Raw genomic sequence first — 72,089 nt, 5'->3', positions numbered from 1 at the left:
CATAGGAACATCTAAAGAAATACACATACTCAGACCACAGCAGATATAAATTCTCTGAAATTTACCTATGAATTCAACTCCACATTAATAAAAAATGCAGCAGTTTTTAGAAAATCTACAAGCTGGAAAATATCTATTTCTTTGTAAGTGCTCTTCAGCACTCTTTTTCCTATACTTTATCCATTTCATGAATGTTATCTATTTTTTTGGCATAAAGGTATTCCCTCTATTTCCAGCCATTGATTTTTCCCCATCATTTTACTGTTTTTGATTTTATTGATTTCTACTATTTATCATTTACTTCCTTCTGATTACTTGACTATTTTACCGGAGATATTAGTCAGTGTATTCAGGCAAGAAAAAGAAGCACTTACAACTGGAAGAAAACATATAAAGCTATCATTCATTGTAGAAGAGGATTGTCTATATCAAAATTATAAAGATTCCATTAAAAATTTATTAGAAAAATATAAGTGATGGGAGGCCCAGGTGGGAGGATCACTGGAGCCCAGGAGTTTGAGAGCAGATAGCAAGACCCAGTATGGGAAGGGAAGGGAAGGGAAGGAGAAGGGAGGGGAGGGGAGGAGAGGGGAGGGGAGGGAAGGGAAGGGGAGGGAAAGGGAGGGGAGGGGAGGGGAAGGGAGGGGAAAGGAGGATAGGTGAATATAGTAAGACCACATGATATAAGTTTAATATTCAAATTTAACTTTATTTCTATATATTATCAATAAGTGGAATTTAATGTATCAAAAGTGCTATTTACAATGGAATGAAACCCATGACTTACGAGTATATCTAACAAAATATATGCAACATGTTTATCCTGAAAATAACAAATTTAATGATGAGAGAAAAATAAAGACAATAAAATTGAGAAATATACCACACAAAGTAATTGGAAACTCAATATTGTTAAGATATTGTCTTTGTCTGGTTTTGCTACTATAATCAAAGGCCTTGGACTGGCTAAATTATGAAGAGCAGAAATTTATTTCACAGCCCTGCAGCCTGGGAAGTGCAAGATCAAGGCATAGGCAGGCCTGGTGTCTGGTGCGGGACTTGTTTCTCACAGATCACACCTTCTAGGAGTCCTCACACCGCTGAAGAGTGGAGGAGCGAAGAGAGCCTAAACTAGTCCCTCTAGCCTTTTTATGCTGCACTAATCAGTTTCTGAGGGGGGCGCCCTCAACATTTAATCACTTCCCAAAAGGCCCTACCTCTTAATACAAGTACAGTGGGGATTAAGTTTCAGCATGAATTTTGAAGGGGATGCACATTCAGACCAGAGCAGATATAAATTCTCCCAAATGTACCTGTGGATTCAACCCTGCATTAATCAAAAATGAAGGAGTGGTTTTTAGAAAATCTACAAATTAATTATAAATCAGTGGCTCTAGACTATCTAAAACTGTTTTGTAAAAGAGAAATAAAGTTGGAAATTTCACACAATTTATTTCAAATCTTATCTACTCTGCTATAATCAAGACAGTCCCGTGTTGGTTTTAAAAAAAAGAGACATAAGTATTAATGCAACAAAATACATAGCTTAGAAGTAGACCCATACCTGTATGCTCAATTTCAGACAATGGTGCTAAGATAATTTATGTGGAAGGGACATAACACAATTAATTGTGTTGGAAAAAAATAGATGTTTATGGGTAAAAAAATGACTTCCACTAATACTTCACATAGTAATTAAAAATTAACCAAAATTAGATTAGGAATCTGGTGTAAAACCTAAAATTATAAAATTCCTAGGTAAAGTAGAGGAGAAAATATTATAACCTAATGGTAGGATAACAATTCTTATATAAGTCTCCAAAAGCACAAAACAGAAAAAATAAAAAAAGAGTAAGTTGAACTTTATCAAAATTAAACACCTCTGCTCTTCCAAAGACTCAGTTAGGGAAATGAAAAGCAACATAACAACACAGAATGGGGAGAAAATATTTGTATAACTTATAACTGAAAAGGATTTATATCCAGAATATATAAGGAACTTTCATATCTAAACATGAAGAAAAAAGTCAAAAGCATTAAAAATGGGCAAAGAATTTGAACACTTTATGAAAAAAAGAAACAAATGGAAAATTATCACATGAAAAATGTGTATGCAGCACTAGTCATTAGGAAAATGTAAATTTAAAATGACAAATGACGCTTATTAGAAAGGTTAAAAGAAAACCCCCAAAATCTGCTAATACTCATTACCGGAGGAGATAACTCTCAACATTTTGGGTGGGAATGCAAAATGTTACAGCCCCATTGGAAAACAGTTTGGCTTGGTCATATCTTATAAAGTTAAGCATGAACTTAACCAATGACTCATCCCTAGGTAATTACCCAAGACAAACATAAGCATATATCCACACAAAGACCTGTATACACATTTTAATAAAGTCTTTATTCAGAATCACCAAGTGTAGCCAACTCAAATTTTCATGCTGAATGGGTTAATGGATAAACAAGTTGCAGTACGCTTATCCACTGGAACAACACTCGGAGATAAAATGGAAGCATCCACTGATATATACAACTTCAGAAATGATTGCTAAATGAAAAAGTCCTGCACAAAAACGGCTACATATTCAATGATTTCATTTATCTACAATATTTGGAAAGACAAAATTATAGAAATAAAAAAAACAGGTTAGTGGTTGCCAGGGGATGGGGATGGGAGGAAGTGTTTAACTGCAAACCAGCAGGAAAGAACTTTATGGGGTGATGAAAATATTCAATTTCGTTAACATAGTGCTGGTTTCTTGACTGAATCACATTTGTCAAATCTCATAGAACTGTAAACCTTAAAAAGGTGAATTTATTTTCTGTTAAATGTACCTCAATAAACCCAATGTAAGATGTGTATTATGTATGTATGTGTGGGTGTGTGTGTGTATGTGTACAAATTAAATATGTAAAGATTAGGTCAGTGTTTCCCAAATGTGCATGGACACTGCTGGGGGATTTTATTTAAAAATGCAAATTCTGAAACAGTAGATCTGTGGTATGTCCTGGGATTTGGCATTTCTAGTAATTTCTCAGGGAATGCCCATAATGCTCGCTCATGGATCTCTCTTTGTGTAGCAAGGGATTAGGCTGTGGTATAAATCAGATGGGATCATATCCCTGGAGTTAAACAAAATTAAAAGTAACTGGAATAAATTGTAGGCTATAATTTGGAACAGATCTTGAAATGTCAGCGAGTTGGCGGGGCCCATGCAGCTCAAACTTTTTAATGAAATAGAGTCTGTGAGGAAGGACTTCTTGATTCAGCCAGTTACAAGCTGATGGAATTTGTCAGTTGATTTTGATTGACACAGTCCCTTTTGATGATCAACAGGATCTGAATTTCCAAGATTTCATTCATAAAATTCTTGTGAAATTTTCTGCCCAAGTCCACTCTCATTACAAGATACAATGGACAACATTTGCTTTTTTATACCTGAACTTTTGGAGGCGATGTGATATTTTTAGTAGAACTGTATTTGGGATCAGCATAGCATGTCTCTGAGCAGGTCAGTGATTGCTGATCAGCTTTTGCTCTGTATTAGCACCCCAAAGAAAGTTTTCATATCAGTGCTTCCTTCTAAATTAGTAAGGAAGATGTTTCATATTATCAACTTATGGAAGAAAACTTTTACAGTGTCAAGTCATATTCTATTTCTTATTTTCCTTGATTTAGTTGGTTTCAAAAGAAGACCTTAGCAAATTAACGTAGTAGACACCAGAATATAAACGACTTGGCATAATTTATGCCATAAGGCTAATTTTGTCTAATTTATTAAATGATAAAAATGATACAGTCAAAGTGTTTGCACACTATCAGGAAGGTATTTTCTTCCCGGGGGATAATTGTAAATGCATCATGTTCTAGATATTTTATTTTCTAGGTTCAATACTTTATGAACAAGATGTGTTTTTAAATACTTACCTTGACCTTATCCTGGTTAATGGCAAAAAAGAAAGTGTGGAATGCCACCAAAAGAGCTCTTTTCTCTCTTGATAACATTAACACTTATCATACACTCCAAACCATCTTCTTTATTTCTGTTTGTTCTGCAATCTTATTACAGAATTTGTTAACTCTTTTCCAGTATCCAATTTTTTTCAAATTATCTTCCCAAGATATAATATATAAAAGTGGAAACTAAAATCCAGTATCAAATGTGGAAGGAATGAATGTCAACACTTATGACAGCAAGAGGAAATATGTCTGATTTTACCATTCAGGATAGAATTTTTTAAATGACTTTTTAACACCAAAATGGTTTTTATCAAAGTTATCAAATGATTTATGTTAAGCGCAAAAAATATTACCATCCTCAAATGTTACCCTTATAACTACTATATGCTCAATTGATTCAAATATTGAAATATCCTAATGGATATTTTATGGAATATCTTATTAGAGAAAAATTGGATTGGCACTTAATTCTTGTTCGACAGTAAATGAGCAACTATACTGCCTATTATAGGAGAAGTACAGTATATTGACTTTGCTTTCTGTCCACAGAATATTTCCTAACTGAATTTTTATTGTTTGTGTTTTTATTGGTTTTATTTGAGTCACTTTAAACCCTAGAAAATTTCAAAAATCCATCTTAAATAGTCTTTGATCCCAGATAACTTTGTAACATACAATATCTCTTTGAGATGCACAAATGGAGTAGAGCTTTATGATATATATCTACTTCCAGAGCTGAGCCAGTCGAGATTAATTAGATCAGAGTTCTTGCTACTCTGTAGGAAGCCACGACACTCTGGGCTTAGCTCTTGTCAAATCTCATCAGTGAAACAAGGCATTGGTCAATACTTAGATTAGATGGCTCTAAAGAAATTCAACAAGAATGATTGCTGGCAGCACAGTAGATGGCATTACTTCCTTTGAGACATTGTTAATGAATACCATTGGCGGGAGATCACTACTTTTAAAATATGGAGCATTCAAGCCACCAGGTAGAATCATAAAGCTACCTAATTTTCTCAGTTCTTTTGCCAATCAAATGAATGTCAGAGTTGCATTTTTAACCACTTACAAAAAATACAACAAAGCTTTCCCACAACACCCTCCCTCCAAAAGCAAAACAAAAAGAAAACATCAAACACACACACACACACACACACACACACACACACACACAAACACACTCAAAACAGAGAAGCTTCTATGAGTCCCTGATTAGCAGAACATGGAAGAAAATTAGAAAATTAAGCTTCAGTGAGAGGTCCTCTAGCCTCCTCTCCCTACTCACTTTTCCTCTCATTAATCTAGTTCATTAATACTTAATCTCATGTCGTGCTAGAGCCCAAAGTGTTAAAATAACCTCTTACTATGAATCATGGATGCACAGATTACTGTGTTGGAAAAAAATGTTTAAACTACTCATGGAAATCTTGGATTTCTATCACCATGTCTCCTCTACGTTTAATACCAGAAGTCCCAGAAACAGCACATTTCTTCACTGTGCAGCTTTGTCTGTGAGAAGGTACTTAAGTTCTGTCTAAGTATGTCTACATGTGCCTCTCTATAAATCCTAACCTACAGGGAATGGGCCTGCCTCTTAGGGCCACACAAAATGCTAGTTCTCTTATATGCGGCAGCCTTTCTCATTTCATTTTCTTCCAAAGTCATTTTTTTAACAAATGAAGCATTTAGATATTTTCTTACAAGACAAACTTGAGTGGCTCCATCATTCTAGCACTGGTATTTAAAATGTATTCCGTTTGTTTTATCTCCTTGTTAAAATATGCTCTGTAATAACAATTTTAAATAATTATTTGGTATGCCAGGAATTCCAGGAAAATGCTTACAAGTCCTGTTGTAAATCTACTCCATGATCTGATGGTTGGTGGTTCATCTTCTAATATAGATCTGTCTCTAGAAAAATAATAAAAAAAAAAAACTGGGACAAGGATTTCATTGTTTTCTAGAATAAGACATTGCATTGATTTAATGTATATAATGTTGCTGTGATTCATCACCTCCTAATAAATTTATTTATTCATTAAATGTGTGCAAGGCTACGTGCTAGGTTTATGGAGTATATAAAGAGAATCAGACATCAATCCTGGTGGCAAGGGATTATAGTCATTGAGAGACATAAGATACATTATGTAAGTTGTAATATGCAACTAATTCCTCGAGGTTGAGTATAGTGGTGATTCAGAGGTGTGAAGACTATTTTTAAGTGAGGCTCAACTTTATTCTTTTCTTTGAAGATTGTTTCAAACAATTGTTTTAGAGATAGGTCTCACTACATTGCCCAAGCTGTACTGGAACTCCTGGACTCTAGCAATCTTCCTGCCTCAACCTCCCGAGTAGTTGGGACTACAGGCACACACCACTGCATCCTGCTTCTTGTGTAAAGATTTCTATACAATTTAACAGTTGAATCATTTTATGGTTTTTTTTAAAGCAGTAAGCTCTCTTTGCTTTGGTAGTAAATTATGAAAGCTGGAAATTTTGTTGTAAAAGGGAAAACATGCTCTAGAGTATATTGCAGTGAATTGTTTTGGCATATGTTTTAATCACTATGACATCCTACATACGGAGCGTTTTAATACATTAAATATTACATTACATTCTGTATAATATGTTCACTCTATAGTTGTTAAGATGTTTGGATTGAGCCCAACAAACCTTTGAAATCTCTGATCTGTAATCCAAGCAAATTCAAACTGTATCGAGCAGATACCATGTGTTTTCTAGGCACTTAAATAGGCAGATTTATATTTCTTCTTCTCAAAAAGCTTGCAAAGTAGATGTTAGACCCAACATTACAAAGAAAGTTATCAGATTTTGGATATGTTCAACCATTGGCTCTGTCATATAGTTAATAAATCACAGATCTTGTTCTGATATGACTGTAGACAGACATGGGTTAAATAGTTTACACTTTTCATTTTCATGCTTACCAAAATTGCTTATCTTGCCAGAAGATCTGAGAAATTGTAGATATGACCAGAGAAGGAGCTGTTTACAGGTGCTTCTCAATCACAATGATTATCGTGATCAGTGTCTGTATTTAGAAACCAAGAAGCTTAGGAAAGGTATGTGTTGTGGACATTACTCTTTTTCTAGGGTTTCTAAAGAGGATATAATTTTGTGGTCTTTTCTTAAAGACATAAATCTGAAACTCACACATCCATCAAAGTAAATTGGGAGGCTTGAATCAGATTTTATCCTAAAGCTGCTCCAGTAAGAAATTACTATAAACCATTTTAATGCACAGATATTGTAAAGTTCAAATGATAGTCGCGAGAAGAGCAGTATGAAATTAGTATAGCTCAGGTTCTTCTTTCTTTAATATATTAGGATAATGAAGTTAGTGTCTATGTTTCAGGAAAATGGATGATGACATCTACTATTGATCTCTGGATAGGTTGAGAGCAATATTATAATAATCCATACCAGTCAGCTTGACCTTTTACTGATTTGGCCTTTACTTGGAGTGGGAGGGAAAAAAGAGAATAAAATAAAGGTTTCTATATGAATCAAGGATAACATAAGAATTGTCACATCCCTGGTCTTTATTATTATTTATCATCAAAGCACAGTGATCCATCAAGCCATTAATCTCATTAAAGGCCTATAAAATCAAGAAGACAGGCCATGGGGCAGCTTCATAGGATCTGCTTAGCAATAAACTTTTAATGTTTCTTAAGGTCTGTATGAGAAAATGGGCCTGAGAAGTAATAACGGGGGCTGTAAGTATCTGTCACAGCTCAAATATCACCTCCATAAAGGTTTCTGGGATCTTCCCACTTAAAATCAATTTTTTCTTCCTACATACTGTACCTCTATTATAGGTCATGGTTTATAACTGTAGAATGTTATGGTTCTGGGAAGACCCTTAAGAATTAAGTGGTGACTCACACCACAAAGCTTGTTAGAGGAACAGAGAGCTTTTTAGAGAATCTGTCTCCTTCACTAGATTATAGCTCCTGGACATTAAACCAAGTCCTCCCAACTATCTCTTTTACCCTACACTTCACATCTCAGAATACTAGTGAATAAGATTGTCCAGGCAATAAAAGCTGATCAGGAAAAAAAAACCAGAATAATAACATAGTTCTGTAATAAACATGGAGGTGGAAGTATCCCTTTAACATGCTGATTCCTTTCCTTTGGATAAATACCAAGTAGCGAGACTGCTGTGTCAAACATTGTTTTCCATAGTGGCTGTACTAATTTACATTTCCTCCAACAGTGTATTAGAGCTCCTCCCTCTCATCTGCATCCTTGCCAGTATATGCTTGTTTTGTCTTTTTAGTAATAGCCATCTAACATGTATGGAGGAATATCTCATTGTAGTTTTAATTTATATTTTCCTGATAATTAGTGATGTTAAACATCTTTCATACACCTGCTGGCCATTTGTATGTATATCTTCTTTTGAGAAAGGTTTATTCTTGTCCTTTGCTAACTTTTTAGTAAGATTTTTATTTTTACTGTTGAATTGTTTGCATTCCTTATATATTCTGGATATTAGTCTCTTGTCAGATGAATACTTTGCAAATATTTCACCCAATTCAATAGGTTGTCTCTTCACTCTGTTGATTGTTTCCTTTGCTGTGCAGAAGCTTCTTTTAGTTTGATACATTCCCATTTGTCTATTTTTGGTTTTCTTGCCTGTGCGTTTTAGGTCTCATCCGTAGAATCTTTACCTAGACCAATGTCCTGAAGTGTTTCCCCTAACTGTCCATTGATGGATGAATGTGTAAAAGAACTGGGCTAAATATTATACCTAATAGAATAATACAGAATACTAGTTGGCCATAAAAAAGGAGTGAAACCATGTTATTTGCAGCAACATGGACAAAACTGAGATTATTACGTTAAGTGAAATAAGCCAGCACAGCAAAACAAATATCATGTGTTTTCTCTCATATATGAGAGCTAAAAGAGATGATCTCATGGAGACAGAGAGTAAAATGATAGATACCAAAGGCTGGGAAAGGTGTGCAGGTAGGCGCAGGATAAAGAGACTTTGGTTAATGGGTACACATAGTTAGATAGAAGGAATGAGTTCTAATGTTCAATCGCAGAATAGGGTGACTATAGGTAACAACAATGTATTGTATATTTCAAAATATCAAGATGAGAGAACCTGAAGTGTTCTCAGTACATAGAAATGAAAACACTCAAGATGATGGACACCCCCAATACTGTGACTTGATCTTTACACAGTCTGTGCATGTCATAAAATATCACATGTACCCCATAAATATGTACAAATGTTTATATCAATAAAAAAGGGAGAATCACACACCTGCGAGCAGCATTTCCTGCCTCTGAAATGGGTATGAATGCTATTGAAAGTGGAGTCAGGGGTCTACTGACCTAGAGATGAGGCGGGAATTTAAACAGACACCAGACAACTGAGAGGGGAGTGTTCGTTTTGCATCAAAGCAGCAGTAAATATTCAGTGCAAAGTCAGGATTTTAAAAGATGTTTAAACTAGCTCTATTTCCATATTCATGAAGAGTGTATGAAGAGTAGAGATGGTTGCCTAGTATGTGGATTTCTAAACTGCACATCTGCGTGATTACTGCCATTTTTTAAATCTCGAAAATGTCATATATATATGTGTGTGTAGAGCAGATATACAGTATGAACAAAGCAGTGTTGCCCGGTGTTGAAAAGCGGAGGGGCTAGTGCCCGAATGCCAGATTTCAAATCCTGGCTCTACCAATTACTCACCATGTGATTTCTGGTTATCACTTACATCTCTAAGCTACATTTGTAAAATGGGGAAAATAATAGTATCAACTAGAGAAGTAAAAATTAGAGCAAACATTTCTGTGGAAAAATTGTTATGTCGTGCATTGGTCAAGACTTAGATATAGCACCAAAAGAAAGATCCATAAAAGAATTAAAAGAAGACAAATTGGACTTCATTAAGATTTAAAATTTTTGCACTTCAAAAGACACTATTTAGGAAATGAAGACAAGTGAGAGACAGGGAGAAAACATTTGCAATGCCATGAAAACAAAAGACACTATCAGAACTTGTTGTCTCCTTTCTATTCCTCATACTTTGCCTGCCCCATTGACTTATTGCACTGGTGAGAATATACAGGATAATGATCAATAGAAATGGTGGTATAGGCACCTTAGTGTTGTTTGTACTATTAAAAATATTCTTAATAGGTTGTTACAGATACTTCTTAATGTTTCTTTTGGTTGTTTTTAGTATATATCTTTCATAAGATTAAGAAATTGCCCTTCTATCTCTAGTTTGATGAGAGGTTTTATCGCAAATAGATGTTGAATTTGTTCAATTTATTTACTGCCTATATTAAGAGGATATTCTCTTTTATCTATAAATGTAGTATATTAAATGAATAGATTTTCAAAATTATACCGACTTTTATTTCTGGGATAAACCTAATTTATGTATGATGAATTGTCTTTTTATGTGTTGGTGGAATGAGCTTTTTTACCATTTTATTCAGTATTTTCAGAACTAAGCTTTCAAATGGGTTTATCATGTAATTTTCTATTATTGCATTCTTCTTGTCATGTGAATTTCAGTTATGTTCAGCTATGATAGTGTATGGTTTCATAAAGTAATTTGATGGATATTTTATTATACATATATAATGTGTACATTTTGAATATATGTGTGTATGTATATATAACTTTATATATATAAACTTTGTATGTATGTATGTGTGTATATATATACACACACATATGGCAGTAAGAGAAAACTTTGTGTGTGTGTGTGTATATAAACTTTGTATGTATGTGTGTGTATACACACATACATACACACACACATACATACATATAAAGTTTATATACACACACAAAGTTTTCTAAGTATTATATTTATAAATATAAATATATATACATATAAAGTTTATATATATATACACATACACACACACACACACATATACAAAGTTTTCTCTTACTGCCATAACAAATCATCACAAATTAAGCATTTTATAACAGCACAAACACATTATTTTTAAGTCCTGGGGGTTGGAAGTCCCATGTGCCTCACCAGGCTAACATCAAGTTGTCAGCAGGGCTGAGTTCGTCTCTGGAGACTCTAGGGGAGAATCAATTTCCTGGAACACTCAGATTGTCTGCAAAATTTAGTTCTTTGCAGTTTTAGGACTAAGCTTCCATGTTCATGCCCCCTTCCTTCATCTTCTAATCCAGCAGTGGTGGATCAGTCTCCCCTTTATAATTCAAACTTCTCCCACCTCTTGTTCCATCAGCAAGTCTCTCTGACATACTCTTCTGCCCTCCTCTTCCACTTTTAAGGACCCAAATGATTATATTGGATCCATTCTGGATAACCTGAAGTAATCTCCCTATTTTTATTTCATCTGAGATCCTTTTTAGCAATATATGGTAACTTATTCACAGGTTTCAGGGATTAGGGTATAAAGATATTTGGTGGTCACATACTCCCTACTATCCCAGTATACTTTTAGAATATAACCTATATGTATTAAATATATCATACATATTTATACATTCTTGTAATTATGTGTTTTTATTAGTGTTTTATTTATCCTATTTATTTTACATTTGTGTTTGCAATATTTTCAGATTCCTAATGTTGTTTATTTGTATCCTATTGCCTTTTCTTTTTGCTTGATCAGTCATGACTATTTATCTTAGTCTATTTATCTTGACAAGAAAGAGCATTTGTATCTGTGGTTCCTTTTGTTGTTTGATTCTTTTATTTTATTTGCTCTCATTTCACTGCCTTCACTCATTGTTAGCATTTTTTTCTTTCTAAATAATTTCCTTATGTTTGAGGCTTAGCTTATGACATTTTACCATTTTCTAGTATAGCACTTAAAGATATAATTTTGCTGATAAATAAACATTTTAACTACATACTGTTAAGTATTTTCACTGATGTCCAGTTATAGATTTTTCTGATTTTTATTATAATTTCTCCTGTAATTTATGAGTTATTTAGAAGTGTTTTTCTTAGTTTCAAAATGTATGTAAATTTCTCAAATATAGAGAGAAAAGAGATGTGATCTACATAATGCTAATCCTTTGAAATTAGTTGAGACTTGCTTAATAATCCAAAACATTAGCAACTTTATATAAATGGACCATTTATAATTGATTAAAATTTTCACTATGCAGTTGTGAGGTTCAGTTATATATGTATTTATGATTATGTTTCTTACCATAATATTTAAATATTCTATACCATTACTGATATTCACTTGCTTTATCTATTAGTGAAGGAGGTCTATTAAACTCTCCCTCTGTGATTATTAATGTGTCTATTTCTAAGAGTTCTGTCAAATTTTGCCATACATTTCTAGGATGTGTTATTAAATGCATGCTATCGTTATAAGTATTAATTGTATTCATATATTTTAATATTTGTTATAATTACATGTTCCAAGTACACTAAAATGCATCATTATGAAATATCTAGCAATTTTTCCCCTTACACTCTATTTTATCCAGTATTAAAGAGCAATAACAGCTTTGTATTAATTGGGATATTTTTGGTGAAAAATTTTCATATCCCTTTTGTTTCAACATTTGATACGATTATATTTCAGGTGTGGGTCTTGTAAACTATATAAAGATGAACTATTATTAAATAGTTTATAACAAGCTTTATCTTTTAATTTCATCAAGTTCATTTACATATATTGTAATTCATGATTTATTTGAGTTTATTTCAACTATCTTCTTTTGTGCTTTCTATTTGCCCTACAAGTGTTTTGGTTGTCTATTTTTTAGAATATCTTTCTACCATTTGAATTTATAATTTTATTTTTTGTAAAATTCTAATATACTAATTTTCAATTTACACTTTTTACTTCCATTTCTCTGGTGATTACAAGTCTAACATCAATCAACGTCATCATCCTACTCCAACCAGGACCAATTTGGAACCAATTGTCCCTATTCATCCCCTCTTGGATCGTATGCTATATTTCATATATATTTAAAATATGTCATTTAATTATTAACTCCATGAGGTTTTTTCTTCTTACAGTTGTTGTTTTTTTCTTTTAATTACAATATGGTTTGAATTTGTTCACACTTGGTTTGTGATTGATCTTTTTCCTCAGGGTGCTCTAAAAGTTGTCACCTGTCCTACATTTCAGGGTGATATGTTTTGGTGTGTATGGCATTTTATTCATTCTAATTTGAATTATTTTGGCACTGTCAGTCGTAGCTAGGGAATTTCACCAGTTCTGGAATATTCTCAGACATCATCTTTTCAAGTGCTTCTCTGCCTCGTTTTCTATCTTTTCCCTTTCTGTTACTCCACTGAGATGGATGTTTGACTTCTTTGCTTTTTGGCTCTTGAACTTTCTCTTACATTAGATCTAAATTTGATGTTATTAATTTTTTTCTTCAGTGAAGTCTAATTTAAATTAAAATCCACTTTAAAATTCCCACTGCTGAGTTTGTCTTTTTTAGAAGTTTCGTTTGGTACTTTAAAATAATCTCACTGATAATTTTTTATAGTTCATTTGACACTCTTGTTTTCAAGATTGCATTTTGTTTTCTTAAAATACATTAAGCATAGATATTTCATATTGTTCATTTTATACACCAACATATTTAGCATTTGTGTGTTTGTCTGTATTGTTTTTTATTCCTATTACTGCTTCCAAATGCGCCCAGTTTCTTTGTGTTTTTAGTAATTTTTAAATTTCAAATGCTCCAGTTGTCAACATCCGTATTTGTAGAAAATTCTTAAGACCTGAAAAAGAAGTGAGTTCCTTCATATAATATCTGCAATATCTTCTGCCAGGTTATGAGTAGCAGTATAATTCTGACAAACGTTTAAACTAAAAGAATGCTCTCGAAGAATGTCAAGCTACAAAGCTCTTGAGGGCTAGCTTGTGAATTTCATGAGGAATTTCATCCCACTAGCATCAGCTAGTATTTTTTTTTTTTTTTTTTTTTTTGAGACAGCAGATTGCTTTGTTGTCCAGGCTGGAGTGCAATGGTGCCATCATGGATACTGCAACCTCTAGCTCTTGGGCTCAGTCAATCCTTCCACCTCAGCCTCCTGCATAGCTAGGACTATAGTTGCCAGCCACTATGCCCAGCTTTTTTTTTTTTTTTTTAACTTTTTGTAGAGACAGAGGTCTCACTGTTTTACTCGGCCTTCCAAAGTACTGGGATCATAGGCATGAGCCAACAGATCCAGCCTAAATTCTAAAGTTAATTCTAAAGTTAGATACAAGGAATTTTCCGTGAAGCTCTTAGGACATATGGACAGGTTTATTTCAGCTTCAGTTTGACACTGAGCTAAGAGGGATTAGGAAGATTTGGGGCATTCTAGGATCCCAGCTGGAAAAGAAGAGGTGACCCTGTTAGATTCTCCTACCTGGGTAATTGCTAAACTTTGTCTACTATCCTCTGAGTCTCAAAAGGCTGGAAAAACTTTGAGATCCAGGCTTGATTTAGTTAAGTGCCACAAAGATAAAAGGTGCTTCACTGCGCTGTTTACATCTTTGGTTTCTATTTCCACTTAGCTTTTTTTATTTCTTTTCTTTCTTTCTTTCTTTTTTTTTTTTTTTCTGATGCGGAGTTTCGCTGTTGTGGCCCAGGCTGGAGTGCAATGGCGCAATATCGGCTCACCGCAATCTCCGCCTCCCAGGTTCAAGCGATTCTCCTGCCTCAGCCTCCTGAGTAGCTGGGATTACAGGTGCCCGCCACCACGCCTGGCTAATTTTTGTATTTTTAATAGAGAAGGGGTTTCACCATGTTTGTCGGGCTGGTCTCGAACCCCTGACCTCGTGATCTACCTGCCTCGGCCTCCCACAGTGCTGGGATTACGGGCGTGAGCCACGGCGCCTGTCCTCCACTTAGCTTTTAGGCTAAATATTTCTTACTTTCTTACCAGCCTAATCATACATATAAGTTTCTTTTAACTTTTAATACAAAATGTATAATTATTTTCAGTGAAAGTTTGATCTCTTTTTCTAGCCTGCATTATTGCCAGGCACTGGCATTAGAGTTTAAACTTCATGATGACAGGAATTATGCCTGTTTTTCCTCACTAGTGTAGCTCTGTTTTTTAATCAGAAGCCTAGAACATAAGATGTACCCAACAAGTATTTGTCGAATGATTGAAGGAATTCATTGATGAAAAGGAAATGCTCCTTTAAATCAATAATTTCAATCTAAATGCTTTAATTGGTGTACATGGCATCATGTAAGAAACATTTTGTTGTCTTATCCTAGTACACCTTGTTAAGAAAGGTTGGGGCTGAGCGCTGAGACTTATGGCCTGTGACGTCAGCACTTTGAGAGGTCGAGGCAGGAGGATCACTCAAGGCCAGGAGTTTGAGACCAGCTTGGGCAAGTGTGAGACCCGTCTCTACAAAAAAAAAATAAAAATTAAAGAAATTAAAACATCCAGACATGGTGATGCACACCTGTAGTCCCAGCTACTTGGGAGGTTGAGGTGGGAGGATCACTTCAACCCAAAAGATTGAGGCTGCAGTGAATCATAATCACACCACCGAATTGCAGCGTGAAAACAGAGTGAGGTTCTGTCTCATATATATATATATATATATGTATATAACTTTTTTTTTAAACAAAAGGACAAAAGGAAGGTTGGTGATGAGATAGGGTCCTTATTGTTTCTGCTCTCCTTCCTGCCATAGATTGCCCAGTGAGGTCAACCTTGGGCAAATTGGAAAATTGGCAAATATCTTTGAAACATTTTCAAGCTCTCCCATCTGGGTCTCTGCCAGTTATTAAGTTTTTGAGATCTAGACATACCTTTTTATGTTATATTCATCGTGCTCAGCAAACTGTATCTCTGCCAAAAGATGCCTGCAAGGTTATGAGATGAAAAAAAGGAATGCTTTTTCTCCAATTTGCTTCCATCCTGGGGCGTCTTCATCTCAGCCATGCCTTCTCACCCAGCACTTCCTTTTCTTAGCAGCGTTAAACCCAGCAGGCACTTTTCCAAGGCTTGCTGAACCAGCCTCATTGCACCCTCGGAGACACCAGTATTGAAGCTGAGGCTCTTCTCCTGACAGGTCTCAACTCCATGGAGAACCTCTTTGGGGCTCAGAAATGCCACCGCCAATCAAGCAACACCTCTTCCAGAGATCTGAGTTTCAGGTCTATGGGGCCACTCCTCTAAGCTTCTCAGTTTTAAATAATCCAGCTTTCCTTTGTTTCCCAGCACCGGAGATGGGAGCTGCTCTCTGCAGATGCAACCGCTATAATAGCTTCATGTTTGCTTCTTGTCCTATTGCATGGCTAACATCCTACACGAAACTAACACTATCTTGTTTAAATTATCTCTGCTAAAAATAACTGTTGTGATTTTTGTTTTTTGCCTGATATAGAATTTTTCTGTCACTTCCTTATTTCTTCCACTTGTTACAGTCCTCTTAATTTTAAGGATACTTTTCTATCAAAACATATACAACCTTTCAGCCACATTATGGTTCAAATGCCTAAGAAAAAGAATTGAAAACTCTTATTTTTATCTTGATGTAAAAAAACATCTAAGGAAATTACACTCATCAGATGGATAGAGGTAAAGGAAGTCTACACTTAAATGCTTCATGCCATAAGATGCAAATGTATAAATTAAAATTATGTCTCCTCTGGATCCAATGAAACAAGCATTTGAGTCCAGAGCCTACTTTTTCTAGCCTCACATGTCTTATCTAAAGTCATGCTAGCGACTACCTCCCAAAGTGGCTGTGGAGATTACTGCTGATATAGAAAGATTGTACTAATACTTCTAGCAGGTGCAAAATTACTAAACACTTTCCTAGATCCTTTAATAGAGTTTAGTGTAAAATAAGCCACTCAATTAAATACACATACATGCGTGTATATATATTCAATATTATTTATGTATTCAAATAGTAACAAATATACACATGACAAAAAACTCATGTAATTTGTGTATTAAAAAGTAACTGTCTTCCATAATTACAAGCAACCTATTTTAAGGTTTTTGAATCCTTTCAGAAAATATAGATACATATTAATTTCTATACTTAATTTTTACACTCATGTTCTCCCTATATACCATATATAAGGTTTACAAGATAATGCATGCTACACACAACTTTAAGTAGCTTGTTTTTCCATTGAGGAATGTATGTTGTAGGTCTTCTCATACTAACAACTATTAATACATTTTTTAAAATATTTGGAGAGTGTTGTATCACAAATATATCACAGTTCAATTAAGGTATGTGTCAATGATAGCTTTATAAACAGTTTCCAATTGTTTGCTGTTACAGTAAACATGGTATAATACATCTTTCTTTACACATGCAAGTGTTTAAGTTGCCTACACACATAAAAGTAGAATTGCAGAGTCGAATAGTGTGTGCATTTTAAATTTTGGTAAGTATGGTAAGTATATAATCTACTGGATATATTGATTGTTGAAACATTTTTGAAAGACTTCCTACACCTAACTAAGATAAAGCTGCATGATGTTTAATTGCTTGATCCTTGATAATCTAGTAGTTTTAAAAGTTCTCCACTGTTATGTTTTTATTTATTTAATTATAAAGTGAGACTGAGCATACCTTTGAAATGTTTTTAAGTGCGTTTCTGTATCAGGAGATAGTCTGTTCACATCCTTTGCCTACTTTGCTACGAAATTTGCTTTCATTATATTGATTGGTAACGGTTTCTTATAATGAAATTTGCTTGCTATAACTGTTGGAAATTTTTGTCCTGGTTCATTATTTTTAAAAACAATGTGCTATGTTTTCCTGTACAAAATTAAATAATTTTTGTCTATACAAGTGTAATTATCATTTCCTCTAGAGTTGATTGGTTTTGATATTTATTAATTTCTTCTACAAGATTGTACATGCAACATATCATTTTTTTCTTTGAGAACTTTGGCAGCTTTATTTTTAATGATCAGAATATTGATTTATCTGGAAGTTATTTTGGATTTATCAGGGCCTACTCATAGATGTACAACCTGTGCAGTCAAATAGAGCCCCACATTAAAAAAGACCCATGCTTGTTTTAACACTGCTATTTCTGTCTTTCCATCTTGAAATTCTTAATAATTTTTGAAAAAGAAGCCCCATGATTCATTTTTCACTTGGCTTCACAAATTATGTAGCCACATCTACTTATATCATTAATTTTTAACAATCCACCTTATCCCACTGCTTTGAAATACTGACATCATTTTTTAAGATTCCTATATGCATCTAGTTTTGTTTCTGAAATATCTAGTCCATTACATTGAACTATTTATATATTCAAAAACTAGTCCAAATTTTTAAAAATACTGTCCATTAGTATCTCTAGTATCTTATAGATTATATTCTTGCCTGCTCCTCTCATCTGCCAGGAATTTCTCAGTAATTGTTTCATGCTTATTATAGTAGTAGCACTTTATTAATATCACTTATTAATGTCATTGCCTCTTAAAATCAACCTGACCAACTTAAAAAAAAGACAATTTTAAATAGCATTTAATCTAAAAATAATTATAGAATAAATGATTTTCATTATCATTTTCAGTATGTAAATAATTTTGTAATATTCAAACAGAGGCATATTTTATATTTACTCATTTTATTTTATGCATGTCGATAGACTTTGTTTTGTTTATTTCTAAGTATCTTACATTTATCTTTATTGCACATCAAGTGTTTCCTTAAATATAATTTAAGTTGTTGTGTGTATATAAAACTTGCTGGGTTTTGTATACTGATTTTAATCAGTGTATTTGTTTAATTTATCCTATATGACAAGTAGGTTTTCTTAGCTTTTATCATTCAGCTTTTCTATCATATGCAAACAATGATGATTTGGCTTTTTCCTTATATTTCACTTCATTACTGTTACTTGTAAAAACTCACCGATAATAACTTTTAGAACTATGATGAATCAAATTAGCATTAGTGACTGATATGGTTAGGCTGTGTGTCCCCACCCAAATCTGATCTTGAATTATAATCCCCAGGTGTTGATCCAATCTCCTGGTGGGAGGTGATTGGATCATGGGGGCAGTTTCCCCCATGCTTTTCTCTTGATAGTAAGTGAGTTCTCAGGAGATCTGATGGTTTTATAAGGGGCTCTTTTCCCTTTTGCTTTCTACAAACACTCTCTCACCTGCTACAATGTGAGATGTGACTGCTTCCCCTTCTGTCATGATTACAAGTTTCCTGAGGCTTCCCCACCCATGCAGAACTGTGAGTCAATTAAACCTCTTTTCTTTGTGAATTACCCAGTCTCAGGCTGTTCTTAATAGCAGTGTGAGAAGGGACTAATACAGTGGCTATCCTGAAATTGTTTTTTATGTAAAATGATATTTCTTAAGTGTTGCTCCTTTAAATACAAGGTTGAGAAATAAGAAAGTCACATTTGTATTAAGAATTTTTATATTGCAAAGAAATCATAGTTTTCCTCCTATCTTTGGACACATTGATATCAAATTTTTACTAGATTTTCAAATAGACTGAATCATTCTTGCACTCCTGGGAGAAATTCAGTCTCAATGATTTACGTCTTTAATGGTCTGCAGATTCCTTCTTTGTTATCTTTTTCAGGATTTTTATGGAAGTAGTATATTTGCTACATAAAAGGAGCCTAGTGGTTAAATGTTCCTTGAAGTTTTGATAGAATTCACTTGTGAAACTAAATAGCCCTGGTTGGTTGGCTGTTCTTTGACATCTTCTAAATTTCTCATGTGGTCATTGATCATGTTAGACTTCCCACCCAACAGGCAGTTGCTTTTCTTAGGCTGTATTTTTCTAGAAAAATTTTCATCTCTCCAGCGTTTTAAATATATTTCAAAAAAAAAATCAACATATTTAGTTTCTATATTTGAATTTCCTCTGAATCTGTAATTATTTGTCCATTCTAAGTTACAACTTTATAAAATCATACTCCCCTTATGTTTTTTATTATTATGGCTAAAACCTTCTCTTAAGAATTACTGATCTCCAGAGAAGCAGAAATTGCATTTACTTTTGTAGTAGTGATGAAAAACATCCAGTTTTTAATCAATTTGTCTTTTTTTCTAACATTATTTAGTATTTTTTCTTTATTTGATGGACATCTTATAGTTTTTCCAATTGTTTGAAGTGACTAATTCTTTTAAAATCTCTATTTTAAGTATTCAAGAATTTATGATTATAAAGTATTCTAACTTTTTACATGACTAATTTCTTTAAAATATTTTGAACATTGGCTTTGAATTAAAATTTCACTGATACTTGATCAATTTTCCTTTTAACAGTCATTTTGACACTGCTTATATTTTTATCATTGATTTTTTGTTACAAAATTTGTATGTTTATATTATTTGTATTTTTGGACTTTATTGTTATTTTCTTGTTTTACTTGATACATGATTAAATTTTTTAGTACATCTTATGGACACTTTTAAAAGGTGTAGTTTTTAATTATAAAATATACAACTATAAAGATTATATACATACATAATATATGGATTAGAGCTTATATAAACTTATATATATCTTATGAGTTCATATTGGTATCATTTATTTATTACTTGTGTTTTCTGTATTATCACATAATTTTGGATTATGTGTTATGTCTTGAACTGAGAAAAGTAATTTAGCCTCAGAAGTTCACATTATTGTGTTTTTCTCATTTTCTGTTTGATTTCATTCAGTTTTGTTGTGATTTCAATTATATTTGTAAACTGTTTGCTATACGATGAACTTCAACCCTGATGTTCTATGGTAGATCATACATTGTTACTGTATCTGTCATTTATATTTTTTTAAAAAACTTCCTTTGTTTTATTTTATTATTGTATTATTATTTTATTTTACTCGTTATTAAATTTACAAGTTTTCTTCATCTGGTATGTCTCTGTTTCCTTTTACTTTTAATCATTTCTGAAAACAATATTTTGGGTACTTCTTCTTACCATAAAAGTCAATTTTGCTTTTATATACTTTGAATACTTTGTTTTAATTTTCATAGACTAATTTTCATGGTTTACACATACTTGGGTTTTATCATTGTATTTTACTATATTCCTCCTATTATTAGTGCTTTCTTTGTATTTTCATCTTCTCAATGTGATTTATACTTTTTCTGCTGTGTTTCTCTTATGAAATATTAGCATATCAACAGTTGGAATTTTTGTTTTTTATTATATTTATACATTACATATAATGTTTACTTACCTTTTTCGGTAATATGTGTTACTTCCCTACTTTAAAACTGAAAAAAGTCATTCAGCTATGCTGTCTTCCTTTCCACTATTTGATTCTGGGTAGTCATATTATCATTCAAGAGTTCTTTCAAGGCATCGCTCATCTTTTATCACATGCTGTGGTCCTCTAAGGCAAATATCCTTTGGGGAGTACTGGGTGGGTGGGAGGAAGGGAGGCTAAGTAGAGCATGTGTTGGCTAAGCACTTCAGCTGCCTGTCGGGATTTTAAGCAGCATTCTCTGAACATTTTCCTATTTTGTGTCTGCCCAAGGCTATGCCTCCATTCAGGTCCCAGGAAGTCTCCTGGCTCACCCTCAAGCTCCATATTTTGCCAGTTAGGGGTGATTACACAGTAACTTCAGGTGATGAGGATCACTGGCTGCCTGATTTGATGCTGCTCAGTGTTTTCTCCTTTATTTACTCTGTTAAACTAAGAGCAAAAATGGTGCATTGAGAATTCATGTCTCCGTGACCCTTCCTCCTACAGTGAACCAAGCATTCCCCTGTAGACCTGGACTTTTGCATCCTAAGTAATGCATTGCTTACTGGACTCTGTACACTAGGCATCCTTTTTTGGAAGATATTCGCACCCAAGACCCCTGCAGATAAATGAGTCTGATATATGCTTCCTTTCTTAGACATCAAGGATTGCAATTGAAACTGCATTCTAATTGAATTGAAGATGAAGTTCTTTTTCATTCTTCTCATTTTCTTTCAGTTTCAAAGGAAGAGAATAATAGGAGAACTAATTATATTATCTTTAAATTAAAATCGTCAATATGAATTTGAAATATTTTATCAATATTAAATACGGGGAGTGTCATAGTGAAAATAATTTATCTTTTATTTTTATTTGAAAAAAATAAAAATTCCGTAAACAAGCATTACCGCTTGACAGGTGACAAAGCACATTCCAATCAGTAGCTGAGCTTTGTTTGGCACCAACCAACCTTACTCCACACCCTGAGATTCTGATGTCTCTACACTCCATCAACAAGGCTCCTTCACCCTCTGGCTTTGATCCTCCTCCTGCCAGTTGAAAGCGTAGGCAGAAAATGAGTAGGCAGTGACATGCTGGGAAGCTAGAGGTTGGGTGTCTACTTCCTCAGCTCACTTTCTGTCGGGTCACAGTGGCCTTGGCAGTGTTCCTGAACAGTTTCTGATGGGCACTGGCGCCTGACACTACAGCTGTCACTGGTGTTTGTAACTGCTCTCTCCCTATCTCTTTAAAGCTTTAGGTAGTAATAGTATCTTCCTATTGCTTGTCCCTCTGGCTTCTCCATCCCTCCTTCAGTGTCTCTTAACCCAGCAAGCACTTATATATAGTCACTTAATTTAACTTTCTATATTATCTTTCATCCCAATGTGTAACATACATGCAGTAAATTGTGTACAATGAATGTGTTTTAGGTGTATACCATCATTGGTCTTACAATTATATATTTGTGTAACTACATCCGAGGTGAAGATGCATCTAGCATCTCATAAAGTTACCACGTGCTATTCTTGGTTTACCATCATCACTCCCCACCTTGTGTCCTGTGGGCAGCCTGGCCAATAAAGTGGAAAGACTGAATAAATGATGTGAGACCATAGATATCAAAAAAAAAAGATGTCCCCTTTATCAAACCATACACAAAAATCAATTACAGGTGAATTAAGGAAATATAGGTGGTAGCCAATAATAAGACTGTCAGAATATAATCGAATATGATATCTTCATAAATTTCTGCAAGAAGGAATCTCTTAAGTAAAACAAAAAGTATACTAACCATAAAGAGAAATTACAGATACATAACACACTTGACTAAATACATATCAAAGACCTCTATTCACTAAATATACACGTTAGGGTGTGAAAAGCACAGTAAAAATAAGACATTTTAAAATGTGTTATTGATAAGAAATAATATCTATAATATAAAAGTAATTTGTATATATTAGAAATAGGCAAAGAAAAATGGGAAAGTAATTGAATATGCACTTCACTCCAAAAAAACCCAAAAGCCATTAAAATTTGCATCACAGCCCAACTGCTGCTTCTGTCTAAAAATAATATGCAATAATATTAAAGCAAAAGGAAATGTTTTAAGTGGAGCCATATCTATTAGATGAAATGAAGAACCAAAGTTTTGCATATATAACTCATATATTTTACTATGTCAATTATGAAACTAGTGCACATACACAAAAAAAGGAAAACTACAATATAAGAGCAAATAGCAAAAGGATATGAAAATCTATTAATAAAATATATAAAAATAATTTTAAAATATACCTCAGTGTTATCAAAGAAATGTAAATAGAAAATATATTATTCAATAATGAGTCAGAAAGATAAAACAAGAATGTACAAAATATTATAAAATAAACCAAAATAAAACATTAAAAAATAACAAAACAAAACATTATTTTTAAAAGGCAAAACAACAGTTAGAAAAAAAAATGCCCAGTCTAAAAAGCCAGTCTCATAAACTGCTAGTAAGCACATAAATTTATCTGCACAACCACTCTGAAAGACAATTTTATTTCTTAATCTAAATTATTAAATAGAAAGATTGATCAATGATAGATGAGATAGGTGATAGAGCAATATTTGCAACTCTCCTAATTTATTATAGACAAATTGTGATGGTATGGATATTCATATATTGAGTTAAAAGTATCCATGTTTGCAGTGCTTGTTTTAAATAGTGAAGAAATGAACATATTTTACAACAGGAAATAGGAATTCTGTTAGAATCAGGCCATAAAATGTTATGCAACTATGAATAATAATGTTATAGAAGCATATGTCTTTGTATGCAAATGTTAATATATTTGTGTGTATTCATTGATTTAATTTAATGTATGTGCATGTGCATATGTATGTTTAAAAACATAAAACAAAGTTTCCACAGAAGATGTATAAACCATTGTGAAGTTTGTTCTCTCTTTTTGTGTGTTTTGCTTGTATTTTGAGATGAACTTTCATAATAAGAAAAATGCAACAAAATATATAATGGGGTAGAAAACCAGAACATAGCCAAAAACATTAGCCGAAGTTTATGAAAGAACCACAAATAATTATGTAAAATAATTTTAATCCCCACTTATAAGGAAAGTATTATTAAAGACAATTACATTTTTGACTGGCATAATAGAAAACAATTTTGTAAAAATAATAGTATTCTTTGAAAATATATAATCATTTGCTGGGCCAATATTGCAAAATGGGCACTACACTGCAATTGGATGCATGAATTTTATGAATTACGATTTGAAATGTAAATTAAAAGCAATCAATAAAACAAACTATTTAATACAGCAATTCCAATCTCACTTGTAGATATTTAATGTAAAGAATTCACCAAAAATACCAATATTTGGATTATATAGTAGTAACATTTCTAATATAAGGGAAATAATTAAACATGATATGTTTTTATCAATATTGGCAAACTTTTCATTGGTATTATTTTATTTTTAACTTCTAGTTAATGAATTAATTGTTCTTATTAATAAATGGTAAAAAAATAACATAATGAAATTCTATTGTGGGGGAAATAGTATGTTTTGTATCTCTTGCTGTTTGAATTATTTTCTTTATAAAAGATAACCCCCTGGGGTTAATGAACCTGTTCTCATGCACATAATTTTAAGTGTAATTTAATTACTTCAGGAAACCAAAGTAGCATTCTCAATATGTAAGTAACAGTATAAATGATCAGTTTTACAGTTTTTTGGTGGTGTAGAAATTGTAGAGAAAAGCAGTTGCAGTATACCACAACGTGACTGGCAATGTCAGTCTGAGCGCACCTGAGAATCTTGGTATTAATCTGCAAGAAGATTTGAAAAAAAAAAGGACAGTTCTCTGCAAGAACTATTTATTAATTTTGATCAAATTATTTCTATCAGTCTAAACTGGCAACTGGAATGTTGTGTGTTCATGCAGTAACTGATGCAGTAGAAGGAATTCTTCCTCCAGTTCATATTGAACCAATACCCAAGGTAGCAATTAGGAGAAATTATACTATTAAAACGGACATGGCTGTAAAATTGGGCACATTTTACGAATGCTTGCTCATTTATTTGCACCAATGTATCAGTAATCATTACTGTATTGTGTCGCTATATTTTTTTTTCCTTAAACTTCAGACCACATTCTTATTACATATTTGTTATTCCTCCCGGTCCTGGGTAATGATGTTAATTTTTTTCACAATTTAAAGTAACTAGATAGTACCCCCAAAATACAGCCCATTAAACAACTGTTGACAGAAACAGATTTTCTTTAGCATTATTTTCATCATGTGCTGTAAGTAACATTCATTTTAAAATTTAGATGGATTTTAGTGGTATTATATTTACTGTAATACTATTCTTAGTTGTCTGGTAATACGACATCCGACCTTAGATAATTTATGCATCAATATTTTATTGTCAATTGATCTATGAAAGCTATGTGATTTAAGAACACAGTGATGTAGTTGAAGGAACACTAGATATAGAGTCAGTAAATGTGAGTTTTAGAATAAGTTGACACAGCTAATCCTCAGCAGATCTAAGGTTCAAAGTTATATTCTGTCTCTAAAGCCTATGGTCTTCCTACTGCAAAATAATACCTCTCAATTTAGAAAATATTATCTATTTATATTCATTGTTTAATTTTGTCTGCGAGCAATTAATGTAATAAAGGCTGCCTATATCCAGTCAATAATCTATACCTTTATTAAACTTTTTATTTTGAGATGATTATAAATGCATAGGCAATTTTAAGAAATAATACAGGGACATCCTGAATACCTTTTACTCAGCTTTCCCGAATGGTAACATCTTACAAACCTGTAGCACAACATCACAACTAGGATGCTGTTGCTAATATAGTCAAGATATGGAACATTTCATCAATATAAAGACCCCTTATCTTGCCATTATAGCCACACACAATTCCCTTCTGTCCCTGCCCTGTCCTTAACTGTGGCCAATCTGCTCTGCATTTCTATAATTTTGTCATTTCAAGAATATTATAAATGGAATAATATAATATTTAGCCTTTAACAATGGCTTTTTTTTTTTACTCAGCCATACTTCTCTGGAAATTCATTCATTTGTGTGTATTGATAGTTGACTTTATTGTTGCTAAGTATTCCACACTATGGCTGTACCACAGTTTGTACCACCTTTCACCTGATGAAGGACACCTGTATTATTTCCACTTTGGGGCTTTTACAAATAAAGCTGCTATAAATATTTGTGTCCAGGTTTTTGAGTGCCATAGTGTTCAATTCTCTGACCCAAAAGTTCACTTTCTGAGTTGTATGGTAGTTTCATATTAGCTTTTAAAAAAATTGCCAAACTGTTTTCCAGGGTGGCTGCAGAAATTTACATTTCCACCAGGAATATATGAATTATCCAGTTCCTCCTCACCTTCACGGGCATTTGGTGTTGTCACTAATTTTTTTTGTTTTGTTTTAATTTTAGCTATTTTCACAGATAAGTGGTAATATCTCATTGCGGTTCTAATTTACTTTCCCAATGGCTAATAACATTGAAGATCCTTTTGTGCACTTATTTGCAAACCGTATATTCCTTTCAGTGAAATATCTCTTTATTTATTTTGCCCATTAAATTGTTTGGTCTTTTATTGTTGAGTTATGAGTTCTTTATGTATTTTAGATACTATTCCTTTGTCAGATGTATAGCTTACAGATATGTTCTTCTACTCCCTAACTTACCTTTTCATTTTCAACAGAATCTTCCACAAAACAAAAACTTTTTAATTTTGGTGAAGTAAAATTTATCATTTTTTCCTTTTATAGATTGTTTTTGGTGAGAAGTCCAAGAATTCTTTCTAGCCCTAGATATTGAAAATTTTCTCCTCAAATACTTTTTTTATATTTAACTCTATGATCTATATTGTGTTAACTTTGTATAATATGAGATTTCATTTTTTTGAATATCAAGGTTAGTTTATTTTGCCTATGGATGTCCAGTTGCTGAAACACTGTTATTGAGAAGGCAATTTTCTCTCCACAGAGTTGCTTTTACCACTGCCAAATCAGTTGGGCATATTGTTGGAGTTGATTTGGGGATTCTCTGTTCTAGTTAATAGTTCTCTGTGTCTATACCTTCCCCACTACCACATAGTCTTGGTTAATGCAGCTATGCAATACATTCTGAAATTTGGTAAGCTAATTTCTCCCACTTTTTTATTTCTTCTCAAAATTGTTTTAGATTACTCTAGAAGTTTTAAAATAATCTTGTGTATACCTAAACAAATTTGCTAAATTTGATAAAAATTGTGTAAAACCAGTATATCAATTTTAGTAGAATTGACATTTTTTCTTTGTTGAGTCTTCCAACCCACTAACATAGCATGTCTCTGCATGTATTTAGATCTTCTTTGATTTCTGTTATCAGTACTGTGTAATTTTCCACATACACATTTCTGCATATATTTTGTTAGTTTTACACCTAAGTATTAAATTTTTTGAGTAATCGTAAATAAAAACTGAAATTTTTATTTTTAATTTTAGTGTCCATGTGTTCATTGCTAGTATACACAAATACAAATTGATTTTTTGTGTTAATTTTGTATCTTGCAACTCACTTATTAGTTCCAGAATTTCTTCTAGATTCTTTGGAATTTTCTATGTAGACAATCATATCATCTGCAAATAGGACAGCTTTATTTTTTTCCTTTTAATCTGCATACTTCTTATTTCCTTCCATAGTCTTATTTCACTGGCTATCACTTCCAGCATTATGTATAAATTAAGAGTGGTGAGAGCAAACGGTCTCGATTTGTTCTAAATCTTAGGATGTAAACATTGTCTTTCACCATTAAGTGTAATCTTATCTGTTCTATTTTTGTTAGTTTTTAAGTTGAAGAAGCTCCCTTTTATTCCTATTTCCTAACATTTTTTACCATGAATGGATGCTGAATTTTGTCAAGCGCTTTTTCTGCATCAATTAATATGATCATTTGTTTCTTTTTATTTACTTTATTGATATGGTGGCATACATTGAGTTTTAAATATTGATCAGCCTTAAATTCCTGCAATCAACTTCCCTTGGTCATAGTGTAATTTTTTTAGATGTCATGGATTTATATTTGCTGATAGTTTATTTTAAATTTTTTGTCTCTGTTTATGATTTGTTGGTTTCTCACTTTATTTTTAGGTACTATCTTTGTCTGCTTTTGCTATTAAGGTAATACTAGCTTTGTAAAATAAATATGAAGTGTTGCCTCTTCTAATTTTTGGGAGACATTGTATAGAATTGTGTTAATTATTTAAACATTCTGTAGAATTCTGTACTAAAACCATCTGGAGCTGGAGGTTTCTTTTTGGGAAGAGCTTTAAAATCAAAACTTCAATCTCCTTAATAGTTAGAGGGCTATTAAAATTATCAATCTTGCATTGGGTGAATTGTGCTACTTTGTATTTTTCAAGTCTTTGTTCCATTTTATCTAACTTGTCGAATTTATGTGCATAGAGTTATTCACAGTATTCTCTTGCCGTTCTTTTGACATCTACAGGGTCTGTAGCAATAAAATTTTTTCCATGCCTGATCACAGCCTTGCAAGTCCTGCCTTGGCCTTAACTGGCCTGTGTGAGGGTGGGGGCACAGACTTTTCTGTGGTGTTCACCTGGAGTCATTGTTTGAAAGTTTTCTGCATTGCTCTGCTGTTTCTTTCTAAGTCCTTTGGCTATAGAAAGAGCAGGCTCCTCTGGAGGTTATTTTTGTCTGTGTTCATTATTGTTTCTAAATTTCAGACTTCTTCATCACCATGATTTGGATAGATGAGGCAAACAGAAAATCCAAGGAAATTACCATAAGTTCATGTGCATGAATTCCGAAGTCCCTACGAAGGCTATGTTATCTCCACCTTTTGGAAACTTCTTATGTTTTTCATGTGCATTATATCTTAGCAATAGAAATAGGGAAAAGTATGTCTACCTCGTCTTCAATAAGCAGAAGTTCTTATTTTGAACTGATGATGGTTTAAGTGTCATTTATTTAGTCATTTATACCCTGTGCTTATATCTTCTCTAAGACATTCCTCTGATTAACGGCTTTGGATTGGCTATTGTTATTGACAGAAAACCTGTTATATCTTGGAGTAGCCTCTCATTAGAATATTCTTACTTATGTTAGAAGAAATTTTAACAAGGAGAGTTGATTGTTTTCATATTTAAAAAATATGAACAATTTTCATAGGTAGTCTCATTATTCATTATTGCAAATGTTAAATTAGAAAACTTTCTAGGGACAAATTTTAACATATAAAACTATTTAATATAAAGTTTAAGTAGTTGAGGCTAGCATATTACTATATTTCTCAAAGTGAAGAGTTCTTTTATAATTTCCTTTATGTATGAAAGAAACATTCTGTAAGTCCTCTTCTTGTTTTTGTGCTTTGATGGCAGAGAAGCCAGGTAATCTGGGCATAAGTAAAGTCAGGTGACAAATTATTTTATTCATGACTTTATAAATCAAGTGACAGAATGTATGTTGCTTGCCCTAATAGTACTTCATGTTTATTAAGATTCGTTATTATTTCACGGTAAACGAAGCTTAATCTCCCACTACACCGTCCTTTTTGTGGCACACTCTGTAATTCTGTTCAAGGGTAAGTGTGAGTGTGTACATTATTATCTGCCATTCACCATTTAAAAATAAAAATTAAGATTTTCAGTAGCTCAGCACCAATATATATTACAAATACTGAATTACAAGTAAAAGGCTATCATTGTTGATCTATTTTTATTCTTTTTTGTCTTTCCTAATAGTGACTAACTCTTATCAGAGTTTGTTTTCATTTGTAAACCAAATAATACATAAAAATAAGTTCTACTTACTTAAAGAGGTACAGCGTGATATATCACACAGCAGGAAACATGAAGCTTTCTCTGAATTCTAACAATAAAATTTTGACAGTAGTTTATATAAGCTACACACAAAAATCAAAACCAGAAAATGTCACATGAAAAAATGGCACAGCACTTTATTTTGTGTAGAATTGAATTCAACCTGTAACCCAAAGGCAATGCAAATTAATATGGTTGCAAGCAGGAAAGGAAAAAGGTAAGTATGGGATTGCATATAACATGTGGTTATTTTATATGGGTACTCTGAAAGTGATGGAGAACAGTTCAATCAAGAGGATAAAGCTCCACTGATGACAGTGATTGCTAATGACTGAATTTTTAAAAACCTGATCTAATGGCTAGTGTTCAGTAAGCAAATAGAGGATCTGGAAAAGATTGAGATATAAAGCAATGAAGTGTTATATGATACAAAAGCCACCAAAACCATTAGAAAATATTCAAAGTTTGGTTAACAAGAAACAGGGTGGTACATATTCCTTCACTGTTCCCTACCATGAATTCAGAATTTCACACAATTGGAAGGCTTACCTCATTTGTTTCTCTCTTCTCAGGATCCAGTCCTTTCCTATCTGAAACCCAATATGAAAAGATGGTTTTTCATATGTTTGTCCAGTTTTCTAGTTGTGTATGGTGATTCACATACCAGTTACTCTGTCACGACATTCTAATTTGTGATATCTGCATTGATTCTTATATTCTACTATGGAGTTTTGCAATTATAGTTAATATTTATCACACACTTACTTCCTTTAAACTTTGCATATTAAGTAGATATTATCATTTTTAATTTTATTGATTAAAAAACTGAGGCAGAAATAGTTTGGGTAATATAACTCAGATCACGTAGCTAATAGGTGTTTGAACCAGGATTCAAATGTGTGGGTGTCCAACTCCAAATATGTGGGTGTCCAACTCCAAAGCACGCCTATATTACTAACCTCTGTGATATAATAACCTAAAGTGGGGTGCTGACTTATGCAATTGGCTTAGAAGACAAAATTCATCTTTCAACAAAGCTACAATTTCACTTTGGAAACTCTGTGAATGGGAAAGCATTAGAGAAATGTTGAAAAAAGTGATGATCATGGAGATAATGACAACTCATGAAAGAGGGTCTTGAAAGGGCTCTGCGCTTTTATTTGCTATCCTGCCCTAGACATATTTACACATAAAGAAGCATTTTCTCATCTGGAGTTTTATCCAGTGAAGTCAATTTTTGGCTGTCATTCATTGAATATCTACTGTGGTAGCCTCAAGATATAAAGAGAAAATAAAACATAAACCCCACTCTGCAAGAGGGTGACATCTTGCAGCAATGCTAACTGGGACCTCTTTAATTTATCACCACAGTTCCCAAGTGGGCCTTTCTCACTGCTTGGCAGTCCTATAAATTTCTATAGTTAAATTACACTCCTACTCTCTGACACATCTATTGTATATCTTCTCCTCCTGCCTCTAAGGCCCAGCATCCCTGTTTCCACCTCACTATTAGTTCATGACATCTCATCTCATTCTACGTAGAAAATAGAAGCCACCAGAAAAGAAACAGCCAATCTCCATGGATCTCGGGCAGCTCTGCTTTCGTTCCTGTTGAAATGGATGAACTGCTCATGTGCATGTCAAACAACTCTATTTTTTGCTCTGGGTTCCATTCTTCTTGCTTTCCCCAGGACTTTATTATTGCAATTATATCTTCTCCCTTCTGCATTATTATTCTGTCACTCTCTACTGGATCATTTTTAGCAAACAAACATGCTCTCATTAAAGAAATCAATAGATAAATGCATGAACCTCTTTTGAGCCCATAATCAGCTTCAACTCCTGCACCTGTTCCTCTTATAGCATAACTCCTTGGAAGGGTTGCTTCCAATCTCTGCCTTCATTCCTCACCTCTCTTCACCTACCCTTCGGGATTTGAGTTCTACTCCTTCATAAATCTGTTCATGTCAAGGAAGCCAATAACTTGCATCCTTCCATGTACAATAGTCAATTTTGTGCCATTCCTTAATGATTCCTTCTTTCTGGAAACACATGAATTACATAACTTCCATCACACCACAATCCTAGTTTTCTTCTCTTTTCTCTACCCCTTCTCTATCTCCTTTACTGGGTCATCCTTTCCCTAGTCTCTAAGTTTCAAAGTTGCTTATCATAGCTCTATTTTGTATGTGCATTTACTACCTGGGTGACTGTTAAGTTTACACTTCCAGCTCAATCTCCACTGCATCCAAAATTCTTCAACCCACTGTTCTCCCCTTTGATGCCTCACATGTGTATCCAAGTTAACACAACCACAGAGAATTCTTCATTGCACCCTTTTCCACATTAATGCCTTCTCCATCTTTCCGTTTCATGAATTTCACTGTTATTTGATTGTTAAGGTCCAAAACCTAGCAGTCATACCTCATATCCTATCACTCATCAAGAGTTACCAGCTCTTCCTTCAAAACATATCCTGAACGGATTACATTTCACCATCTTAGTAAGTATAACTTAACTGCAAGGTACTCATGAAATTAAATCCAAATTCGTCCAGGCCCTGGCCCTTGTCCAACATCTGACCTCAGGTCCCACCACTCTTGCCTGAGCTTCCCAATCTGCTGACCCAGGCTTCTTTGGACATCACCCAGCCTGTGCCTGCATGGTCGTACTTTCTGTGGGGAGGCTCTTTCTAAGATATTTCATGGTTTTCTTCTCTCTTTTACCATCATGACCCCATGTGACTCCTCAGCTGAATGACCTCTGATTATTTTAGTGAAGCAGTTCCCATTTACATTACATTTGCTACCTCCTATCACACTGCCCAGTTTTGTATTTTTTAGCAGGTATCACTGCACGAAATTATGTTTTTTCAGTCCTTTGCTGTTGCAGATCTCTGAGGATAAGGATACTCTTTTCTTGACCAAGGCTGAGAACTCTGCTACCACCAGTCCCGACAAGGGGCCTCTGTGGCTTATGCAACCCATCCTCTTAGTGTGGAAATGAGATGGATATGACCTATCACCCCTGCCGATGCTGCCTCTGCCAACATTTCCACTGCCTGTCAGCCCTGTGGGAGTGAGCCTCACCCATCCCGCTTCTTACATTCACAAGCTCCCGAGTCAAAAGCTACTGTGTCACATGTGTACATGCTGGTTGTAAAGAAGATGTAGAAATCAAGTCTCAGTTTCCATAGAGAAAGACAATCTCTGCCTATCAACAAGACGTAAAATGAAAAATCCCAGCAACCTCAGAAGAGGGTTCAGATTCTTGCTTGCTGACAAGTGGGAACATCCCCTAAAAGAGCCAAGGAGAGAATCCTGAACTTGCATCACCACTAACTCATGGACAGAGGAAGAGAAAGGCAGGCTATAGAGAGTGGTGTCATTGAAGATGGAAAGAAGAGAGATTTTTAAACATTGTAAGTTAATTTTGAGTGCTGTAAACAGAATGAATAGTCTGAGAACCAAAAAATGTTCACTGAATCAAACTATGTGACCACTTGTGATGTGAGGAATAACAGCTTCAGTAAAGTGATAGATTGCAATGTATTAAGGAGGAAATACAAGAAATAACAGTGAGTTTTCTTTATACAGTTTGGTTGAAGAGAAGGAAGAAAAGGACAAACAATAGGGAAGGGGGAGTCAGGGGAAGGTTTTTGTTCTGTGACAGAAGAGAGATGACCGTGTTTACTGTGAGGAACAGAGTAAGAACCAATATAGAAAGATTGTAGATCTTGAAAGAAGCTATAATCATATCAAATGTTTGGAAACATTCCCAAAGATATTGTAAGGGGCTTATTTTAAACACTAAGAAAGATTAGCTCATAACTGGAAGAAACTGCATCTTCTCCTGGAACTAGAAGAGAAAGAATGAAGATGGATCGCTATAGGATCTGGGTGAAGGCTGGCTTTTTAAAGTGATATGGGAGAAAAAATTGTGTGTAATTTTTTCAGTTCCTCCACCTCTGGCCTCTCTTCTGTCTGAGGTAGGGGACATTACCTCCTGAGAGTTTTAGGAGAGGTAGAATTAAGCTGACCAGGAATATATAAAAGAAGAGGACTTCAGTTTTAACAATCACCAGAGGCTGAATACTGTGAGTTGACAGTGGTTGCATTCTGTGATTTTTCATTGTTCAGCAATCTTGTTATAGGGGTAAAAAAGATGAATTATTATAGCTTCAGGTCTAGGATTTTGATAGACAAAGGGAACACATGACAAGGTGCCCACCAGAAATAAAAGTAGTCATAAGAATAATTTTACTGCTTGATCTTGGTATTTACATTGATTAGGAGAGTGGTGATGCCAGAATGGAACAAAATGGACAAAGGAAGGCACTGGAAATGTTTATGCTGGAGAAGAATAGTGGTTCATACCAGAAACTGAGTGAGATAACTGGAAGCACCAGGAGTTGAACAAGACACCAAAACTTAAATGAATTTTAAGACTTCAGGGAAGCTGTCATGCCAGGTAAAGAAATGGTAAAAAATATAGTCATATATTTAAGTGGCTGAAGGTGAATGTTTGAGAAATTAGAAATTTTGTTTTTTTTTTGTTTAAAATATGGAACAGTGCCTAGTGAGAAGAGTTCAAAGGGTTTGAAGGAGTTAGCAAGAAGGTGAAACATAAAGAAAAAGCCAAAAGAAATATAGAAATGAAAACACTGGTATATTGAAGATATACTGGTATATGGAAGATTGTAAGTTTCCTGAGGCCTCCTCAGCCATACTGAACTGTGAGTCAATTAAACCTCTTTCTTTTGTAAATTGTCCAGTCTTGGGCAGTTCTTTATAGTAGTATAAAAACTGTCTAATACAGTAAATTGGTATCACAGAGAGTGGGGTGCTACTATAAAAATACCCAAAAATGTAGAAGTGACTTTGGAACTGGGTAACAGGCAGAGGTTGGAACAGTTTGGAGGGCTCAGAAGAAGATAGGAAGATGTGGGAAAGTTTGGAAGTTTCTAGAAACTTGTTGAATGGCTTTGACCAGGATGCTGATAGTGATATGGACAATGAAGTCTAGGCTGAGGTGGTATCAGACAGAGATGCAGAACTTGTTGGGAAATGGAATAAAGGTGATACCTGCTATGCTTTGCCAAACAGACTGGTAACATTTTGCCCCTGCTCTAGGGATCTGTGGAAATTCGATTTTGAGAGAGATGATTTAGGGTATCTGGTAAAAAAATATTTTCCAAGCAGCAAAGCATTCAAGAGGTGACCTGGGAGTTATTAAAAGCATTTAGTTTTATGCATTCACAAAGAGATGTTTGGAATTGGAACTATGTTTAAAAGGGAAGCAGAGCATAAAAGTTTAGAAAATTTGCTGCCTGATGATGTGATAGAAAAGAAAAACCCATTTTCTGAGGAGAAATTCAAGCTTGCTGCAGCAATTTGCATAAGAAATGAGGAGTCATATGTTAATTACCAAGACAATGGGAAAAATTTGTCCATGGGATGTCAGAGGTCTTCACGGCAGCCCCTTCCATCACAGGCCTGGAGGCCTAGAAGGAAAAAATGGTTTCATGGGCTGGGTCCAGGGCCTTGTTGCTTTGCGCAGTCTCAGGACTTGATGCCCTGTGTCCCAGTCATGGCTAAAAGGGGCTAATGTGCAGCTTGGCCAATGGCTTCAGGGGGTGCAAGCCCTAAGCCTTGGCAGCTTCCACGTGGTGTTGAGTCTGCAGGTTTACAGAGGTAAAGAATTGAGGTTTGGGAACCTCTGACTACATTTCAGAAGATGTATGGAAACACCTGGAGGTCCAGGGAGAAGTTTGCTGCAGGGGCAGAGCCCTCATGGAGAACCTCTGTAGGACAGTGTGGGAGGGAAATGTGGGGTCAGAGCCCCCACACGGTGTCCCCACTGGGGCACTGCCTAGTGGAGCTGTGAGAAGAGGGCCACAATCCTCCAGATTTTAGGATGGTTGATCCACAGGCAGTTTGCACCGTGCACCTCGAAAAGCCACAGAGACTCAACACCAATCTGTGAAGGCAGCTAGGAGTGGAGCTATACCCTGCAATGCCACAGGGGCAGAGCAGCCCAAGGTCACGGGAGCCCACCTCTTGCATCGGTGTGACCTGAATGTGAGACATGGAGTCAAAGGATATCATTTAGGAGCCTTAAGATTTGAGTGCACCACTGGATTTTGGACTTGGGTGGTGCCTGTAGCCCCTTTGTTTTGGCCAATTTCTCCTATTTAGAATGGGTATATTCACCCAATGCCTGTACCCCTATTGTATTTAGGAATAAAACTAACTTGCTTTTGCTTTTACAGGATCACAGGCAGGAGAGACTTGCCTTGTCTCAGGAGAGACTTTGGACTTGGACTTTCGGGTTAATACTGGAATGAATTAAGTCTTTGGGGGACTGTTGGGAAGGCATGATTGGTTTTGAAATGTGAAAGAGACATGAGATTTGGGAGGGAGCAGTGTTGGAATTATATGGTTAGGCTTTGTTTCACCACCCTAATCTCATCTTGAATTGTAATCCCTATAATCTCCATATTCCCACGTGGCAAGTGAGAGGCCAGGTGGAGGTAATTGAATCACAGGGGTGGTTTCCCTCATGCTGTTTCTCATGATAGTGAGTGAGTTCTCAAGAGATCTGATGGTTTTCTAAGGAACTCTTCCCCCTGTGTTGGACACTTCTCCTTCTTGCCACCTTGTGAAGAAGGTGCCTACTTCCCCTTCTGCCATGATTATAAGTCTCCTAAGGCCTCCCCAGCCATGCTGAACTGTGAGTCAAATAAACCTCTTTCCTTTATAAATTATCCAGTCTCAGGTATGTCCTTATAGCAGCCTGAGAACAGACTAATACAAACTACACATTATTCTCACATCCAGTGAAAAGCATCATTCACAGATTACTAAGCTATGTCTCATTCCCTTGAATTAAGACAAGTCTGTTTCTATTATCATGTAATTTGGTGTTTAAACCTAAGTTTAGGACTTCCACATAGCCCAGTTAATTTTCTGTTTGTGGGTTTTAGCTAAGATTCAGGTCATAACAACTAAAATAAATAAAATTGCTGTATTAGTCCATTTTCATACAGCTATTTTATTTATTAAATAAATAGACTAATACAATGGACTAATACAGTATGTATCTATACATACTGGAGATATACATATAAATACACATGAATATATTATATATATATATATTCATGCAATAAAGTTAATAGACTATTATTCCACATTTTGATACATGCCCCTCAAAAGGAGTTTGTTCTTCATATATGACCGTAATTTGTCCCAATGGTCTTTTATGCACGTTCCAAGGTATAGTGTGTCTATGTCATAATGACCACCTTGCTGCTCTTGCCCTAACGAAGCCAGGAAAAGTGAGGAGGAGGTACCCCTATTTCTAGTTCTGCCATAGTCCTGTGATAACTGGTGCTCTCACTTAGCTTCTCAGAAAGATTGTTTACTCATCTGAAAAACAAAATGTTAGAATTTGATAATCTCTCATGTGTTTTTTTCGCTTTGATGCTATACCAACTACCCGGTAGTTTAAGATGAGGAAAAGCAGGCCGGGCATGGTGGTTCATGCCTGTAATCCTAGCACTTTGGGAGACTGAGGCAGGCAGGTCACTTGAGATCAGGAGTTTGAGACCAGCCTGGCCAACATAGTGAAACCTTGTCTCTACTAAAAATACAAAAAAAAATTAGCCAGGTGTGGTGGTACATGCCTGTAATCCCAGCTACTCGGGAGGCTGAAGCAGCAGAATCGCTTGAACCCAAGAGGTGGAGATTGCAGTGAGCTGAGATTGCCCCATTGCACTGCAGCCTGGGAGACAGGAGCAAAACTCCGCCTCAAAAAAAAACAAAAAAAAAAGGAAAAGTGCTGGGTTTATCTCAGAACTCCCCAATTTTGCTAGCAATACCATCATATTTTTTTCTTCTTTGAGAGAAGGAAACAGAAGACATGATGCAAGTATATTTCTAAACGATTTATTAAAACATTCTGTGGACTTATTAGAGCCATCAATGTGGATGGGGTAATAATAGCATGTGGCCAATTTCCTCTGTCCATGTTCCCTGCTTGGGTTCTGCTCTGTGCTTACATACAGCCCTGAGCACAAGTTGTGTTGAAATAGACAGTCAGACATGTCTCCACAGTCTGAGTGCATGCTTTTCATGCTGGAGGACTTTCATATTAGGTTGTGAACTTAAAAAAAAGATAAAAACAGAAAAATCGTACTTGATTTAATCCATGAACAGTTATATCAGAACATAATACCAAACCTGAAATATCAGAACAGGAAAGGAAAAAAAGTTAATTTGAGAAAGGGCATTATTAATCTCTATGTTATAATCTATGTATTTCCTGGCATTTGGCTGTGTTCCGTAATTTCACTGCCTTTTACTGCTCTGACATGTTCAACCCCATCTATTCTCATTTTCTTCTGGTTATAACATTAAATTACAGATGCTCTTTCCCAATCTTATCTTTAGTTCTCTGGAGAGGTGAAGTCATTCTCTATAGCCCTTGTATTCTGAGAATTCCAAAGCACAGCTATCATGTCTGGAATAAGCGGTTGTTCCCTTTTGTTAGAAAAGACAATGGCTAATACTTTTGAGTTGTGAAGACATTTTTTCTTCTCAATTTTATGAGTGACAGTGGAGAATTGGGAATTATATGTCTAGAGACTCTTGTATTTATCTTATACTTGACAAATACAAAAATAATTAAAAGCCATTGCTCTTATAGGACTAACAGAGCAATACTGATTATTATCCTTACTAACAGTACCTTTTCAGTGACAGAAATTGTGCTGTTTTGATATATTTTTATTTAATCTTCAACCATCCTCAAATTCATCAACTTTCTGAGATTAGTATTTTTTTTTTTGGGATGGAGTCTTGCTCTGTTGCCCAGGTTAGAGTGCAGTGGAATGATCTCTGCTCACTGCAAGCTCCGCCTCCCAGGTTCATGCCATTCTCCTGCCTCAGTCTCCCAAGTAGCTGGGACTACAGGCACCCACCACCATACCCAGCTAATTTTTTGTATTTTTAGTAGAGATGGGGTTTCACCATGTTAGCCAGGATGGTCTCGATCTCCTGACCTCATGATCCGCCAGCCTCGTCCTCCCAAAGTGCTGGGATTACAGGTGTGAGCCACTGAGCCCAGCTCTGAGATTAGTATTTATGCTCCCATTTAAGATATGAGAAAGTTGAGGGCTTTTTGTTTGTTTGTTTGTTTGTTTAACTGTGTCACTCTATCTCCCAGGCTGGAGTGCGGTGGTGGAATCTCTACTCACTGCCACCTCTGCCTCCTGGGTTCAAGTGATTCTCATGCCTTAGCCTCCTGAGTAGCTGGGACTACAGGTGCATGCCACCACGTCCAGCTAATTTTTGTATTTTTAGTAGAGTAGAGACGGGCTTTCGCCACGTTGGCCTAGCTGGTCTTAAATTCCTGGCCTCAAGAGATCCACCCTTCCTTGGCCTCCCAAAGTACTGAGATTACAAGCGTGAGTCACTGCACCTGGCAAAATTGAAATTTAAAGATATTTTAAAAATTGCCCAAAGCCTCATGATTACTTAATGTGGAGATTAATATTTGAATCTAGGTTGAAGTAGATCAAAATATCTGGGCTCTTCAACACTCGTAAACTTTTCACATCAGAACAAAGAAAACCATTGGTGAATATTAACATGCAGGATTTGTTTAAATATAATAATCATTCTTGGGAAACCTGTATTGCAATGTTTCTCCAATGTAATATATCAGAACTTATAATTCTTGAAAATAGGTCTTCATTTAATGAACAATTGTTTATATGGCTACAGTTTAATTTAGTTAAGTAAAGCAAACCTGTAATGGGCACTTGCCATGTTTAAGGCAAGCAGCAGAGATTAAAGAACAAAGTCACGGCCAGGCGGGGTGGCTCATGCCTATAATCTCAGCACTTTGGGAGTCCAAGGCAGGCGGATCATGAGGTCAGGAGATCAAGACCATCCTGGCTAACACGGTGAAACCCCGTCTCTACTAAAAATACAAAAAATTAGCTGGGCATGGTGGCGGGTGCCTGTAGTCCCAGCTCCTCCAGAGGCTGAGGCAGGAGAATGGCGTGAACCCAGGAGGCGGAGCTTGCAGTGAGCCGAGATCGAGCCACTGCACTCCAGCCTGGGCGACAGAGTGAGACTCCGTCTCAAAAAAAAAAAAAAAGGAACAAAGTCAATAAGACAGTCTCTACACTTAGGGAATACTGTTCTGATTACTCTCTATAGTCCAACAGTGAATAGTGGTACGAAAGGGAGACAAATAAAACATTTTGTGAGCGAAGAGAATGAGGTACTACATCAAGACTGAAAGGAAGGGCACTTTCATAAAGCAGGTAGCATTTGAGCTAAGCTTTGAGGGTTATACTCGAAGAGCCTCTGTCTTGGTTAATTTTCTGTCTTGGTTAATTTAATGTCTTGAATAATTTTCAATCTGATATTTTCAAGCCTAAGGAAATAGTAAAACATAGAAGAGGGACAATGTTATGGCAGCTAACTGGCTCTACATCTTACCTAACCCTTTACTTATTACAAACCTCTGACTGGTTGTATAATCTTTCTGCATCTTGTCTAATGTATAAAGTGGGGAAAACAAATCTGCCCATTTCATAGTGTAGTTAGAATTAAATGAGATGATGCATCCAGAGCCTTTAGCAGATGCCTTGTAGTGTGCAAAGCTTCCAAAAATGCTCGTTTCTAACAGTGTTTGTAAAAAAGCCACATGCATGTTAAATTAGTCTGGGAATTCAATTTGTAATATAAAAATGGAGACTAGGTTCAATGATTTCAAGATATTGTGTTTCATGCCTTGACACAGTAATAAATATTTGTGAGGTAAACTAAATATGAGGTTACTTGTTTCAGCAGATTTTTTCAGGGGAGAATTCCAGGACACAGTTGTGATAAAAAACCTGATTGCTCAGGGCCACACAGTTCTATGTTCGTGCAAAAGATTGGAATATGCAAAACGTGAATGGACTTACGTTTATTTGTAATGATAATAATTAATAAGTTCTAGCCAAAATCTTATTGCACATAGAATCACATTGTTTGGAATCAGGAAAAGTTGTAGACAGCTTCATGTGAAAGAGACTTGAAGATGTGATCTGAAACATTAATAAAGAAGAAATCCTCACTCTCAGAAGCATAGGGGTCAATGTTCTAAAAGGAATCAAATAAAAGATATCGTGTGTTATTGGGAATGAAAAATTTAAGAAAGAAATTTTTTAAAGAGCAAAATAAAGCTAGCTTTTGATAGAATTACAAAATTAATTGGTTAAAAGTAAGTGCAAAGATATATAAATGGTCAAAAAGTACAAGAAAAGATATTCAACATCATTGAACAGAGGAAGGTAAAATGACAACCACAGTAAATGCCACATCCCACTCATTTGGATACCTATGTTCCAAAAGACTTTTAATAAGCAGCGTTGGCAGAAATGTGGGGAAATTAGAACCCTTATACATTCTTAGGGGAAATATCAAATGGTGCAGTCTTTCTGGAAAACAGTCTGGCAGTTCTTCAAAAAGTTAAATGTAGAGTTACCATGTGACCTAGTGATCCATTCCTAGGTGCACAACCAAAATAGATGAAGCATGTGTCCACACAAAAACCTGTACATTCATGTTCACAGAAGCACTATTCACAGCAGTGAAAAAGTGGAAACATCCCAAATGTCCATCAACTGATAAATGGATGTATAAAATGTGATGCACCCATAATGGAAACTGTTGTACAACAAGAATGAAAGAATTACCAGCACACACTACAATGGAATAAGCCTGGAGAACATCTTGGTGAGTGAAAGAAGCCAGTCATAAAATACCACATATGATACGATCCCATTTGTATGAAATGTCTGGAATAAGGAAATCCAAAGACAGGAAGCAGATCAGTGGTTGCCTAGGGCTGGATACATAGGAGGGAAAAGGGGAGCGACTGTTACTAGGCATGCTGTTTCTTTTTGGGTTGATCAAGATATTCTAAAACTTGTAAAACTGATAGTTGAACAACACTGAATATAAAAACATTGAATCACACACCTCAAATGGGTGATTTATACGGTATATGAATTATATTTTAATACAATTTTTATTAAGAAAAAATGATGTCATAGATGCTATCAGTTTAGACTTCAATTAAGTTTTTGATGATATTGTGTTTTTTAAAAATTAGCTCAAAAGGCAACTATAGTACAAATAAAATTAACTACATTGGAAAAATTACCAACAGGTTATAATCTCCATCTTATTATGATAAACAACAATATACAGTTCAAGGGTAATACACTGCAGAGTGCTTCTGAACAGGTTGTTCAAAATTTATCTATTACCATTTTTGAACAAGCTTGAGATTGCTGTAAATTACGAGGTTGAAATTAACAAAGAGACATATATCAAAAAAGATCATACATATGCATGTAAACTTAAAAAATAAGTAAGGAACAGCAACTAAAGTTAATTAATTTTAACAAGCATGGTTTTTAATAAGTGGTTGAAACCCAGAAAATTTTAGACTAAACATTTTTCCTATTTCCATAAAGTTACATTTTTAAAATCTTTACATATAGCTTAATTGGACTTTTTATTTAAAAATTAGTAATGATATATCATCTCTTAACAAGTGCCTTAAATCAGGGGTCCCCAAACCCCAGGCCATAAGCAGATACCAGTTCATGACCTGTTAGGAACCAGGCCACCACACAGGAAGTGAGCAGCGAAGCTTCACCTGTTTTTTTGTTTGTTTTGTTTTGTTTTGTTTTGTTTTTTGAGATGGAATTTTGCTCTTGTTGCCCAGGCTGTAGTGTAATGGCATGATCTCAGCTCACTGCAACCTCTGCCTCCTGGTTTCAAGTGATTCTCCTGCCTCAGCATCCCTAGTAGCTGGGATTACAGGCATGCGCCACACGCCTGGCTAAGTTTTGTATTTTTAGTACAGACAGGGGGCTGGTCTCAAACTCCTAACCTCAGGTGACCTACCCGCCTCGGCTTCCCAAAGTGCTGGGATTACAGGCATGAGCCACCATGCCTGGCCTACCTCATCTGTTTTTACAGCCATTCCACGTCACTTGCGTTACCACCTGATCTCCACCTCCTGTCAGATCAGTGGCAGCATCATTAGATTCTCATAGGAGCAACAACCTTATTGTGAACTGCACATACAAGGGATCTAGGTTGCATGCTCCTTATGAAAATCTAATGCCTGATGATCTGTCACTGTCTCTTTTCATCCCCAGTTAGTACCATCTAGTTGCAAGAAAACAAGCTCAGGGCTTCCACTGATCCTATATTATATATGTAATATTATTTTATTATATATTACAATGTAATAATAATAGAAATAAAGTACATAATAAATGTAATGCACTTGAAACATCCTGAAACCATTCCCTCCCTCCCTGCCCTAACTGTAGAAAGATTGTTTTCCACAAAACCAGTCTCTGGTGCCAAAAGGGTCGAGAACCATTGCCTTAAATGAAGGCTGGGATAATGATCAGAAATATTTGTATAGTAACATGGAGAGAACAAAAGAGGATTCAGAAAACACAATGAATTAAAAAGTGGAGAAACTGAGGCTGCTGATTCCTAACATCTTGACTAAACAATGACTGAGAAATGCTAAGATGACATTATAAATAAATGGAGACATAAATGTAACTAAAAAGGAAAACAACATTTAATTGGTAGAAAAAAAATTCCAGTGGAAACAAGGAAATCATCAAGAAAGCCAGACTGGACTCTTTTGTAGGGTTTCATCTCACTGTTCAACAGCAAAGGGCCACTATGCTATCACTTTCTCTGAAATGTTTTCAGATTTCTTTTTATCAAAACCTTCAGCAATCGGGAAGAAACTTTTCATAGCTCTGCTTTTGAGATGATATTTTGAACTTGGAAAGGAGCAGATGAGGGTCAAAAATATATGTCCTGAAGTTGCAAGAAAAGAGCATGGTAGAAATCATGACCCTAACTTCCCTGCCTTTCTTTCTATGACCAGGGTGACTCAGGATCAGGGGCTGGGTTAGGAATGTCAAGCAACAACCCTATCATTGCTCCTTTCCTAATTGTTCTCTCTTCTAAACCCAAAAGAAACAGTCAGAAACCCAGGAGTAAATGAGGGAGCCAAAATAGCTTATAATTGCTACTCCTAAAACAATGCACTTTTTGAAACAAAAATCCCAGGAGTTAATTAAAAGCTGAGAAAACGTCTTTATGTTGCTGGTATCCTTGTGTTTCAGTGATTATTACATTTTCAAAAGGACTCTGGCACAAGGAGATGATTGCTGGGTAGGGTATGAAAAGGTGACAGCTTTCTTAGGAATAAAAAGTTACAAAAGTAAAATTTACAAGTTGCATATTGTCAGCATTATACCTAAAGGGATTTTGACCAAATGTGCTGGTGCCTTTCTCCCATGTATTATCATTTTTATTTTGATATTTGAAACTTTATAGATGCTGGATATTAGACTTCCGTCAGATGCATAGTTTGCAAAAATTTTCTGACATTCTGTAGGCTGTTTACTCTGTTGACAGTTTCTTTTGCTGTGCAGAAGCTCTTACGTTTAATTAGATCCCATTTGTCAATTTTTGCTTTTGTTGCAATTGCTTTTGGCATCTTTGCCATGAAATCTTTGTCTATGCCTATGTCCTGAATGGTATTGCCTACATTGCCTTCTAGGGTTTTTATAATTTTGGGTTTTACATTTAAGTCTTTAATCTATCTTGAGTTAATTTTTATATATGGGAGAAAATTTTTGCAAACTAGCATCTGAGAAAGGTCTAATATCCAGCATCTATAAAGAACTTAAACTAATTTACAAGAAAAAACCAAACAACCCCATTAAAAAGTGGGCAAAGGACGTGAACAGACAATTCTCAAAAGAAGACATACATACATGCTCCCAACAATCATATAAAAAAAAAAAACTCAGTATCACTGATCATTAGAGAAATGCAAATCAAAATCACAGTGAGATACCACCTCAAGCTGGGTGTGGCGACTCATGTCTGTAATCCCAGCACTTTGGGAGGCCGAGGTGGGCGGATCACAAAGTCAGGAGATCAAGACCATCCTGGCCAACATGGTGAAACCCTGTCTCTACTAAAAATAGAAAAAATTAGCCGGGTGTGGTGGCACATGCCTGTAGTCCCAGGTACTCAGGAGGCTGAGGCAGGAGAATCGCTTGAACCTGGGAGGCAGAGGTTGCAGTGAGCCGAGATCACACCATTGCACTCCAGCCTGGGTGACAGAGTGAGACTCTGTCTCAAAAAAAAAAAAAAAAAAAAAAAAGGAAAAAGAGATACCACCTCACATCAGTCATCATGGCTATTATTAAAAAGTCAAAAAATAACAGATGCTGGCAAGATTGTGGAGAAAAAGGAATGATTATACACCATTGTTGGGAATATAAATTAGTTCAGCCATTGTGGAAGACAGTGTGGCAATTTCTCCAAGGCCTAAAAACAGAAATGCCATTCGACTCAGTAATCCCATTACTGGGTATATACCCAGAGGAATATAAATCATTCTATCATAAAGACACATGCACGTGTATGTTTATTGCAGCACTATTCACAATAACAAACACATGGAATCCTATGCAACCATAAAAAAAGAATGAGGACATGCCCTTTGCAGAGACATGGATGGAGCTGGAAGCCATTATCCTTAGAAGATTAATGCAGGAACAGAGAACCAAATACTGCATCTTCTCACTTATAAGTGAGATCTAAATGATGAGAACACATAAACATGTAGAGGGGAACAATACACACCAGGGTCTATTGTAGGGTGGAGGGTGGGAGGAGGGAGGGGATCAGAAAAATTAACTAATAGGTACTAGGCTAACTACCTGGGTGATGAAATAATCTGCATGACAAATCCCCATGACACATGTTTACCTATGTAACAACTCTGCACGTGGACCCCTGAACTTAAAATAAAAGTTTAAAAAATAATAGAAATAAAACTTTATAAAATAATATAAAGTTAAAAATAGAATTTACATATATATACACATATATATTGAAAAAGAGTTTCTTAGAGTTTTGGATACATTAACATGGATTTGTAAACCTATCTTAAACTCAGAAAAGCTTCAAGGAGAAATGTAATACACTATGAATTGAACAGTCATTGCTTAGTAGAACTTTGCTAATGTTCAACAATGGAGGCAGGACTAATCATATTTAAAATGTGCTCCATGGTATTCTTCTTGGGCTGCAGATGGATTATCACACAATTTAGTGAAAGGGCTTTATACAGAGGCCAAGAGACGTAATTCCATCACGCGAGCAACGACATAAACCTTCAGGCTCCGGTTTCTTCTCTGTAACACTAGAGCTTTTGATTTGATACTTTTCAGGCTGCCTTTGGTTCTGCAGTCTTTGACTCCAGATTAGTAGGATAAACAAAAAAATTACAGAAGAAAGTGACTTTTTCTCATTTGGAAAATAATAATGACCCATTCAGAGCTAGAATCAAAAACAGCATTTAGCAACAAAAATCTTGCCAGTATTTCCTTTCTGAACCTAGTCTACACAGAGATTTTGGTTCTGTTACTTCGCTGTATCTTCAACTATTACCTCTGTAATACCCCAAGCTTATTGGTGCAGAAGAAAAATACTGGAAATCCCAGGCCTAGAATGCAGTGTATCAGTGTTTGTATTTGCCTTGATATCATTTGGGATTTTTGCTGCATTTTTAACTTTTACTTAATTTTTAAAGAATTATCCCAAGGGCACTGATGTATGGCCACTCCTGGAGGATACAAAGATGAATGGAGCTTAGTCCCTATTCCCAGACCTCAGGACTCACAGTGAAGTGAGACAGATAGACTCACAGTCCAGGAACAACCTTCATCACTAAGACCGTCATATAAAAACTGCACTGGACAGAGTTAAACAGGAAAGGAAGACACTTTCGTCCTCGGAGGAAGGCTTGTGGGGAGGCTGGCCAATAGGCTTAGACCAGCTGCATTTGCTAATGGCGCTTATCAAAGTTAGGCTCTGATACAGGTTGGATGTGTTGTCCCCTCCAAATCTCATGTTGAAATGTGATCCCCAATGTGGGAGGTGGGGCCTAGTGGGAGGTATTTGTGTCATGGGGGTGTATCCCTCATGAATGACTTGGTGCCCTCCTTGCAATAATGAGTGAGATTCTCTATTAGTTCATGCAAGAGCTTGTTGTTTAAAGGAGCCTGGCACTTCCTCCTCTCTCTTGCTCTCTCTCTTTCACCCTGTGACATGCCTGCTCCCTCTTCACCTTCTGCAATGAGTGGAAGTTTCCTGAGGTCTCACCAGAAGTAGATGATGGTTCCATGTTTCTTGTACTGTCTGCAGAACCGTAAGCCAAAACAAACTTTTATTTATAAATGACCCAGCCTTGGATATTCCCTTATAGCAACACAGAACAGACTAACACAGGCTCCTATTCTCCCACAGCGACTGGGAGACAGAGGCAGTATCTTTCTTGATGATTACATTTCAAAGAGGTGGCTCCCAGTCCCAGTCCTGGAGCCAGAAATTCAGACAAGAGGTTGGGAGATTTACATCTCAAAGGGATAGAGAAAGAATTTACAGTGACAAGTTTTCTAAAGCAAATGCTCTAACAAAAGGGAGACCAGAAGCCTAAAGTCAGGAAGAAACCTGTCTAAAGTTTAGTCAAGCTGTGGGGACACGCAGGCATCTTGGCTGAGATAAAAGACTGTCTGAGAGCACAGAGCAGGAAGTAGTTTATTTACTTAGATGAGTATAAATCAGGTCTTTAAAGAAAGACCAATAAAATGAACAATCTGTCCCCCATAGCAAATCTCTATTTAATCATTAAATCATAATCAAAGTTTTAGTGAGCAGTTTCTTATGAACCATAGGAAAAGAAATTGTTGTGACTGCTGAAGCACTTGATTCATGATTGTGTATAGTGGCCTGATTAAAATTAAATGTGTTTCTTTTGTTCTTTCTCTGTATCATCTACTTAATGATATAAATGGCTGTGAAGTCAACATAAATGGTGTGAGTCCACACAACAGGTGGCTAAGGGAAAAGGAGGTAGATGATGGCAAGGAAGGAAAAACAGGACCTGAGAGAAGAAAGCCTATTTCTCATAGTTATGCCAAGGCACCCCTGAGCCCCATGCCATGATTCCACCTTCCTAGATGTTTACATCTGTCAAGACTCAAAGAAGCACCACTCCACCAAGGAAGGTTCGGCAAACGGTTCAAGAGATGGGGGGATGCATTCTGTTATCCAGGAAGATGCTATTAAAAAAAGGTTGCTATTATTAAAAATAAGAGCAATCTACCCATTGAAAAAGCATGTCTGTGGACCAGGTGAGGCAGGAGAATAGGGTCTGGAGGCAGGGAACATAAGGCCAATTCATGCTGACTTCCTAGAACTAAATCAAATGGAAACACTTCATCTATAACAGGAAATATCCTCTCCATTTACACCCTATGGCATACACCCAGTAAATAACTTTGCAATGTTACTTCAACTCCTTCATTTACATAGAGAGTATACCACGTAACCAATGGAAACCTCTAGAGCATATTTAAACCCCAGAAAATTCTGTAACGAGGCTCTTGAGCCCCTAAAAGCTCAGGCTCGCTCCCACCCTGTGGAAAGTACTTTCATTTTCAGTAAATCTCTGCTTTTGTTGTTTCATTCTTTCCTTGCTTTGTTTGTGGGTTTTGTCCAGTTCTTTGTTCAAGATGCCAAGAACCTGGAATCCCTCCACCGGTAACACAAGGAAGCTGTTTACTTTGTGTTTGTGTTTGTTTCTGTTTTGTCTCTATCCTGAGTGAGGAGGCAATAAATAAAATATTTAAAGGGTTTGGTTAAACCTATGTGACACTTTTAATTTCTAAATGGCAGTTAACATTAGAAAGATACCACAATCATGCCATGCATATATACACATTAACATTTAGACCAATATTTAAGTTAAATAATATTTACATTTTCTCTCCATTTCCTTTAGTTTTTAAAGCACCAAACTCATGCAATACTAACTTTACCAGATTAAACAAAAGGAAGCACCTACTATCAGAGACTATACTTAATTCTACTGGGATGATTACATCACATGTTCAACAAGTCAAATTAATTTTCCCTCACAAAATAGGGTTTTTAGGCTCTATTGGGTAGTATTGAAGTTTTAATTGAGGTTTCAGAACAAGTTTAAGAATGTTCTTCTTGTTAATATAGTTTTTTAAAACTTTAGACAAATCAGATTTTACTGATTTTAACTGAACATTGAATAAAGAACGATTTGTGAATCAGGCAGCCCCCAGACCACAGTAAGTGCACAGTGAACCAGGGCTGCCTTCTGCATAGCAATTATGGGCAAGAAAACCAAAGTGAGACACAGAAAGTATGGGCTGGGTACAGATCAGCATTGGCCTACTTGAACAAGGTTTGAACAGTAGGCTGCCTGTGACTGGCTACAACACGGCTGCGGTGATTTGTTGAGGCTGAGCTGGTTGTTACAAGAATGGGTAAAGTCTGTTTACACAGCAGGCTAGGCTGCAGTTCTCCATGCATGGAGAAACCTTTAGGCCAAACTTAATTCAACTTAACAGTATAAATTTTTCTGTGCCCTTATAACTCTTGGTGTACCTGTGAGGTCTTTTTTTATGACTTAACAAGACAGGTACAAAGATTATGTACTAGTAAATGAACTTGAAGCATATCAGCAAGAGGAAATTAAAGCAGTGTAAAGAGAAAAGATAAATTATGTTGTGAAAGCAAGCAAGAAGTGAAAATTAAGAAAGATAGAGCAAGAGAAAGAGAGAGAAGGAGAGAAAATGAGAGAGACAGAGAGATGGAGAATGAGGAAGGAGGTAAAAGATAAGAAAATAAATATGAAAAGACCTGTGTCCTCTCTTGGACCAACCCTTACAATCCTTTACAAGATTTGTCAGGTCATGCTCAATACATCAGGATATGGTTCCATGTCCTTCAAGTCACGTGAAGTCATATGCTTATGTCCTCACTCATTCACACATGTTAAGGCACGTCATGAATAGAGTAAGGAGGCAGGAGAGTGAGACCCACAGAACAAGAGGTGAAGAAAGTGGACACGATGTAGGAGACAGATCTAAAGTCACAGCAATCAGGTTAAGGAATGTGACAGCCAGTGAGCTAAAGGGCTTTTACATCTTTATAATTTAGAGATTGAAAACAGCCAAGAAGAATGTCAAAGTTGCCCAGAGAAACAAATAGAATTATTTTAGAGCATAGAAATGTCTGGTTGGATGTCCTATTGAATGTCAAGTCAATTTAGATTAAATTTATCTTATTACACTGTCATGAAAGTTTAAAAATCCACAGAGTACCTTGAAATGGGCAATTTACCAGGTACTTGCTGCATATGTGTATGAATGTCCCAGAATATTAAAGCAATGTCAGATTCCATCAAATATTGCTCCTGCTTAGCCAAGACTCCAACAGTTATTCAACACGTCAGTGACCCAACAAGAAGGTGCAATAGAGAGAACCTAGATTGATTTTTAAAATATATTTATATAAGTAATGTTCACCAGGAAAATAGAAAGGCATTGCTCTATTTGCCATGGAACAAAGAACAATGAGAGGCTCTCCATAGCCATGTTCCAGTCAACAAGAGTGCACGATCCTGTCCCTTTCTAGTTTCAGTGACAGTATAATAAGCAGAAAGTAACCTGAAAGTTGACTTGACATTCAACCAAGCAGTCAACTACCTTTATTGAGGGCTGAATATGTGATATCCAATGGGCTAAGGATTTCACAGATAATTATTTTAATACTCCCAAGAAACTTTTGGATAAGAAATTCTTGTTATGATTGTATACATGAGCCAGCTTTTCCCCAAATTATATTATGGCATACACACATGCTCATACTTTGCAAGACGAAAAAGAATGGTTTGAACCCAACTCTTCAGATCACTAGTGTTTGCATCGTATCAGTGTTTTCTCACAATTCCAGTGAAGTAACTGCAGGCAGAAGAAAAAGAACAAGCATTCCCTAGGTGCCTTTGGGCTCCTGGTGAAAATTGACCTACCCTGATTTTAGTATTTATTTGAAGTCTTGTCTTTCAACCAAACAATAAAAAGTGTATTTTACCCCATTAGACAGCTGTTTTAACTTTTAATATATAAAGACAATGTGGATTTTTCCAACTTTATAAGTAAAATCAATAATCCAAGAAGATTCACAGCATGAATCCTGTGTTTAAGGACCCTTCAGATGACCATATACCTTGGAAAATAGGGAGAGGCATGCACCCTACTTGAGACTCTGCACTTGCTAGTAATATATTTTGGGCTTTAAATTTAGAAAATTGAGATTTTGGTGAAGAGAAACCTTTTATTTTATATATGTGTTAACATGCACTTTCCTATGAATTAAAGTACTGTATATCAAGAAAATAAAAAGCATTAATGCATATTTTCAAGCCCTTTCAAGAGGAAAATATAACAAAACCTATTCTAAGAGGTTAATATCTCCAGTGATTTTGATAATTAATGTAAACTTATTTATATTCAGGCTTCATCAGGCCCTCATGCAGTCAAATTAAAGATTTTAGCCTTAACCATCCACCCTTCAGCCGTTAATTAATTTACTTGGTAAACATGTCTTGAACACTGGTTGTGCTAGATACTCAAACACTTAAATACAAAGGTAGATAAGACCCCTGCTTTCAAGAAGTTTACAGTTTAATCGTTAAAATATGGTTAACTTTCTGATTGCCAGAAGGAACTATACTCACTATAATAGAATTTACATAAAGAGCCTTATACCAACAAATCCAATATACCAACTATTACTTTCCTATTACTTGATTTATATTTGGTTTTCTTTATTTAGCATATTATAAAGAAGTCAGTTTTTAAGTTGCAGCAATGTGAAGATGATAATATACAATAACACAGTAGTGTTATATATTTATAGATTAATGAACGATATTAAAAATTCAGACCATTTATTCTAAGAAAGAGCTAAAAATTAATCTCTTAGGCAATTCACCAGAATCACATTACTTCTGTTCTCCAGTGAATGTAATTATTTGAACATATTTTTTAAAAGGCCATACATCTTCCAAGAACTTGGAACTCCATGAGTTGGAGAAAAAAAAGTATAAGAAAACCTGCTTCATTTGATTTGTGCTTTATACTGTACTTAGCATAATTAGCTTACTGGAGAAAAGGAATTCAATTGATAAAAAGTAATAACTGCAATGGTGAGTCTTCTTGAGGGCCATAGGTTCTCAGCTTGTCAGTTAACAAACCCTGTACAACCTTGGAGCCTCTTGTGTTGACGGTATGTGAACTTCCTTGGGATATTAGTTAATCCACTTAGGACCGTCTCATTCAGGGAGATGCACCCCAGAATGGCTTCTTATTACTATTTTGTGCAGTTCAACAAATGAAATATCAAAATGTAGATTCTAGATCTCATTTCATATTAGGTAAATCCTGGGATATGTCAAGATGAAAGTGCTTTGAGTACATTTCATATTTAATGGCAACTGCAATTTCTCCAGTGAGCTGACCTAGCAGTGCATGTATGGAACAAAATTCACCTAGCATCTAGACTCAGCCAAAGATAAGTGCATGCTATCTTCTGAGTCATGGTTTCAACAAAATCCTATTATCTGATTATTCAACTAAGCCAAGCTAAACTACAAGATTAGCATCATATCAAAGATATGAAATGGAATTGTACCAGAGTTTAGCAATGAAAAATACCAAGCAAGAAAAAGTGGGCCATGTTTTTTTCAAGAATACAGATTTCATCCCAGTTTGTCCCATACTGCTCTAATCTGAAGAGAGAGATTCTGTTATTTATAACATTTTGACAAACCACTAAAATAACCTTTGAAAATGGGATGGCATGCGCCTTTAAAAGCTGACGGAGACAGTCCCTAAAAATAGTTTACCAAGCAACAGAGTCAAATTGTTAGGGAATTGCTCTTTAATGCATTAGAGAGTCTATTCCTATGGCACTTAAGCTAGCCAAAGTAATAAATATAAAATGGTAATTTTTCTCCATGAGCTGTTCTTGCTGCTCCCACATGATTTCATTCCCACCCAGGAGTAATATAACACTGCCTGCTAGCAGGCTCCTGAATTCATGGAAGAATGTGCTTCTGCTACTTGGTTAAATGTACTCAAAAGAACTTAGCAATTACAACTAATCCCTCTGTTGCCTGGCACTGCCTGTCTCTATTTCCAGAGTGTGAGTGTCAATGGGGTGTTTCAAGCGCAAGGAAATTTTCAGCCCCAACAATAGAGTGGTTGAATACCTTTTTGTAACAGGCTCCTTGTCTTCCCTTTCCTTCCCCCACTTCCCTGGAAAATGCTGACCAAAGAAGAATTTCTGTCAGTCCTACTAATTTAAATAGCAATAAAATCACTTTTAAGGAGAAACACCAATTTCCAAAATTAAGTCATACATGGAAAACAGTTTATCAGAGATAAAAGATGAATTCACATGGATAAAACTATTAAAGAAGGTTACAAAATTAACACAAGTGGGACATTATAAAACTGGAGTGACTGTACCTTGTTGCTGATGGATGATTTTCTAGACACTCTAAAGAGCCGTTATTTAATGCAAACGGGTAGTACTGACTGCTTTGTTTTTCTAATAGTGAAACACTGGTGTAGGTCATTGACATTTTATACAACTGAAATTATCATAGTCCCAGAATTTGAAAATTTGAATTTTCCTACCATCTTTTATTCCCTGGCAGTTTTAAATGTATTCTTTATTAACCACCTATGTGCATGTTGCTAGGTAACATGATGAGAAAATATAGTCAGATGCTGATAATCTAAAAAAGGTAAAAAAAGGCTATATATATTAATATAAATATAATTAATATATAAATTAATGCAAATTTCTTTTTTGTTTGTTCCCTAGTTTCTGGAGAGGGTACTCTCAAAGAAAATGGTCTACTTCTAGTTAGGATTAATAAAGCTAGAAAGTGTCCACTTAAAAACAACAAAAATGGCTAGACAAAAAAAAAAAAACTTTTCTTGAGCCTCAAAGAGAGCCACAGTTGCAGGGCTCCCAAGGAAATCCAAGGCAAGCCAGGCCTCCCCAAGGACATGTGAGGGAAGCATTTACTTACCTGCAGTAGCCATGAGAGTAATTGATGCCAGTTGCCATGCAGTGGTGTATTAGCCCTTTCTCACACTGTTATAAAGAACTGCTCGAGACTGAGTAATTTATAAAGGAAAGAGGTTTAATTGACTCACAGTTCCACATGGCTGGGGAAGCCTCAGGAAATTTACAATCATGGCAGAAGGAGAGGCAAACACATGGTTCTTCTTCACATGGTAGCAGGAGAGAGAAGTGCAGAGTGAATGGGGGAAAAGCTCCTTATAAAATCCCCATACCTCATGAGAACTCACTATCATAAGAACAACATGGGGGAACTGGCCCCATGATCCAATCACCTCCCACAAGGTCCCTCCCCCAACACGTGGGGATTACAATTTGGATTACAATTCAAGATGAGATTTAGGTGGGGACACAGAGCCAGACCACATCATTCCACCATGGCCCCTCCCAAATCTCATCTTTCTCACATTTCAAAACACAGCTATGCCTCACCAACAGTTCTACAATTTCAGCATTAACCCAAAAGTCCAAGTCCATAATTTCATCTGAGACAAGACAATATGAGCTTGTAAAATCAAAAGCAAGTTAGTTACTCCCAAGATACAACTGGGTAAGGGTATTGGATAAATGCACCCATTCCAATGGGAGAAATTGGCCAAACCAAAGGGGTTACAGGCCCCATGCAAGTCCAAAATCTAGCAAGGGAGTCATTAAATATTAAAGTTCTGAAATAATCTCCTCTGACTCCATGTCTTACATCTGGGACATGCTGATGCAAGTGGTGGGCTCCCACAGTCTTGGGCACCTCTGCTCCTGTGGCTTTGCAGACTACAGCCCCACTCCCAGCTGCTTTCATGGGATGGCATTGACTGTCTGTGGCTTTTCCATATACCTGGTACAGGCTGTCGGTGGATCTATCATTTTGGGGTCTGGAGGACAGTGGTCCTCTTCTCACAGCTCCACTAGGCAGTGCTTCAGTGGGGACTCTGTGTGGGGGCTCCAACCCCACATTTCCCTTCTGCACTGCCCTAGCAGAGGCTCTCCATGAGGGCTCTACCTCTGCAGCAAACTTCTGCCTGAATATACAGGCATTTCCATGCATCCTCTGAAACCTAGACAGTGGTTCCCAAATGTGAATTATTGACTTCTGTGCACCCACAGGCCCAGCACCACCTGGAAGCTGCCAAGGCTTGGGGCTTGCACCATCTGAAACAACAGCCTGAGATGTACATTATCCCCTTTTTTCCATGGCTGGGATGCAGGGCACCAAGTCCTGAGGCAGCATAAAACAGCAAGGCCCTAGGCCTGGCACACAAAATCATTTTTTCCTCCTAGGCCTCCAGACCTGTGATGGGAGGTGCTGCCATGAAGACCTTTGACATGCTCTGGAGACATTTTTTCCCATTGTCTTGGTGATTAACATTCGGCTCCTTGTTACACAAATTTCTGCAGCTGGCTCGAATTTTTCCCCAGAAAATGGGTTTTTCTTTTCCATCACATTGTCAGGTTGCAAATTTCCAAACTTTATGCTCTGCTTCCCTTTTAAAAATAAGTTCCCATTTCAGATCATCTCTCTCAAGATGAAAGTTCCACAGGTCTCTAGGGCAGGGGAAAAATGCCACCAGTCTGTTTGTTAAAGCACAGCAAGATTGACCTTGGCTCCATTTGCCAATAAGTTCCTCATCTTCATCTCAGACCACCTCAACCTGGACTTCATTGTCCATATCACTATCAGCATTTTGGTCAAAACCACTCAATGAGTCTCTAGGAAGTTCCAAACTTTCCTATATCTTCTTGTCTTTTTCTGAGCCCTCCAAACTATTCTAATCTCTGCCTGTTACCCAGTTCCAAAGTCACTTCCACATTTTGGGGCATCTTTATAATAGTGCTCCATTCCCAGTACCAATATACTGTATTAGTCCATTCTTGCACTACTACTACGAACTGCCTGAGACTGGATAATTTATAAAGGAAAGAGGTTTAATTGACACAGTTCTGCATGGTTGGGAAGGCCTCAGGAAACTCATAATCATGGCAGAAGGAGAAGCAAATACATGGTCCTTCTTCACATGGTGGCAGGAGAGAAAAAGTGCAGTGCAAATGGGGGGAAGCTCCCTATAAAACCATCATATCTCACGAGAAAAACCTACTCCCATTCTCTAGAACCCAGTTAATTGGGCTTACCTAGGACTGGGTAAGGAAAAAGAAAACAGAGACTTTCCCTTCCCTCACCCCTAGTAAGCACTAAGTAACAAGACAAAGAAGCCTAACACTGGGACAAGCCAAAGCCTAGAGCACCATCCTCTGTGTGGCATAAATGCATCACAAAAAACAAGGGTGAATGGTACAAGAACAAAAACTTCTTGACCAGGTAACTTCATTGATGGATTCTACCTAATATTTAAGAAAAAAAAATGTCAATTCTACAAAAACTGTTATGGGAAATAGAGCAAATACTTCCCAATGTATTTTATGAGGTCAGCATTATTCTTATCCCCAAAGCCTACAAAGAGTTTATAAGAAAAGAAAATTACACACCAGTATCCCTCATAAACATAGACACAAAAATCTTCCACCAAATAATAGCAAATAATGCGTAAAGCCCAACAGTATATGAAAAAGATAATACATGATGATAAAGTAGGTTTTGTCATGTGAATGCAAGTTTTGTTTCACATTTGCCAAAATTCAAAGTAATTCATCATGTCAACAATCTAAAAAACAAACAAATATATGATCACTGTAATAGCTGCAGAGAAAGCATTTGACAAAGTTCAACATCCATTCATGCTAAAAGCTCTAAGCAAACTAGAAATCAATGGCAATTCTCTCAACCTGAAAAAGGACATACATCAATTAAGGCCTACCACTAACATCATACTTTTAATTGTAGAAGACTGTATTACTTCCCTTAGATCAGGAATAAGGCAAAACAATTCAGCTCATCACTCCTACTAAATATTGTACTGGAGATCCTAGCTAGTGCAATAAATCAAAGAAAGAGGTGGAAGGGAGAGAAAGGCAGATTAGATAGGAAGAGATAAAATTGTCTTTATTTGAAGGAAGTCTATGAAAAATATCACAAAGGGTGATCAAACATATTACAAAAGCTTATAATTTACCATAGCAAATTTATGGGTACAAGTTCAATATACAGAATCAATAACCTTCAAATATATTAGCAATGAGCCATTAGGAATTAAAATTTAAAAGCTTCATTTATTATAGCATCAAAAACATGAAGTACTTTTGTATAAATCAAATATACGGAAGATCCATATGTTGAAAACTACAAAACATTATTGATATAATTCAAAGATGGCTTAACTATCGAGATATAACATGTTCATGGATTGCAAAATTTAATATTGTTAATGAAAATTCACCCCAATTGACCTATAGAATTTATATCAAAATTATAGTAATTGTATATAAATAAATTGACTAAATGTTATGAAAATGCATACAGAAATAAATAAGAACTAAAATGATGAAATGATTCTGAATAAAAACAGTGAAACTGGAGAGCTCACACTCTCTGATTTCAAGATGAACAATAAAGCTAAAATAATAAAGTTAGATACTAGAGAAGGAATATGCATATATGTGAATGAAATATAATAGATAGTACAGATACAGACCCACACATATTCAGTGAATGAATTTCAGCAAAATTACTATAGCAATTCAATTGAGAAATTATAGTCTTTTGACAAATGGTGCTGGAACATCCAGAAGCAAACATGCCTTCAATCCATATCTTGCATCATATGCAAAAATTAACTGAAAAGGATCATAGACCTCAATGTAAAAATCCAAAACTATAAAACTTCTAGAAGTGAAAATATAGAAACAATTATTTTAACTTGACTAGAAAATAGTTTCTTAAATATAAAACAGAAAAAAAATCCATAGGTAAGTAAGATAGGGCAAATTAAAACCTCAGTGAATGCCCAAGATAATTATTAAACCATTAATCAAAGAGAAAGATAGTAATGAAAGTCAGGATCTTCAGTAATGTTGAGATCATGAACCATGTGATATGATGTAATGTGAAGAACAAATCCTTCCTTTTGTATTATTGAAAAAGTATATAACCTAAGTCCAATCACTACAAAAATCTGACAAACTCCAGCTGAGAGTCATTAGAAGAAATTAGCTGATCAATACTCTTCAAAAGTGTCAATGTCATGAAAGAGAATGATGGAGGAATGATCACAGACTGCTGGAGACTAAGAAGAAATACCAAGTAAATGCAATGCGGTATTTTGAGTAGAATTCTGGAACAGGAAAAGGACATTAGTGGAAAAATTGGTCCCATTCAAATAACGCCTTACAATTAGTTACAGCATTGTACCAATGTTAATTTTCTGGTTTTGATCATTGTACTGTGCTTACATAAGATGTTAGCATTACAGAAAGCTGGATGAGAGTTATACCATTTTGGGGATGTTTCTATAAAATATTCAAATTAAAAAGCTTAAAAATGACAATAAAAGAAGGCAAATACTAAGTAGAATAAAAATTGATGAGGCCAGGCGTGGTGGCTCACGCCTGTAATCCCAGCACTTTGGGAGGCTAAGGTGGGCAGATCATGAGGTCAGGAGATCAAGACCATCCTGGCTAACATGGTGAAACCTCGTCTCTACTAAAAATACCAAAAATTAGCCAGGCATGGTGGTGGGCACCTGTAGTCCCAGCTACTCGGGAGGCTGAGGCAGGAGAATGGCGTGAACCCAGGAGGCAGAGCTTGCAGTGAGCCGAGACTGCGCCACTGCACTCCAGCCTGGGTGACAGAACGAGACTCTGTCTCAAAATAAATAAATAAATAAATAAATAATTGATGAAATATTGTCATGCATAAACAATGAAATTGAAAAGTTATACTTTGTTTCAAAAAAGCAAAATCCTCAATGAGATACCATTACACTAAATACCAATGAAACTAGAGAACAAAAAGAGAACTCCATATAGAGTACTCAATATATAGTTACATAGTAACTATATGTAATGTCAATAGTAACTATATATTTCCTGTTGTATTATTGACAAAAATGCATAACCTAAATCCAATCACTACAAAAATTAGAAAAATTCCAATTGAGGCTCATTAGAAAAAAAAAAAAGCTGATCAATACTCGTCAAAAGTGTCAATGTCATGAAAGAGAAAGAATGATGTAGGAATGATCACAGACTGCTGGAGACTAAGAAGAAATACCAAAGAAATGCAATGTGGGATTAAGTTATACATTTTTGTCTATAATACAACAGTACAGTTACTATTGACATTAATATGCAGCAATTCTCATACATTGTTGGTGAATATACAAAATATCAAGGTACTTTGGAAAATAGTTTGGCAGTTTCTTACAAAGGTAAACATAAACTTCTCAGGCCACCTAACAATCCCAAACCTAAGTATTTACCCCAAAGAAATGAAAAAATATATTCACACAAAAACTTTTACATGGATGTTTACAGTGGCTCTATTCATAATCACCCCAAATTGGAAGCAACACAAACGTTCTTGTCCTGATGAATGGACAACCACCCAAACAATGGAACACCACCTAACAATCAAAAGAAGCACACTACTGATTCATACCACACAGCTGGGTATCAAATGTGTTACACTTTATGAAGCCATCTTCAGAATGTTCCATACTGTGTGATTCTATTTATACTGTAATCTAGAAAAGGCAAAACTATAGGGACAGATGTGTCAGAAAACAAATTAATGATGACTTTGGACTTAGGATGGGGCAGGTGTTGACTCCAAAAGGGCTCAATGAACACTTCAGGAAGTGGAAATTTCTATATCTGATTGTTTAAGTGGTTACATGACTGTACGTTTTTGAAAACTCATAGAACTGTGCACTGAAAGGGATACATAAATTACAACATAAAATTTTTGTCTCAAAACCCCCAAGTTTTTAAAAAAGTAAATATCTTATGTTTTCCTAGAGATGTTGAAAGAGAAGCTCAGAGTCCAGAGAATGGTGCTTCAGGCCTAAGGGGTAAGGACAAGCTACCCAAGGCCTTTGAAGGGGCCCTTGCAGGGTGTGTATGGTTTGGGCAGCTGGCAAGAAAAGAGGAAAGCTGAGCAGCTAAATCTTGTCAAAAAATTCTACCATGTGCTTACAAAATATTTGATATTTTAACATGCAGCAATTCTCATACATTTATGGTGTATTAAGTAAGATCAGGAAGACCTGTGTTAAAATTCATGACTCGACATAGAACTAGTTGTACAATCTTCAGAAATTCATTTAACTTTCTCAGTCTCTAATTTTCTTATATAAAATGGCTGTAATAATAGTATCTGTTACAGACTGAATTATATCTTCCCCCAGATTTATACGGTGAAGCCCTCACCCACAAATGTGGCTGCAATTGGAGATAAGGCCTTAAAAAGGCCTCATTGATATAAAATGAGATCTCATTGAAATCATATGATCTCAATGAGATCATATAAAAAGACCTCATCGATATAAAACGAGATCTAAAGATGAGGCCTTATTCCAATCTGAGTGGTGTCCTTATAAGAAGAGGTGGTGACACCAGGGATATGATTCCATGTATGAAAGACCATGTGAGGACCAGAGGGAAGGCGGCCCTCAGAAGCCAAGGAGAAAGGTCTCAGAAGAAACCAAACTTGCCAACACCTTGATCTTGGACTTCCAACTTCTAATACTCTAAAAAAAGTATTTCTGCTGTTTAAACAGCCCAGTCTGCAGTATTTTGTTATGGCAGTCCCAGAAGACTAATATAGTGTCTTTACAATGTTATTCTGAGAATTCTTGAGTTAATATCTATAAGGCCTGAAACCCAGTAAGTGCTATAAAAGATTACCTAATCTTAGTAGTAGGAACAGTATTAATGAGTTAGTTGTTGATACTGTAGTTTAGGAATGTAGCTTTGGATTAGATCACTGAAGACCTTAAATAACATACTAGAATTTATAATACATTCAGGGGCAAGTGCAGAATTTATTGAAGACCCGTAAGCTGAGGGGTGACATCATCAGAGCTATACTTCAGAAAAAAGTAGTTATTCAGGAAGTTACAATGTGAAAAGACTGGCACCTAGGGAAACCAGTTTGAGAATCTAAGTGATAAATGACAAAGAAGTAGACCTGGGATGAAAAGGAAGAGCGTGTTTCACTTAGCACCCACAAAACATGGCATCCAAATCCCAGCCACAGAGGAAATGGACACATTATAACCACCGCGGTGTTTTCAAGACTGCTTGATAGGATTTGGGATGGGAATAAAAGCCTCTAAGAAGAAATAAGGATCCCCTGGGGAAGAAGAGGCTGGAGTAATGGGGAAGAAAATGTTCTCAATTACAGATATAGTAAACTGCAACTTGTGCTTGGATTGATTGATTGATTGGTTAGTAAACTGAAAATAGTACCCTGCCTTCTTAGGCCAAAGAGTTATTTTGAGAATCAAATGGGATTATCCATGAAATTTCTTTTTGCAAAGGATGATACAAACACTATTAAGATGTCAAAGATTAGAATTGCTTAAAGCAGAATCCTTATTGTTTGGAAAGGCACAGAAATACTAAAGGGAGGAACCCTTTCATGATGCTTTATGTTTCTCTTAACAGCAATGAGATAAAGAGGACAAATATGATGCATTCTGTGTACTGATGCCCAAAATAGAAGCTGCATCTCTAGCTTTATGACCTGACAACGTCAAGAGCTTTGAGGAGGAGCAAGCTGCATTTCCATACTTTAAACACAGAGCGTGCTGCCTGTGAAGCACTAAGGGGATGGAACTGTAGGAGTCATCATGAAATGAGTGAGCATCCCAACTCTGCGGTGGGAAACAAAGCAATGGCCTGTGTGGAGGAACCTGGCAACCCAGAGCCAACCTCTGTGTCCCTCCTCGCTTTGCAAATCAGTTTTCCTGTTGGATGCAGGGAGAAAGACGGCTCCTTGGCAGGGAGGGGAGCAATAACTTGGACCTGGGAACCAGGCTGCTTCTGCCAAGTAAGGAGTCCTCCACCCTCCTTCCTACTAAGCAGCAGCTGCTCCGTTCAGTCCCAGAAAGCCACTTCTGCAGTGAGCATTTGAGGATAGGCACAAAATGAAAATGGCAGATTTCGTTCGAATTCTGTTAGAAGAGACGTTTTTAAAGCGCCCCTAGTGCCTAGCTGTCTTCCATCTCATAGGGATAGGGCTCTGACTCATTTCTATTTCTGCAGCTCTTTGGTCAGGAGCTCTTCCCTGGGGTGACTAGAATAGCTAAAGGGTGCGCACACTTGGGCGCCTGGAGCAAGTAGAGCAGGCTGGGAGAGGAAGCCACAGCCTGACCACTCCTTCCTAGCCACTGCTCAGGATTACAGCACTAACCCTGCATGGTCTGTCACCCTTGTCAGGGAGCATGGTTCTGAGGGACCAGTGGAACTCTGGGTGCTATTTCAGCCTAACACACCATTTTTACCACCAGATTACTTATAGGCACTTTCCACAAAATGCAAAATATACTAATTATAATTGTTTCCTTCTCCCTCTAGGGGAAGTGCTATCTGATTGATGCTCAAGCTCCATGCTCCCAGAAAAAATCATGGGCCCTCAATGATTTACAGACTCGATAATTAATTAGACCCTTAATGGTAGAGAATCAACTGCCATTTGCTGTTAAGTTTCTTTAATGTAACCTGAGGCATTTGAATTAGAGTGCACCTATTATCTAAAGCATTTGCGTTTTCCAGATTGGTTTGGAAGGATTTCAGCCTCTCTGGCATGCTATTGGCGTTGTTTCTTGCTTTGGCACAGAAGAGAGAAAAAATATGAAGAAACTGCTTCCTAACTACTCATTTTTATCAACCTGTTTTAATATATTCTCTAGTACTGTGGAATTGATTTGACTGATCCATTTTGCCCTTGTTTGCATTAGAAGGGTTAAATGCTTCCAAAGAATGGTAAGGATTTAGTTATACAGCAAGCATTTAAACAATTCTACTGGACAATCAATGACAATAATTGCTGATTACTTCCCTTGGCATAAATTTCACAAGTCTCTGCTTTTTCTCCTACTCTCTGCTTTCATGACTACCCTCAACTTCCTTGGATAAGAATGAGCCAGCATGGTTTATACACATATTTATTTTACAGCCATCCTTCAGCAACTTTTATTCTTATGAAATTTTTTGTCGCTGCAATCACCCAATTTCCACCAACGCACTGGCTCATCTTCATCCACACTTTGTCTTTCCATCCACTATGCCTTCTCTCACATTTAAAGTTGCTGAAAACTTCACTCTCATCTTTGACTGCATGTGCTTGACAAGCTATTTAAACTCTGGATTCTTAGTTTTCTCATCCCTAAAATGGGAAATTATGATTGTACCTCTTACAACAATGCCAGATATTACTATCACATCCTGACAGTCATTATCATCAATATTAGTAGTAGTATCATTTATCATTTTCATCATCAACATCATCACTAGTCAATTTACATTTATAATTCTAATCCTTCAAATATTATGGTCTTAAACTTTACCTGTCTCCTAGCTTGAATCATGAATTTATTTTAGTCAACCATTTGTCTTAAAGTGGGGGTAATAATATCTTCTCTGTATATATTAAAAGTTGTTTGAGAACTAAAAATAGATAAGTTACTTCAGTTTGCCTGATACATTCTTGGATATTAGATATTGTTAAATATTATTACTATTATTATTACCAAACATTTTAAAGACCTCTGTCTCCCCAGGCCACTCCATTCTTAATAGAAACCATTACAATTTCATACTCCTAAACCTTCACTTCATGGAGATCCAAACACTCTTACTCATCAACATATATTATTATTTAAAAAAGAAAAAGAAAAAATTGGTTTTTGTGGACAACTAGCAGTCTCTGCCTCATCACAGACTTAGGAAAGGGTACAGCAGCAAGAAAGGGTCATGGGTCCCTGAGGTCACTTTCTTTGCATGTCACCGCTGTGCAAGCCAAAAGGAGACATAGACCCATCCCCACAGCAGTAAAAATTCATCCCTTGTTAGCTTGTCTTTCTTTATTATGCCAGATAAAAGATTAAAATACATGGAGTAATTTAGAGAGGTAGATGTGGGTAATATTTTTGGATAAGACCATCTCACATTTTTTGAAAAAATATGTTTCTTAATTTTTAACTGAAAATATTGATATAACAAAAAACCATTAAAATAACAGATTTTTGGGAAAAAATATGCACAGCCTAACAATATAAATAAATGCAGCTTATGAATAATTAAAATGTGCTTTTCCTTTTGACTTTCAGAGATTAGAATTTTCTGTTCTCTAAAATAGTAATAACATTAACATCACTGACATTCAAACGATTAGAGAAAGCTTTCTATGGATTTCATTTACAATTGAAGTAAGTCTTTATCTTCACTATTTAGAGAAAAATTACTGACACATATTACCCAAAAGTTCCAGATATGATTGTTTTAAGTATTGAAAGATATCAAAGTGAATTGCCCTTATCCACTACTGAATGGGTATTTTTATGGCTAATATCTACCTATGTATTGTACGCTCACAGTGATCTTACTGTGAAGGTGTGTGTGGATGTTTCCTACACTGTATAATTAAGATAGAATGAATTTTGTACTTTCATAAAGTTTCAGGGAAAGAATAGATCTCTAACTTCTATTTCACTCTTCATTTTATTGAAGTCTGTCCACTACACCTATTTCTTTATTTACTTATTTATTTATTGAGACAGAGTCTCACTCTGTCACCCAGGCTGGAGTGCAGTGGCACAATCTCAGCTTACTGCAACCTCCACTTCCCAGGTTCAAGCGATTCTCATACCTCCGCCTCCCAAGTAGCTGGGATTACAGGCATGCACCACCATGATCAGCTAATTTTTGTATTTTTAGTAGAGACATGGTTTCACCATGTTGGCCAGGCTGGTCTCAAACTCCTGGCCTCAAGTAATCCACCTGCCTCGACCTCCCAAAGTGCTGGGATTACAGGCCTGAGCGCCACTTCACCTATTTACATGGTAGCCTAAATGTCAGCTCTGCCTCTAGAAATAAAGATGGAATTCATAGATGCCCAGTTTCTGTGCCTATGGGAAGTCAATTCTATCTCCACAACTGAGGTGTATTCCCAGCCGCTTGTCCTTCCCTGGTCACCCCTGGCCCCATACTCCATTTTTCAGAGTGCAGTTATGGATTTTCTCAAGTCTTTTGGGCATTGATCGTGTGAAACCAGCTGGAAATTGTCACTTTTCTTCACACCCGTGATGATACACACAAACAAACAAAAACTCCTGTGCAAGTACTGAGAGTAGCAGATTTATCTGAATATTTATAGGGGCAGAGGATCAGAAGTCTCGCATCATAGTAAAACTAAATTGAAATTGCATATAAGACATCTTTGGTCTTAAAACTGTTCTTTGCCTTTTTTTTTTTTTTTTTTTTTAATGCCTGCACACTTTCCGGCCTCCATCACCATTCTTGGCTTTGGTGTTTCCTTTTCCTTCCTCTCTCTCCTCTCTTTTGTACCCACAACTAAATCCTTGGTCACTATTAAGGCAGAATGCTTTTATTCCCCTTTTAAATTCTCAACCTTTCCTTCTCCTCAAATTTGCAAATTGCATCCCCTAAAAAGTGAATTCATTAATTAGACAAAAACAACGGTTGCACGTTTACCTAAATATCCAGGCAACTGGAAAATAACCATAAACCCTTGATTAAGCTCATATATAATGCAGTTGCCTCTCTCTTGTTTCAAGTTGGGTAAGAGGAGGTGAAGATGGTGTGAGTCATTCTCACAGCTACAAATCTATTGAAACAATTGTGGAATGAAGAGTTACTCATGCTCTTTCATTTGCGACCTAGTTGAACGAGAGGATGGAAAGTTCATTCCTTTAGAAAATATTGATGGATCACAGATGGTTTACCAGGCACTATTCCACAGAGTGGAGATTTATGGAGAGAAGGTGTTCAGAAAAGGAGAACATCAAGTGAAAGGAAAAGGTGTCAATGGCTGTTGTGAGATCTTAGTTCTTGTCTTCTTAGTTTAGAAGAATTTAAACAAGAGACACACAACTTAGATCCCATTTGTCATTTTTGGCTTTTGTTTCAATTGCTTTTGGCATTTTTGTCATGAAGTCTTTGCCCATGCCTATGTCCTGAATGGTATTGCCGAGGTTTTATTCTAGGCTTTTATGGTTTGGGGTTTTACATTTAAGTCTTTAATCCATCTTGAGTTAATTTTTGTACAAGATGTGAGGAAGGGATCCAGTTTCAGTTTTCTGCATATGGCCAGCCAGTTTTCCCAGCACCATTTACTGAATAGGAGATCCTTTCCCCATTGCTTGTTTTTGTCAGGTTTGTCAAAGATCACATGGTTGTAGATGTGTGGTGATATTTCTGAGGTCTCTGTTCTGCTCCATAGGTCTATATATCTGTTTTGGTACAAGTATCATGCTATGTTGGTTACTGTAGTCTTGTAGTATAGTTTGAAGTCAGGTAGCATGATGCCTACAGCTTTGTTATTTTTGCTTAGGAATGTCTTGGCTATATGGGGTCTTCTTTGATTCCATATGAAATTTAAAATAGTTTTTTCTAATTCTGTGAAGAATGTCAATGGCAGTTTGATGGAAATAGCATTGAATCTATGAATTACTTTGGGCAGTGTGGCCATTTTCATGATATTGATTCTTCCTATCCATGAGGATGGAATGTTTTTCTGTTTGTTCATGTTCTCTCTTATTTCCTTGAGCAGTGGTTTGTAGTTCTCCTTGAAGAGGCCCTTCACATTCCTTGTTAGCTGTATTCCTAGGTATTTTATTCTCTTTGTAGTGATTATGAATGGGAGTTCATTCATGATTTGGCTCTCTGCTTGCCTATTGTTGATGTAAAGGAATGCTTGTGATTTTTGCGTATTGATTTTGTATCCTGAGACTTTGCCGAAGTTGCTTATCAATTCAAGGAGTATTGGGGCTGAGATGATGGGGTTTTCTAAATATAAAATCCTGTCATCTGCAAACAGAGATAATTTGACTTCCTCTCTTCCTATTTTAATATCCTTTATTTCTTTCTCTTGCCTAATTGCCTTGGCCAGAACTTCCAATACTATGTTGAATAGGAGTGGTGAGAGAGGGCATCTTTGTCTTGTTCTGTTTTCCAAAGGGAATACTTCCAGGTTTTGCCCATTCAATATGATATTGGCTGTGGGTTTGTCATAAATAGCTCTTCTTATTTTGAAATATGTTCCATCAATACCTATTTTATTGACAGTTTTTAACATGAGGGGCTGATGAATTTTATTGAAGGCCTTTTCTGTACCTATTGAGGTAATCATGTGGTTTTGGTCTTTGGTTCTGTTTATGTGATGGATTATGTTTATTGATTTGTGTATGTTGAACAAGCCTTGCATCCCAGAGATGAAGCCGACTTGATCATGTTGGATAAATTTTTTGATGTGCTGCTGGATTTGGAAAAAAGGTCAACATCACTGATCATTAGGGAAATACAAATCAAAACCACAATGAGATAGCATCTCACGCCAGTTAGAATGGTGATTATTAAAAAGTCAGGAAACAATAAATGCCAATGAGGCCGTGGAGAAATAGGAATGCTTTTACACTCTTGGTGGGAATGTAAATTAGCTCATCCAGTATAAAAGACAGTATGGTGATTTCTCAGAGATCTAGAACAAGAAACGCCATTTGATCCTGCATCCCCAATACTGGGTATATACCCAAAGGAATATAAATCATTATACTATTAAGACACATGCACACGTATGTTTATCACAGCACTATTTACAATAGCAAAGACCTGGAACCAACCCAAATGCCCATCAATGATAGACTGGATAAAAAAAAAAAATGTGGTACATTTGCACCATGGAATACCATGCAGCCATAAAAAGGAATGAGATCACGTCCTTTGCTGGGACATGGAGGAAGTTGGAAGCCATCATCCCCACCAAACTAACACAGGAACATTAAACCAAACACAGTAAGTTCTCACTCATAAGTGGAAGTCGAACATTGAGAACACATGGACACAGAGAGGGGAACAGCACACACCAGAACCTATTGGGGGGTGGGGGGTGAGGGAAGGGAACTTAGAGGATGGGTCAGTAGGTGCAGCAAACCACTATGGCACACGTATACCTATGTAACAAATCTGCACGTTCTGCACATGTATCCCTTTTGTTTGTTTGTTTGTTTGTTTTTGTAGAAGAAATTAAAAAAACAGAGACACACAGCAAAGGAGATGCAATTTATTGCAAAAGAAAAATAATATTTTGAAAGTTAAGTACAGAATAGACAGGACACCCTAAGAAAGATTGGATTCGGGGTGGGCTACTCATAAGAATAAGACAGCAGAGAATGGCACTAGGAAGACTCCCTTTATGGGAGTCCTACATGATTATTCATAAGGGGGTGGGAAGAGGCTTTACTAGTAAGCATGTTCTGGGTGGTGCCCTGGGTGCACATGAGCAGTAGCTGTCCATGCTTGTTCATACGTCGCATGTGTCATTAGCATCTTAAATCTTCCATCTGTTTTAGAAAAAAAGTGCTTTCTAATTGTGGGGTAAAAGAGTAAGTATATCAATTACCAGCCTTGTTTATTGTCTTATTTGATTCTTTTTAAATTACTGTTATATACTGTTATATATTTTTTACCAGCTTGATTTATCATTTTGATATGAATATGATAAATTCTCTAAAATTATGATCTGGATTTGTCAATTTTACTTATAATTTTGATTTTAGAATTAGTCTTTCTTGCTAGGCTCAACAGGCCTGCAATTTTTATGTCTTCCCAGTAAATTGTTCCTTTCATTAAGTGATCATTTTACTTAATACTGGTTTGGGCCTGAATACTTTAATAATTTAAATATTACTCTACCACTGTTCTTTTTGCTTTTATTTGTCTGTGTTTTCTATCATTTAGTTACTTTCAAACTTTTAAACCATTAGGTTTTGTGGTGTCTGTCTGTGTGTTTTAATAACCAACTTATGACTAAGTATATTTCTTGCTGAACATATAATAGATTTTGTGAATTTTCAACTTCACTAGATAAAGCCAAATTGTTCTCCAAAGTATTTAAATAAATTTCTATCTTTTGCAGCAGTGTATTAATATGCCTCTTGGTTTACAATCTGAACAATATTTGTAATCTCTAGTTTTTTAAATTTTTATGTTATCATGTGGGTGAAACATGCTGTGTCTTTATAATTCAATTTGAATTGTTTTATTACAAATAGACTTTGCCATATTTTCACATATATATTCACCAATGATACACTCTCCGATGTGACATGCCTGTTAACCTTTTTTGCCTACTTCTCAAATTGGTTACTTTGTTTTTTATTTGCTTATTAAATTACTAATATGTAGGAGTTTTTTATATATACAAGGTCCAAATCCTTGTTGAATTATCGATGGCAAATATATCTCCCCTGTTTTTGGACTTTATCCACCTTTTAAAAGTATCTTTTAATAAAGGGAAGTTCTTAATTTTATGGCAGTCATGCTATTACTCTTACGGTTTCTTCATTGTGCATTACACAACAAATCCCTCCCTGCCCATAAATAAATAAGATATTCATTATTCTTTTTAACAGAATGTTTACTTTTCATATTTAAATTTTAATTTAATCAGAAGTATTTGTGCTTGGTATTGTAGGAATTCAATGTAACTTTTTTCCCCGATACAGATAACCCATGATTTCAGCATTATTTGCTGCTTCTTTTTCCAGTGATGCATGATACATAGTGCATATGTTCATATATATGTTCATATGTCATATATATGTGTATGCACAGTTGTATATATATGCTATCCAATATGGTATTTTATATATATATAATATTTTTATACTATCTTCTGCATTTTTATGAGTTTGTGCTGGCAGAGTTTAGAGACAGAACGTTAGCTAAGTGAGCTAAGTACATCATGTTGCTGGAAGTCTCAATAAAGTGCTGGAGATAGGAGCACATTTTCAAAACTTGATAATGAATATTTGTTTGAAATCAACAGCCCTCCTCATACGTGATGGTGGCCTTACCACTAAAATAAGATGCAAGACATATTTGCCTACGGCCAGTACTATTTTTTATTTTGCTACATTTCTTTATCTCTTTGAATGCAATTATAATTCACTTAGTGTGTTTTAATTAAAGAAGTTCTCAACCTTGACGGGCATAGGTTCTAGATTGATATGTGCCCTACTACTTTTACTACATTTTTTTCACCTCTTCATTGTTTTGTAGTAGCTTTTTCAAAGAATTGAAGAAAAACTATGGTAAAAAACATATGGGGTCAGGAAAGAGACACCGTTTTACTCTTATTCTGAGTGAATAGAGAGTGACGTAAATGTGTGCATCAGGAGACCAGATTTGGGATCCCATATCCCCAGAGCTCACAGCCTGCAGAGGCATTTCCTCATTCATGCATATGAGCTCTGGATCCATTTCAAAGGAACAAACATTACTCTGGATCAAGTCACTTAGATGGGTTTGCAAACAATCCAGATTTTCTACTCACATGACCCTCTACGAAATGAGCAAACTAGGAGTTGAGAGTCCTGGGCTTTGTGTGTGCCTCTGCCATTCATAAAGTGGCAGAGCCCTACAGCAAGTCACTCAGCAATTTAGATCCCATTCTTCATCCCTCCTATAGATCAGTTTCCAGCTGGAATCATTCCACTTCAGCCAGAAGGACAGCCTTGAGCATTTCTTGTAGTGCACATCTGCTATCAAGGAAACTGCTTAGCTTTCATTTATCTAAAAATGCATTTTTTCCACCCGCATTTTTGAAGGATATTATCACCGGACATAGAATTCTGGGATGGTTGTTGCTATTGTTCCTTGTACTCTAAAGCTCTCATTGATAGCACCATTTCCCTAGATGGAGTGTCTCCTTTTTATGTTTCTAGTTTCAAATTTTCTGTCTTTGGTTTCCAGCAGTTTGAGTATAAAGTACCAGGTGGTTTTGTCTCTTCCCTGCTTTGGGTTAAGTTTTTGGAAATCTAGGTAGATTTTTTTAAATCAATTTTTGGAACTGTTTGTTATATCTTTAATAAATTATGTTCTATTCTCACCATCTTCTGGAACTTGAATTTCACATATATTGGAATTGTTTCATATTGTCTCACAAATCTCTGATGCTTTATTCATTTTTCAATATTAATTTTTCTCTTTTAATTAAAACTATTTTATGGATCTGTCCAAAATCAATGATTCTTTTTTTCAGTCATATCCAGTCTGGTGTTAAGCCTATGCAGTGATTTTATTACAGTTACTAAACTTTTTGGTTCTAGGTTTGCCATTTGATTCTTTATAAAATTTTCATTTCTCTGAAGAGATTCCCCATTCACTTCTTAAGACCACATGATACTTTAATTTTCTGAATATACGTATAATAGTTGTTTTACATCTTTGCCTAATAAATCTAACATCTAGGTCAATCCATGCACGCTTTTTATTTTTTTCTCTGATTTTATTTTATTCTCTTATTCTACATTTAAAATTTCTATATATATATATATATTTTGCTGTACATTGTGAATGACATTTTAAAGACCTTGGAATTTGTTATCTTGTTATCTTCCTCTGAAGAGTGTAGAATTTTTGTTTTAGTAGGCAGTTAAATTACTAACACAACACCTTGAACTTGTGAAGACTTCCTTTTATACTTTGTTAAGAAGAATCATCTGAGGAAACCCCAAGATATTCCCAAACGTGTTTAGATTAATTTCTCCACCTCCTCCCTTTCTCCTCCCTCTGAGTCTTTAAGCTTTGTCAGGATGAGTTGAGAGCAGGCATTGCTGTAGCATGTGGTTCTTACTTGAGAATCATGGCCTCTGTGGAATCTTGGCTGAATCCCTCTGGTGTTGATGAGGGGTTAGTGACATCTATCCATTCCGGAGAGGCCCTGTTTAAACTGTAGAATCTTTATCGTGTTC

This window comes from Pan paniscus, chromosome 5, assembly GCF_029289425.2.
Source record: "Pan paniscus chromosome 5, NHGRI_mPanPan1-v2.0_pri, whole genome shotgun sequence".
Lineage (NCBI taxonomy): Eukaryota > Metazoa > Chordata > Mammalia > Primates > Hominidae > Pan > Pan paniscus.
The sequence above is the reverse complement of the archived record's forward strand: the minus strand, read 5'-3'. Positions refer to the sequence as shown.